Source organism: Apodemus sylvaticus, chromosome 14, assembly GCF_947179515.1.
Source record: "Apodemus sylvaticus chromosome 14, mApoSyl1.1, whole genome shotgun sequence".
NCBI lineage: Eukaryota > Metazoa > Chordata > Mammalia > Rodentia > Muridae > Apodemus > Apodemus sylvaticus.
In genome coordinates this window covers 70,990,189-71,061,110 of record NC_067485.1, presented here as the reverse complement: position 1 = coordinate 71,061,110, position 70,922 = coordinate 70,990,189, and the positions used below count along the sequence as shown (strand labels likewise).

At 46.9% G+C, this 70,922-nt stretch overlaps 2 protein-coding genes across 6 annotated transcripts; both read right to left on the bottom strand.

Moving 5' to 3' along the window:
- Positions 1–4,851: 4,851 nt before the first annotated feature.
- Positions 4,852–23,935, bottom strand: Phyh (phytanoyl-CoA 2-hydroxylase). Of its 3 annotated transcripts, XM_052157048.1 has the most exons (9): positions 23,774–23,932; positions 19,866–19,924; positions 16,742–16,852; positions 14,967–15,135; positions 14,022–14,103; positions 11,854–12,035; positions 6,591–6,740; positions 5,517–5,651; positions 4,852–5,097 (listed from the first exon to the last, which is right to left on the bottom strand). In XM_052157048.1, the coding sequence occupies exons 1-9, from the start codon at positions 23,846–23,848 to the stop codon at positions 5,044–5,046; spliced, it is 1,017 nt and encodes a 338-aa protein (XP_052013008.1). In that variant the 5' UTR covers positions 23,849–23,932; the 3' UTR covers positions 4,852–5,043. The 3 variants fall into 3 exon arrangements, with proteins under 3 accessions (XP_052013008.1, XP_052013009.1, XP_052013010.1); XM_052157049.1 differs by lacking the exon at positions 16,742–16,852 and having other exon boundaries at positions 23,774–23,935; XM_052157050.1 differs by lacking the exons at positions 16,742–16,852; positions 19,866–19,924; positions 23,774–23,932 and adding an exon at positions 15,428–15,584.
- An 11,616-nt stretch (positions 23,936–35,551) lies between these two features.
- Sephs1 (selenophosphate synthetase 1) lies at positions 35,552–67,414 on the bottom strand. Of its 3 annotated transcripts, none has more exons than XM_052156543.1 (9): positions 67,237–67,414; positions 64,194–64,467; positions 59,590–59,693; positions 57,185–57,292; positions 55,937–56,091; positions 52,866–52,956; positions 50,649–50,748; positions 39,439–39,651; positions 35,552–37,449 (listed from the first exon to the last, which is right to left on the bottom strand). In XM_052156543.1, exons 2-9 carry the CDS (start codon positions 64,384–64,386, stop codon positions 37,235–37,237), a joined length of 1,179 nt encoding a protein of 392 aa, XP_052012503.1. In that variant the 5' UTR covers positions 64,387–64,467; positions 67,237–67,414; the 3' UTR covers positions 35,552–37,234. The 3 variants fall into 3 exon arrangements, with proteins under 3 accessions (XP_052012503.1, XP_052012504.1, XP_052012505.1); XM_052156544.1 differs by lacking the exon at positions 67,237–67,414 and adding an exon at positions 64,638–65,024; XM_052156545.1 differs by lacking the exons at positions 59,590–59,693; positions 67,237–67,414 and having other exon boundaries at positions 64,194–64,280.
- Positions 67,415–70,922: the final 3,508 nt, after the last annotated feature.

Below are 70,922 nucleotides of genomic sequence, written 5' to 3'. Positions count from 1 at the left end.
GGCTGAGATGGTTTGAATAGGAATGAACTCCTTAGGATCATAGATTTGAATGCTTGGTTGCTAGAGAGTGGCTGTATGGAGTTGACTGCTTGTTGGAGGAAGTGTGTCACTGGGGGTGGGCTTTGAGGTTTCAAATACTCAAGCCAGACTCAGTGTCCCTCCGTTCCTGTCACCGATGGATCCCGATGTAGAACTTCTTCTCCAGCACCTTGTCTTCCTATGTGCCACCATGCTTGCCGCCATGATGATATTGGACTGAACCTCTGACCCTGTAAGCCAGCCCCAGTGAAATGTTTTTCTTTAGAAGAGTTACTGTGGTCATGGTGTGTCTTCACAATAATAGAAACCCTAACTAAGACAGACAGCAGAACCTCTTAAAGGTTCCACAACCTTCCCAAACAGTATCACTATATGAGGACCAAGGGTTCAAACAAGGTACACCTACAGAGATCATGTTAACATTGAAACCAAGGAGCCGGGTGGTGGTGGTGCACACCTGTAATCCCAGCACTCTGGGAGGCAGAGGCAGGTGGATTTCTGAGTTTGAGGCCAGCCTGGTCTACAGAGCGAGTTCTAGGACAGCCAGGGCTACACAGAGAAACCCTGTCTTGGGGGGCGTTGGGGGGGGGGGAAGCAACCAAATCCAGAAACCTCCCAAGGAAACAGCTAACACCTCCAGCTCAGATTTCCTGCCTCAAGAACTGAGAAAACAGAGGCCAGTGGTCTAAGTCTCTCACGCTCGTGGGAATCTGTCAGGGCAGCCACAGAAAACTGTTCTACATGTAAGTCATGAGCACGGCTCTTGGAGAGTGTAGCTTTTCACCACACCCAACCGTAAGAAGTCCACTCTGAATCAGGATCTAAAATGCGCACACACGTCTAAAGCAAAGCGCCAGGCCCTTACTTATGCAGGCCTCTGTGGCCCTTTCTTTCCCATTTTTAAACTTTTATTCACAAAGCTATGATCCACTCCAGAATGTACTGCCACAAGCTAGATCCCAGAGGCGACACTAGGAAGCTAAGACAGACTGTCTGGGGGGCGGGGCTGAGAGAGTGGCATCTGCTCAGGGAGGGGCCACAGAAGACCCGTATGCTTCTCTTCAGTGCTCTCAGAATGAGGCTCCAGGCAGACCACCTGTGAAACTCAGCTGTGGGGCTGAATGTCCCCCGAGTATTGCGGTGGCCAGTGCCATGTTTGCCAGTCCTCCTCTCCTTTCCAAGGTGTCCTTGCTCTGGGTCAATCTTTGTTCCACTGTGGTGTATGGTCTTGAGAAAGACAATGACATCTTGCATCACCAAAAAACCCTGAAGAACTGGGCTGGAGCTGGAGCCCGGTTGGTAGAGTGCTTATCTAGCATTCAGGAAGCCCTGGGTTCCATTCCCACTCAGCACCTCATAAACCAGGCTTGGTGGTATTCAGCTATAATCCCAGCACTAGAGAGGGGAGACGGGAGGATTATTAATTCCAGGTCTTAACAAGTTTGAGGCTAGCCTAGGCTATGTAAGAACCTGTCTTTTTAAAGGACCTTCCTGTACCCCCTCCCAACTCTGCAGCCTGTGGCTCACATCCGCCCAGTAGAACCTATTCCTAGGATTTTGGCTCTAAAGCCAAGAACCGGGGTATGGGATAGGGAGTGGCCATCATATCTGCTTCTGCAGCTACCAATCCATCTGTCCTTGCTTTGGCCTCTGGTATGACGTCCTGGTGCCCCTGACATCCTGCTCTCAAATATTGTCAGTCTGTTGTTTGGACTAAAGGATCCAGTTGGAATTGAAGAGTGTCATCTTCCAGCCCACCTCAGAGCTGGTCCTTCGTGTGTTACAAGCAAGACATCAGAGACTCCAGGGATTAGCCGTTTTATTGGAATGTATTAACTGTACAAAATAGTAGGCATGGATATGCATTTGGGGCATGTTTATAATATACTTTGATCATATTCATATACCTTCATTATCCTCTCTTGACTGCCCTCTGACTGCTCCTCTCCAGGGTATGAATTGTAAATGCTATGCCAAATTTAAAAGTTGGCCACTTTGGGGGAGATCGGAGAAGGGAGCCTCAGCATGCCACACACGGGTGAGCAGACTCTTCTTCTCAGGGCTAGGGAAGATGACAACAGCCCAGCCTTCGCCCAGCCTTCCAAGAAGCAGCTGTGAGGCCCCAGAAGTATCATCGATTCTGGAGTGCATCTTGCCAGGACACAGAGCACTCATTTGCTTATTAAATTTGTACTTTGATTAGAACTGAACGAGCAAACCGGAGCCTGCAGGCAAATCTTTTTGTAGGCGGTATTTTCGGTTCCCGACCACACTCCTTTAGTTATGTGTTTCCGGCCACCTGCCTGCTCCAATGGCAGAGCTGAGTCAAGGAAGCCCGGACAGGGCAGCACAACTGAGAGCAAGGCTGTGGCTCTTGAGAGCTACATATGCCCCACCTAAGGCAGAAAAACCCACCACGCTGGGAGTTTTGCTTGCATTTCTAAGGGCTGGTCACTGTCCCTTCTGCCTGTTTATTGCTTCTGTTTCCAATACGTTCTAGTTTCCAAATAGGTCGTGTGGTTCAATTGAAATCAGACACATTCGAAGGCACACAGCATGTTCCAGGAAAATGACCAACCTCAAGGAGAATGGATAACAGTCTGACGATTTCAGGGACCAAATATACTCTGGGATCTCTGAGAACAGAGAGACACTTTTAGATCAGGTACTCTGAGACCAGGTGCCTGGCCCTGCCCAGTGTCCAATGCAGGGAATTCCAGGCATTGAGGTACACAACTGTCACTGCAGAGTGTGACCACAGGGTACTAGGAGTACACCTGACACCCAGATCCTACGCCTAGCAACCAGATCCTCACCCAGCACCCAGATTCTTGTCTCTAACATCATTGGCCAGAAAATGAACTGGGAGCAGCAGGAGGAGCTCACACAGCATGTATTATAATGGGACTTTCTAGACCCATTGGCAGTTAACTAATACCACAGAGACGTATTAATATTTAATTAATAAGGGTAGGCCTCCTCTTGGGCTTCCTTCCACCTAACTCGTTAGCTTAATCTCTCTTCCTAACCCAGGATCAGCCACAAGAATAGTTCTTTACCTCCCCCGACCCCACCCCAGCCCCCATCCCAGAGGCAAATCTGATGACCTCCATGGTTCCCTGGTGAATCCAACCATGTCCCATTCTTCTCACAGAGACCCCCCCCCCCACTCCAACTTGGCCTGGAAGTCCTGCCTTCCCTTGCCTGCCTAGCTATTAAACCAACCAGCAACTGATCTTCGCAAAACCAATATGCCATCTGAGAAAGGTACATTTACAAGATCCCAAGGCAGGTGATGAGCTATTAGGAATGACACTGCCGGGGCTGGAGAGATGGCTCAGAGGTTAAGAGTACTGACTGCTCTGCCAGAGGGTCCTGAGTTCAAATCCCAGCAACCACATCGCACCTCACAACCATCCCCGTATGGAGATCTGATACCCTCTTCTAGGGTGTGTCTGAAGACAGCTACAGTGTACACATATAAATAAGAAATAAATAAATCTTTTAAAAAATGACAATGCCAAAATCCAGCCAGTACCAGCTCTTAGCAGGTACAGCAATCAACAATTGAATAATACAAAGACTGCCTTCTTACAGTGCACTCCAACAGAGTGTGTGTGTGTGTGGGGGGGGGTTGTCTTGACAAAGAAACATCGCAAAACAGCAAATTCAGGAAAACTGGTACTTAGCAGAATATCAAGAAAGGAGCTTGTTACCCTAACTAAAAATTTGAAAATCAAGGAGCCTGTCTCCCTGCTGCCCCCACCTGGAAAGATACGGATGCAGTCATTGCCAGAGTCTACGCTCCACTCTGATGCTAACAGAAACAAGGATTCCCAAAGCCCTCTTTGAAAGAGGGAGGTTGGGGCTGGAGAGATGGCTCAGCAGGTAAGAGCACTGACTGCTTTTCCAGAGGTCCTGAGTTCAATTCCCAGCAACCACATGGTGGCTCACAGCCATCCGTAATGAGATCCAATTGCCTCTTCTGGTGTGTACTTACATATATAAATAAATCATTAAAAAAAAGAAAGAAAGAGGGAGGTTTTCGCTCATGAGCACACTCAAGCTCACGGGACAGGGTGCAGGAGTAGAAGGTTTTCAGCTGCCTGGCCCAACAGGAAATACAGACTAGGCACTCTTCATTCCTCAGCACCAAAGGAAAGTACTGGCGATGACTAACCTGTATTCTATGGAAGGTGTTGGGCTGACCTCTTGCAAGGTATCAAGTGTGGGAAAATGAGGTTCAACCCTTATCCACCCCCATGGATAAGCAGAGCGGGCTCTCTCCCGCTCACCAGTAGCTGTGACTGTCCACTACATGCTCTACATTAGAACAAACACCTCCATGATAGGAAACTGGTAGGAGGTGGGTTCGTGAGGGGGGGGGGGGGGATGTACACCTTGAGGTAGACTGAACTTCCAAGAAATCATTTCTGCTTATGTAGAAAGAAATTGACTGGATATGCTCCCATTATACTCAGCCACTTTGGGCTGGAGAGGTGGCTCAGAGGTTCCAGAGGTCCTGAGTTCAATTCCCAACAACCACATGGTGGCTCATAACCATCTGTAATGGGATCTGGTGCCCTCTTCTGGCCTGCAGGCATACATGCAGGGAGAACATTGAATATGTAACTTTATTAGTTATAGCCCAGGTTAGTTTTTCTTAAAACAGTAATATTTCACTCCATTAAAGCAATAGTACCACATTGATTAAGTTCATGTATCCCCAGTACATATGCCTTGATCTTGTTAACAGGTGATAAAAATTTAATTTAATCGAGACATCATCTCAATTTAGAAAAAAACAAAACATTTTCCTTAGATGTTTTATTTTGTTTTAAAGTTCTCTGTAAAAGAATTATAATGAAGAGCTCATTCTTTTCATTTTGTTTATGGGGGAAAGAGGAAGAGAGAGCATCTTGCTATGTAGCCCAGGCTGTACTCCAACTCTCGATGCTCCTGTCTCAGACTCTCATCACCGCCCCTCGCTCTTGAAGGGCTGTTTCAAAGGTTTATTCTTTCTCCTTTCACAAGTCGGCATCGAAACGCCCAAGTATCCTGAAATAATATCAAACAGAGTTTCAGAATACGTCCATGAGACAGAGGGCTCAAGTCTTTATAAATGATTAAATAGGGGGAATATTAATAGTTATATTGATTAATGGATAAACTATGTTCTAGGACTCCAGTCAAGATAGTGTAGATGACTGGTGACACAGGGGGTGTGATATCTGTGTACCCCACTGTACAGATGGCCCTGATGAGTCATCACTGATTCCGTGTTCTTGAGCCCTGCCCGTAGGGATTGACTGACTGATCGGCAACAACGCTGACTACCCATAGCTAAAGCCCTAGTTGCCATTCTTAGTGGGCTGAGTCACAGCTCTGAAGCGAGCACGGAACAGAAGCCTGTATGCTTTCAAATTAACCCCGGAGGAAGGAACCCCTAGTGTTTCCTCCGTGATCGCATGCCGGACCTTAAAGTCCACGATTCCTTGGACTCCATACTGTTTCTCTGCAATCTCGACAACTTCCCGTGCGATGTTTTCTTGGCTGGTGCCCCTCACGTCGATATACTTGCAGTCAGAGCTGCTGAAGTGGCAGGAGATTGCCTGTGAGGAAAAAGGCGGAGAAAAATCTGGAGAAGAGCAGCTTATCAATCCCATTATACCCCAAACCTAGCAGGGGCCTCCGAGAATGGGAATACTTCACTCGGGATTTAATTTCTCAATTGGAACGGTAGTCTATAAATTAAAATATTTAGCTTGATAGCTGGATTGTTGGCAGACCCTTAAGTTTTGTCCCAAGACAGAGCCTCTACCTCCTTTGCCTAATTCCAAGTTCTAGAGAAGCTAATGGGAACGTAAGTGAATGGAAGGTTATGTCTGGCGTCTTTTCTTTACCCTCAAAGAGCAGCAGGGCTGGATGGGAACCACAGGACAAACCATAAAACCCCACTTAGACACAAAGGAGCCCTGATGTTTGGTGTAGACCACTGTGTTCCCATGGGGAAGAGAGGACTCACAGGACTGGCAGATCTACTGAACTGGTGGACGTAAGAAGCAGGGGCATTTGTAGGGAACTTTTAATGTAGACAACACTGTATGAAGTTGTATATACACCCAGGCTAAGGAATCAGAGTGCCTGTTGAGTCTGATTTCTGTGTAAAGTTTAGAACTCAGTATCATTTAGGATCAATGCTATATTTCTCAGTAGTGAAGATATTATAAACTTCTCTCCTGTTGTTCCTTAGAATGAACATTATGAATTCCAAATGATACTCCTTTGGAAATTCAGCCATTGTTTTTGCCTCAGAAACAGCTGTGTGTAGAAAAGGACACTTTTGTTGAGAATTCTAGGAATGGTCTGCTTCAGTGATTAGGAGCCTACGGCATTTTGTTTCCTACCTAACAGAGTGAACATAAATGTCTATCTTGGTCAACAAAATGATTCCTCAGTGAGAAGTCCTGCAGTCTTTGCTATCTTAGCATATCTTGAGAACGCTGTTCTAGACCACTCATCTTTGGAGATGTAGCCATCTGGATCCATACTTTCCGGAATCCTTGAGTTCTGTTCCGACCAGATCCATGGATGAGCAGAGGATGGAAGAAAACAGTATCGCCTTTTTCCATCACCACATGGACCCGGGGGCTGTTCGGGTCATACTCTTGGATGCCATGGTACATTTTGTTAACTCCTCCCTAGAACACATAACAGAAGCCACACTCATAGTCAAAGTGCCACCATGAACAAGACTTCACCAGCAAAGCATCATGGGAAGTGAGAGTCCTTAAACTTCCTCCAAGACAGCAGTGTGTCTAACTTAGACTCTAAATTTCATTATATACATGTGCGTGCGCGCGCGCACACACACACACACTCTCCTCAAATGTCTGTTTTGTCCCATAAATCCCATGTTAGATGGTGAGCTGTCTCACTGGTTAACATGCCACAGAAGCACAACAACCCAGAACCTAAGGTAGACAGAGAGGACTGACTCTGAAAATTGTCCCCTGAGCTCCACACACCACAACAGCAAATTAACTCTGACTGGCTGGGAAGAGCTTGGCTTCCAGTGGTTAACACAGGTGTGGGGCTCAGTTTTAATGTTACCTGGTGTCTTAGTCAGGGTTTCTATTCCTGCACAAATATCATGACCAAGAAGCAAGTTGGGGAGGAAAGGGTTTATTCAGCTTACAGTTCTGCATTGCTGTTCAACACAAAAGGAAGTCAGGACTGGAACTCTAGCAGATCAGGAAGCAGGAGCTGATGCAGAGGCCATGGAGGGATGTTTCTTACTGGCTTGCTTCCCCTGGCTTGCTCAGCCTACTCTCTTATAGAACCCAAGAGCACCAGCCCAAAGGTGGTACCATCCACAAGGGGCCCTCTCCACTTGATCATTAATTGAGAAAATGCCCCACAGCTGGATCTCATGGAGGCACTTCCCCAACTGAAGCTCCTTTCTCTGTGATAACTCCAGCCTGTGTCAAGTTGACACACAAAACCAGCCAGTACACCTGGATATGTTTCAAAATCTCCTGAAGCTCCCTCACCTGAAGAATTAGGGGCTGCCAAAGGACTGTCTACATTTTGGTGCTTTATTGTCTGCTGTTGCTGCTGCCTTTGATGATGCTAGAACTGGTTTTTCCGGGTCTCTATCCTGGACTAAGAAGCATCAGCTCTCCAGAAACCTTCTAGGCTTTAGACGTCAGACAGGGACTGCTGAGACACTCGGCCTGGTCAACTGAGCAGCAACTACTGAGATCTCTCCCATGTGAGACTGCCACCCAGCCTTGAGGGACAGCTGGCGCTGCTATTTTAACATAAGTTGATTTAATAAGTTATATATATATGTGTATACATATATATGTGTATACATATATATAAAAAAAATACCCATCCACCCTATTGGTTCTGTTCCTGGCTAACCAAGCAGGCAGGCAGACCTTTGTCTTATGCGTGTCCAGCCCAAATCAGCAATGTTCTTTCCTGGCAAGACATTCTCCTTGTCCAGATTTTCCTGCATATCAGGACTATCATGGGGAAGCTAGTTTTTCCTCCCTAAATCAGGAGGGAAATACAAAATATTTATGTCACACTCAGAGTAAACCAAGAATAGTTTTTAAAAATGGTCAGGGAGCACATACTTGTAATCCCAGCACTTGGAAGGTAGAGGCACAAAGCCACATACATACAAACATACATACACACACACACACATACATACATACATACATACATCAACCCATAGTGTTGCTCCTCAGCTACTGTCTCCCATATTTCCCATTTGTACGTTTGTTGTTCTTCTTCTTTGACAATGTCATACCCAAGTGCACATGTGCATTCACATACACATGCACAGGAACACACACACACACACGAACACACACACAGCAGGATTCTCCATTTTCCCCGGGAGCTCACTCAGTCCCCTGCTTTTACTGTGGATACTTGCTTTACCCTCTTACCTGAGAGCTAAAGACCTTCTGGCCTGAGATGTGAAATGCTGAGAATCTCTCTCCTAGATCTCTGGCTCTGGCTTCCTACATTTTCGGTGCATCTTGTATCATCCCCCCAAATATCCGTTCTTGAGGACATTGTTTGCTCTCCTCATTCACAGAAACAAAAGCCTTATTAGCTCCCCACAGCAAGTGCTGAGTGGGTTAGCAGCCCAGGGTGCAGTCAAGCAGCCAAAGGAAGCTTGGTCATTAAAGAACTGAGCTATCGAGACATGCACCACATCACTGAATCCCGAAATCAGGGTGCTAAGCAAAAGAAGCCATACAAGAGTGAATGCAAAAAATGCTCAACTTCATTAGTCATTAGGGAAATGCAAATCAAAACAACCCTGAGATTTCATCTTACACCAGTCAGAATGGCTAAGATTAAAAATTCAGAAGACAGCAGGTGTTGGAGAGGGTGTGGAGAAAGAGGAACACTCCTCCACTGCTGGTGGGGTTGCAAATTGGTACAACCACTCTGGAAATCAGTCTGGCGGTTCCTCCGAAAACTGGGCACCTCACTTCCAGAAGATCCTGCTATACCACTCCTGGGCATATACCCAGAGGATTCCCCACCATGTAATAAGGATACATGCTCTACTATGTTCATAGCAGCCCTATTTATAATTGCCAGATGCTGGAAAGAACCCAGGTATCCCTCAACAGAAGAGTGGATGCAAAAAATGTGGTATATCTACACAATGGAGTACTATTCAGCCATTAGAAACAATGAATTCATGAAATTCTTAGGCAAATGGATGGAGCTAGAGAACATCATACTAAGTGAGGTAACCCAGACTCAAAAGGTGAATCATGGTATGCACTCACTAATAAGTGGTTATTAACCTAGAAAACTGGAATACCCAAAACATAATCCACACATCAAATGAGATACAAGAAGAAAGGAGGAGTGGCCCCTGGTTCTGGAAAGACTCAGTGAAACAGTATTCGGCAAAACCAGAACGGGGAAGTGGGAAAGGGTGGGAGGGAGGACAGGGGAAGAGAAGGGGGCTTACGGGACTTTCGGGGAGTGGGGGGCTAGAAAAGGGGAAATCATTTGAAATGTAAATAAATTATATCGAATAAAAAAAAGAGTGAATGCTATAGAACTGTGTTTAGCAACATCTTAGAAAGCGCAGACTAATCCATAAAAACATGGAAAACACCTCAGTGGTTGTTTTTGATAACAAAGAGAGAAAGGGGTTTTCCTTTTTCTTCTCCCTGTCTCTCTGTCTCTCTGTCTCTGTCCCTCTGTCTGTCTCTCTCTCCCTCTCTTGGCTCTTGCTCTGTCGCTCGGGCCATCCTGGAACTTGCCATCTTCCTGCATCAATCTCTCAAATGCTAAGATCACAGGCATGCGCCCCTATACCAGGCTAGGGGGGATTTTTATTCTCTTGAGTATGGTAACCAATATGTGTGCATTCCCAAAATGATCACAGTATGTACTAAAAATATGTATTGTGACTTATCTAACAACTATACCCTAAACAGAGTATAGTAAGCCCTCTCTCATCTGGTCCTAGAGCCACTGGGTAAGAAAGCCCTCTCTCTCTGGTCCTTTCGGGCTGTCCTCCCTCTGCTCATCTTTTGAATGTCCCTGCAGCTTCCAGCCCAACTGTGCTGCGAGCACCAAGCTCTGCTTGCTCCTTAGCATGTGCCTGTGTCTGCCCTTGACCTCCACACCCAAGAGGGATTTCTGCCATGTCCCTCCGTGCTCAGTTCAATCACCAGGTCTCTCTAGCGCAGTGGCTCTGCAACCTTTCAAATGTTGCAACTTTTTAATACAGTTCCTAATGTTCTGGTAACCCCAAAGCATAAAGCTATTTTCAGTGCTACTTTGTGACTATAATTTTGCTACTGTTAGAAACTGCAATGTAGGGCTGGAGAGATGGCTCAGCGGTCAAGAGCTCTGACTGCTCTTCCACAGGTCCTGAGTTCAAATCCCAGCAACCACATGGTGGCTCACAACTATCTGTTATGAAATCTGACGCCCTCTTCTGGTGTGTCTGAAGACAACTACAGCATACTTACATGTAATAAATAAATAAATCTTTAAAAAAAAAAAAAGAAACTGCAATGTAGATACCTGTGTTTTCCGATGTAAAAAGGTCATTTGACACCCCCCAAGGGAGTTGCCACTCACCGGCAACTGAATGTTTTGAGAACCAATGCTCTAGTGTCTCTGTTGGCTTTAGCAACTGCATGTGACAGTCTGACCCTCTTTTCACTCTGAGATCCGTCATCGATTGGTTAGTAAGACTAAGCTGTCATTTATCATGTGTCTAGGGCTGAATTGTTTAAAAATGGCCTCTATGGAAGTATGTAGCACTTACCCAAGTCCCCCACATTGGCTTGGCTTTCAAACTCATGTGGGAAGGACAGATGTCATTGGCTATTTTACCTGACATCCTCGGACTTGCTCTGATTCTAACTGTGTATCTCAAGATGATACTCTGCTAAGAAAGGAAGCACAGTCTCTTCTCTGGGCTCCTCATGTATGCTGATAAAAATTAAAACAGTAGCACTCAGTAGGGACGCTGAGGCGATGCCATTCCAGCGTGAGGACCTGAGCTTGGTCCTCAGAACTCATGTTTAAAAAAAGAAAAAAAGAAAAGAAAAAAAAAACCAGCTGGAAACGTGGTTAAGAGCACTAGCAACTCTTCCAGAGGACCTGGACTTGATTCCCAGCACCCACATGGTGTCTAGCACTATCTATAAATCCAGTTCTGTGGGCTCTGACCTCCACAGACATCAGGCACACACATACATGAAGGCAAACACTCAGATACATAACATAAAATAAAAGTAATTTTAAAAAGAAAATGCCAAGTGTGCAAATGTTTGCTTCAATCCCAGTGCTGGGGAGAAAGAGAGGAGGATCCCTGGGGCTCACTGGCCAGCTGGCCTAGCATACTTGGTGAGAGACTCTGTTTGAGAAACATAGATGGGGGCTGGAGAGATGGCTCAGTGGTTAAGAGCACTGACTGTTCTTCTGAAGGTCCTGAGTTCAAATCCCAGCAACCACATGGTGGCTCACTATCATCTGTAATGAGATGTGACACCCTCTTCTGGAGTGTCTAAAGACAGTTACAGTATTTATTTATTATTAATATAAAAAATCACTTATTTATTATATGTACTTACATATAATAAATAAATGAATCTTTTTTAAAAAGAAAAGAAAAAGATAGATGGGACCTGAGGAATCACATGCATGTATACACACGTGAATGCGTATGAACATACACAGGTCCCTCACACACACACACACACATACCACATACACATAGACTGAGCAGTTATGTAGACCTACCTCCCACTTGGGGTAATCATGTGGTTTCAGAGGGCCTTTGTGGGTTCCTGGGAGCACAACCAGACAACCATTGTTTCTGTCAATGTGCTCCATGGCTGTCCAAGCACAAACAATTCGGTCGCTGGGTCGGAAGGGGAAATAGTGCAGATCCTGATGCAAGGGATGCCGGGAAGTCTTCTTGCCTGCAAGAGAACCTGCTATCAAAATGATTTTGTAGTTTGCCTGAAAACCTGGAACACCAACCTATCTACCAAAACCAAAGAAATGAAACAAAAATGTGTCCAGAAATCAGTGGGAAGAGATAACAAAGTATCAAAGTATCAACTAGCGTTCCACGTTCTCTCCTTTCTTCCGGGTTCCACAGGAAGAGTGGTTAGTCCTTGATGCCTGCAATCACACAATCTCTGTTATATGTCATTCCTTCATTGCTTGGGATTTGTCACAGGGCAGCATTCAATAAGGAGCGTACTACAGCTGGAGTAATGACATTAAGGAGAATGCTATAGAGCCATGCCCTGGTTCTCCCTTTTAAGTGACTGAAGATTCTCTTAGAAGTTGTCTGTTGTCAGGGAGATGACAGACATATATCCAGTGGTTGCCACACTCCCAGGATTTGCCCTTGGATCATCTACTCCTGGGCTCTTGAAGAAAGAAACATGGTGATATTAGGCTTTTCTTTTCTTTTCTTTTCTTTTCTTTTTGCTGGGGGGTGGGGTGGGGTGGGGGGGTCCTGCTATCAGAAGGAAATGTGGAACAGCAAATGGCTCTCAGGGCTGATTTCTGCTGCCGGCAGGATTTCTCAGTATGAGTCAAGAGCCAAGTGCAGTAGAACGTGTAGGACTAGTTATTAATAGCCTGGATGCTATTACTGGTACAGTGAGTTCTTTGAATACACATGTAAGCAAGTCCAAGGCATCATAAGGAATCAAGTGTGATTTAAAATAATAGCTTTAATTTTGTTAGTCAAAATGTTTTCAGGAGAGGGGTGCAGACCTGCTACTGCAGCTAAGAACAGCTTAGAGCCATCCATGGCTTTGTGGGTAAACTATTTGCCTTGCAAGCCTAAGAACCTGACTTCAATCCTATTCAAACCTATGGCTAGACCATGTCAACTTGACACAAGCTAGAGTCATCTGAGAGAAGGGAACCTCAACTGTGAAGATGTCTCCAGAAGATCTGGCTGTATGGCATTTTCTTAACTATTGACTGACCTGGGGTGGCCCAGCCCATCATGACTATCACTGTGTGGTGGTCCTGGGTTCTATAGGAAAGCGGGCAAAGTAGGCCAGTAAGCAAGACCATGAGCTCTGCCTCAACTCCTGCCTCCAGGCTCCTGCCTTTCCTGTCCTGATCCCTCTGATGATGATATGGAAGTGTAAGCCAAACAAACCCTTCCCTCTCCAACTTTCTTTGGTCAGGATGCTTCATCACAGCAATAGTAACCCTGACTAAGACAGAACCCATGAAGCAATGCCAGGCCTGATAGTGCACACTTACAACCCCATCACTGAGGAGACAGAACAGGATTCCCCAGGGCTCCCTGGCCATCCAGCCTGATTGATGAGCTGCAGACTAATGGGAAATCCTGCCCCAAGGGAGACAGAGAATTCTCATGGTCCCCAAGGATGTCAACACACACACCCTCTCGTGAGCATGTAAGCTCATGTGGCAGCACTTGTACACACATGAGCACATATACATATAGTTAAAAAGATAAATTGAAAAGCTCAGACATGCTGGGCAGTGGTGGTGCAGGTCTTTAATCCCAGCACTCAGGAGGCAGAGGCAGGCAGATCTCGAAGTTCGGGGCCAGCCTGGTCTATAAAGTAAGTTCCAAGGCAGTCAGGGCTACACAGAGAAACCCTGTCTCAAAAACAAACAAACAAAACCCATAGTGAACAGGAGTTTATGATATACAAATTATTGTTTGCTACGCTCTGTGGCCCGTCATGTGACTATCACAATACCCCAACAGTAACTATGTGAAATCAGTTACTCTTCGGTATTGTCATAATATAAATTGTTGTAAGAGTTAAGTAAAAGTATATACATTCCCTCATCTAAAGTTTGACAGCTATACATATCACATGGGTTCCAACATCAACCTTCCGTACTTAATCTAACAATTCTTCTCTTTCCTGTTGCCCTAACAAACGAGAGTTCTTTACCAGAATCTGGAGGCTTGTTAATCAGCATCGAATGTACAGCCATAATATTAGGTCCTGTGAAACACTCCACATATTTCAGAATCTAAGAAAAAAAGCATTAAAAAAAATAATTTTATAGGAAATCGGAAGCACAGGCAAATGACAGAACATACGATGATCCACAGAGGAACCAAATGGCAGAGAGGGCTGAGGCAGGAGGATCCGAGCTGCAGAGTCAGCTTTAGATAGAGCAAGAGTCCGTCTAAAACAACAACTTAATAGCAAAAGCGCAGGGCTGGCGGTGTAGTTCAGGAGTTTATCAGCATTGTGTGATGGCCATATTTTGGGTCCAGCAAAACACTCCACATATTTTAGAACCTAAAGTGGGGGCTGTGAGCGACAGCGTAACTAGGGTATACAAGGCCCTGAATGAGATCAGCAACATCAAAACAAGCAAACGAACAATTTTTATACTGCTACCAACACAGCCGTTACAATAAATAAACTGACAAGCAATAGCTTTGTAACTGTCTGTGCCCTGTTCTTGAGTCTTAGATGAGGTCTATTGCTTTTTCACAACAAGCATAATTAACCCAGTCGATAGACAAGGCTTTCTCTCCATCACGATGCCATGGATAGTTGGGATGAGATAATCCTTCATTTGAAATGAAGGCGATTGTAGAGTCCCTGTGCGTTGTAGGATCTCTGGGTCCCACTAACAGCATCCGTGGTTTCTACTCCCCCTGCCCCCAGCCCAAGTGTGACAACTAGCAGTGTCTCCAGATGCCAATGGCCAGTGTGGGGTACAGTCATCTGCGCTTACGAGCATAGCTCCAGTACCCTATACAGAAAGGAGTTGGAAGGAGGCATGATGGGAGAGGCATGGGGCTAGATGGTGTGAACTGAGCAGATGCTGGAGACAGACCCACAGAGTTAATTTAGCAGGAAGGCAGGCTGGGCTCGCACCTGGGGGAGGGAGCAGTATCTGAAGAGTTCCTGGTCTTCTTGGAAGTCCTGGATCTTTGTAACCACCCTCTCACTTGGTGTATAATCCTGTTTCGCAATGGTCACATCTTTCATTATAATGATCCCCGGTGGTTTCACCTCCTTTCTGCAGATTCTTTCAAACTCTGCTCTAGAGATGAGATTTACAAAGAATGTTATTATGTGGGCTTCCAAATTCATGGCTGGCCCTGCTGGGAGGCTTTTTTAAACATATGTACATGCATATGTTTAGTCTAGACTGACTGGCCACCGAGTGTTCCTCTCCCCAGTACTGGGCTACAGGAATATACTGCTCTCCACGGTTTTTTACATGGGTGCCAGAGATTAGAACTCAGGTCCTTATCCTAGCACAGCGAGCACATTACCTGCTGAGCCCCATCCCTGGCTTGACACTGTAATAACAGAGGCTGAGTATCCCTTACCTGAAGTGCTTGGGAACAGAACTGTTTTGGATTTCAGATTTTTTTTTTCCAAGACAGGCTCTCATTCTGTAGCCTCAGTGATCTTGGAACTCGCTTTGTAGACCAGGTTGGCCTCAACTCACAGAGATCTGCTAGCCTCTGCCTCCTGCGTGCAGGGATCAAAGGTGTATGCTACCACACCTGGCTTGGATTTCAGATTAAAAAAAACAAAAACAAACAATACTTGGAATATTTACGTATGCATAATGAGATAACCTCATGATGGGACCCAGGTCTACACACAGAATTTTTGTGTTTCCCCCACAACCTATATACAGGCCTAAAGGTATCATTTTTGCCTATTTTGACTTCAACCCGTCACAAGGGGTCATGTGTGCGGTTTTCTAGCCATTGTCCCATGTCGTCACGCAGTGAGGCTTTAGATTTGGCAGTGAGATTTATTTAATATTAAAGGTTGAACATCCCTAATCCAAAAAAAAAAAAAAATCAGAAAAGCAAACATTTCTGTAGCAACTCTGGAATGCCAAACCGTGGTCCGAGTGACCGTCATTGATTTTCCCTTATTTTGGTCCCACAACAAGAAGACACCAGCGAGGTCAGAATCCCCCATTTAAAAACGGGGAAACCAGCCGGGCGTGGTGGGAGGCAGAGACAAGCGGATTTCTGAGTTTGAGGCCAGCCTGGTCTACAGAGTGAGTTCCAGGACAGCCAGGACTACACAGAGAAACCCTGTCTCAAAAAACCAAAAAAAAAACAAAAAAAAAAACAAAAAAAAAAAAAACGGGGAAACCAAGGCATAGGCAGATTGCCCAGGAACATTAGGCAGGGGGAGTGGGGGGGGGAGGGGGGAAACGACGACTAAGATTCAAGCCAGAGAATCTGGCCCTCAGGCTCACACACTTCTAAGTACTCCCAAATAAATCACATCATTATGTAAAAAATAAAATCTCTGACCATGCCTGGGGAGGTGACTCAGAGAGCCACACACCTGCTGGAATCCAGAAGGTAGCACTGGAGTGTGGAGCTGTATGCCCTTCATTGCTTCTATGAGATCTACACAGAGGCAGGAGAGTTACAGGGAGCCCTTGGGCCAGTGAATAATAATGGTAAACAAAATGGAGGCCCTGTCCCAAACAGGGAGAACAGAGGGACAGACAGACAGAGCGGTTGTCCTCAGACCTCTACATGCATGGGTTGGAACCCACACACATCAGTTCCCAGACTGATGAACACATAGAAGCTAATCTAAACCCGTGTTAACATTACATGCATGTAATGCAGCTTTTTGTAAAATTGTAAATAGACGTATTATACCGAAAACGTTGAATGTCATCATCAGATACCAGATTTTTAATGACGAGAAACCCATTTTCTTCATAAAATTTTCTCTGCTCCAGGCTGAGGACATTATTATCCAAAGTATACCTAAAGAAGAAAAAAAGAACACCCTCCAAGTAAGTCCCTATTTTAAATTACAAGCTAGCAGTATATCAAGAATCTGTCTCACTATATAGCTCTGACTGGCCTGGAACTTGCTAGGTAGACAAGGCTAGCCTTGAACTCAGAGATCTACCTGCCTCTGCCTCTTGAAAAAAGGGACCAAAGGTGTGTGCTGCCACACCCCGACTACATTCATACATTTTTATTTAGCATTTCAATTTGTATGGCATTAATGAAGTAGTATAGGAAACGTTTAGAGTGTTAAGTCCAAAACATAGGGTACGGTCACCAAAAAAAACGTGAATTACTGAAAAATATTAACCAAGGAATTATATCTGTGCCATAGATGTTTAAAATGAAGGGCAGAATACTGTGGGCACACTTATTATAAAAGGATAAAAGTCACATAAAACAAAACAGAGACAAAACACAGAAAGAGAGGAAGGTGAGGGCGTGGCAATGTAGCTGAGTAGTTGCAAAGAAATTTTGTTTTAAAATAATGGCTGCCTTTCAGTAATAATTTAAAATTCTGCATTTTAAATTTTCTACAGTGAATAAGCGTGGAGAGCTGTTCCCTTTCCCCCAGCCTTTGAGTGGGGAATTCAGACCTCGGTGCTAGCCGCAGGCCCCCTACCTAGGACAGAAAGGGGTTTTGGGAAAAAGGTTTTTGGGAAAAGGGTTTTGCCCTCACCTTTAAATTCTAAGTCAGCCATTAAAATCCCAGCCTTGATCAGCAATAACATTGTCTTGGTCTCAATCCTTTCTTTGTCTGGTCTTCCTATCTATTCCCTGTAACCCTCTCCAGGTAAGCCGGGCAGCTACAAAGAGCCACAGTACTTCTCGGAGGGCAGTGTGTGCAGCCAAGGTCATGGGAGCAGTGTGTGCAGCCAAGGTCATTATGAGAGCAGTGTGTGCAGCCAAGGGGAATTCCTATCTGTGTTTAGTCTGTAAAGGTATTTTCTCAGGAAGCTTTGTTTGCGGAAGTGCCTATAAAAAGTAAATGAAATACAGAAATAAACCTCAAGCCTTGATCAGAACATTGTCTTGGCTCTATTCTTCTCTCGCCTGTCTTTTCATTTCCAGCCCCGCCCCCTTCAGGTGACTCCTGCTTGACCGCAAGTCACCGAATGCTACAAATAAGCATTGCCTTTCAAATGGAAGATCGATTCAGTAAAGTATATGTGACATATATTTCTTAAGATAGGGCCTTACTTTGTAGCACAGGCTGGTCTTGAACTTGGAATCCTATTGCTTTGACTTAGCAAAGTCTGGGATTCCAAATTATACATTTTAAATTGTCCAGTCAGTACATTCTCAGAAGCAACCAAAGTAACAAAATACTCAAACTCAGATCAACCCACCCGCTCCTTAAGGTTGATATTGTGGCTTTATCTGTGATATTCATGAAGGTTGGGTGTTCCCCTTAAAAACAAGCAATACACATGGCAGGTGCTGGCTTACAGCTGTCTCAGCTGCTCAGGAGGCTGGAGGGTTCTAAAGCAAAAAGACCTGCCTGGTGAGACCTTGCGTCTCACACACAGTCTCTCTCCATGTGTGTCTCTTTGTGTCTCTGTCTGTCAGACCTGCCTGGTGAGACCTTGTGTCTCACACACAGTCTTTTTCCATGTGTGTCTCTTTGTGTCTCTATCTGTCAGACATGCCTGGTGAGACCTTGTGTCTCACACACAGTCTTTTTCCATGTGTGTCTCTTTGTGTCTCTATCTGTCAGACCTGCCTGGTGAGACCTTGTGTCTCACACACAGTCTTTCTCCATGTTGTCTCTTTGTGTCTCTGTCTGTCAGACCTGCCTGGTAAGACCTTGTGTCTCACACACAGTCTTTCTCCATGTTGTCTCTTTGTGTCTCTGTCTGTCAGACCTGCCTGGTGAGACCTTGTGTCTCACACACAGTCTCTCTCCATGTGTGTCTCTTTGTGTCTCTGTCTGTCAGACCTGCCTGGTGAGACCTTGTGTCTCACACACAGTCTTTCTTCATGTGTGTCTCTTTGTGTCTCTGTCTGTCAGACCTGCCTGGTAAGACCTTGTGTCTCACACACAGTCTTTCTCCATGTTGTCTCTTTGTGTCTCTGTCTGTCAGACCTGCCTGGTGAGACCTTGTGTCTCACACACAGTCTTTCTCCATGTGTGTCTCTTTGTGTCTCTGTCTGTCTCTCTCTGTGTTTCTCTGTGTGTCTCTTTGACTGTCTTTGTATATGTCTCCCTGCTCTGTCTCTCTCTTTCTCTCTCAGATCTGTCTCTCTCTCAAAATGCTAGCCAATATGTCAATAAAACCAAAGTAAACTAAATGTGACCTATGATGCTTGGATTTTTCAAGGGTTAGATTATGTATTTTCTAGCTTTTCTTCTTTTAACTTCCTTTTGGATTTTAGCTATGCTAGGAAAACTTAGCTTCTCCATAGTTCCCCCAAAGCAGTACAGGTTAGAACATTTTTCTGGAAGCAAAGTGTTTCTACAGTGAGTTCCAGTCAGGCAGCCTTACATGTTACCTGGTTGTAAAGAAGACATTCTATCCCAGCTCTTACTAGAAAAACTTTTAACATGCTATCCCAGTTAAGGTTAGTATTGCTGAGCCATGACCACATGACTTGGGGAGGAAAGGGTTTATCTGGCTTACAATTCCACATCATTGTTCATTATTAAAGGGGCTCAGGGCAGACACTCACACAGGGCAGGAACCTGGAGGCAGCAGCCGATGCAGAGACTGCGGAGGGGTGCCCGCTGCACCCCATGGCTTCCTCAGCCTTCTTTCTGAGAGAGAACAGGATCACCAGCCCAGGCATGGCCCCACCCACAATGGGCTGGGCCCTCCCCCATCAATCACTAATTAGAAAATGATCCCCAGGACTGCCCTACAGCCTAGGCTGATAGAGGCATTCCTCAATCATTCTTAGATGATTCTATCTTGTGTCGAGTTGTCATAACATTAGTCAGAACACGTACATTGTGTTGACATGACAGGTTGACATGAGATCTACTTACCGGAATTGTTCAGGACAGAAACTGGCAGGGGAGGCCGACCCTGATACAGGCTGGGCTACCTAGGTAAGAATTAAGGAAAAGAAGGTAGAATACAGGAGCCAACCTTGTTTGCCGAACACTGGCCTCCTGCCTGGCTTCTGTGTGTGGCTAGCACAGCCAGTACTTACGTTTCCTCATCTCTGTCACCACAGCCTGAAGAGGAGCCATGAAAGTCTGCCGTTCAAAGCAAGAGGCCTGATTGGCTCAGTCCCCGTAGTTCTCTCACTCAAAAGAGAAATGACCTAGCCAGGGCCTAAGCCCCGGTTTCTACCTGTAACTCCAGTCAGCCACAGTCCTACAATTTCCTGCCGCTAAACTCCAGAGCAAATAAAACACCAAAGGTGGCATTTTAGAAGGAAGGAGAAAAGCTTGGACCTAGTGGGAGTGCAGTCTAAACCGGGAAGAGCCTGGCAATCATTAGGGTACAAAAAGGCTGAGCCACACAGACAAGGAAACATTTAAACATCCAGAAGACCAGGAATCCATTTGTAAGATCTTTTCCCCCCACTCAGTAACTACAGATTAGGAACGGCCCTTTTCTGTTTTTCAGTTCCCCGCAGCTGAGAACTGAAGGCAGAACCTGCGGCAGGTGGGGTTTGAGTTTGGTCAACTTGATCTCCATAGAGGGTTTTGGGCCAATCAGGGCCACTCTGTGAGAGCCTGTCTCAAAGCAACCAAGCGACTCCACGAGGTCACTTCACACAATGTCACTTCACGAACATGTCATCTATTTTTGTTCATTTGTTTATTGAAACAGGATCTCGCTATGCACCTAAGATGGGCCCTGGAGACTCAATAGCTCAGCTGGCCTGAGCCTCTTCCTGCCTTCATCTCCTGAGTGCTGGGACTACAGATGTGCAATGCAGGCCTGGACTGCGTTTATTTTATTTTGTTTACTTATGACTTTTCCAAACAGAGAACATTCAACATGTGCTAGCTGTGAGTGAGTTTAATTATGTAGCCACGGATGATCTTGAACTGATCCTCCTGCCTCCATTTATTTCCTGAGAGGAGAAATTATAGACATGTGCCACCATATGTGGTTCCTTGTTTTTCTTGCTTTCTTTCCTAGTTTTTTTTGGTTTATTTTTTGTTTTGTTTTGTTTTGTTTTTCTCAGAATCCCACTTTGTAACCCTGGATGACTGGGAACTCAGTATGTAGACCAGGCTGATCTTGGAACTCACAGAGACTGTCTGCATCCGCCTCCGCCTCCGCCTCCACTTCTGCTTCTGCCTCTGCTGAGATTAAAAGTGGTTGCCAACCGATCTATTATTTATTTATTTTCTTACTTATTTGCTGTACACTGGTGTTTTGCCTTGCATATATGTCTGTGTGAGGGCGAGGGTGTCAACTCATCTAGAGCTGGATGACAGACAGTTTAGCTGCCACGTGGTTGCTGGGCGTTGAACCTGCTGGGCCAAGGCTCCAGTCCCACAATTCACACTCTCACTCAACTTTCCCATCGTAATGCTGCCTTGCCGCAAGGACATGTAGACCTCAGTGCTCCAGACCGGTCTCCTCAGCCCCTCGCCACTGTTTCCAGGAGACACAGGAACCTGTGGCACAGTACGATCCCAGTCACATTAATACAAAACATTCCTTATTCCCTTACCCCCATGGCTCAAACACAAATGAAGGCTGGGGAGAAACTGCCACAATTTCTAGAACTCTACATAAGTAATATATTCCCTATAGTTCTTGGCCAGCACTGTTTAATATCCGATTGGATCTCTGTGACTTCAAAGCCAATCCGGTCTATATAGCAAATTCCAGCCAGCTAGAGATGCATGGTGAGATCCTGTCTTAAAATTCAAGCAACCAATAAACCCCAAAGAGTCGTGAGAGACTGCACCAATTTCAGTTCAAATACATTTAGTACCAGTATATCCAAGATTCTCAAAATGTAGCAAACACCCAGTTGCCAAGAAGAAATAGACTGTGATAGTCTACCCTGTTAGTACTCTGCCTAAGCTCCACCCCACACTTACTTGGCAACAGCCAGGTATGCCCCGCCCCACAGACCTGGCCCACTATAAAAGGGGCTGCTTGCCCCTCCTCTCTTTCTCATCACTCTTGCCTCTTAGCACCTCCCTACCCCTCTTGGGCTCTCCTCCCCTCCCCCCCTCTCCACGTGGTCATGGCCGGCCTCCACTTCTCTCTCTCTCTCTCTCTCTCTCTCTCTCTCCCAACCTCTACCCTGAATAAACTCTATTCTATACCATGTCTGTGTGCATGTGGTCCCTCAGGGGGAAGAGGTGCTTGGACATGGGCCTGCCTGGGCACCCCCTTCCCCCACACCGCCATGCCACATTTCTCTGAACCCCCCTTCTCTCTTTTTAAGCCCCCTTCATTTGGTGCCATAACTCGGATGGAGAAACTCTGCAGGTTTGCTGGCCAGCCACAACGTGGGGTGGAGCTTAGACAGAATACCAGCACACCCTACATGGTCTGCAGGTCTAACCACTGCTTCAGTCCAACGCACTTAATCAGGATCTTTACCCATCAGTGTCTCAGTGTAAAATGAAGTTATGCTATTAGCCTGTAGATGGGTGGAACTGGAAAATATCATCCTAAGTGAGGTAACCCAATCACTGATAAGTGGATATTAGCCCAGAAGCTTGGAATACCCAAGACACAACTCACGTATCAAATGATGCCCAAAAAGAAGGAAGAAGAGGCCCCTGGTCCTGGAAAGGCTCAGTGCAGCAGTGTAGGGGAATACCAGAACAAGGAAGCAGGAGGGATGGATTGGGGAACAGGGGGAGGGAAGAGGGCTTATGGGACTTTTGGGGAGGGGGGAGCCAGGAAAGGGGAAATCATCTGAAATGTAAATAAAGAATATATCTAATAAAAATAAATTAAAAAATATTTGATGCCAAAAAAAAGATGTTAAGTTTGAGGTAGGCCTGGCACACCGCTGCTTATAAACCAAAAGCCTCACAGGCAGAATAATAGGAAGGTAAATATTGTAATCAGCTTCAGAGATGGCAGGTACTGAAAACCATAATCTGTTAATTTTATCAATTTCCAGGGCAAGGAGCCTGGATTGAGCAGCCAGCAGTTTGATAGTTCCTCCTTCTGAGTGTGTGTGTGAGTGTGTGTGTGAGTGTGTGTGTGTACATGCGCATACGCATGTGCATAACTGCTTCCAAGCCTTGACCTAGTCTTTTGTTTTGTTTTTGGTTTGTCTAGGCTGGCCGGCCATTAACATCCTCAAGTCTATAACCTCCCCGTAGGATCACAAATATTTATCACCAGGCACTGGCTTCTGAAAGAACTACTCAGGCCAAGGGAACCAAGTCCCTTTCCGGGAACCAGTTCAGACCTCCGGAGACCTGGGTCACCTGGACCTGGAGGAGGAACATTACACAGCTAGTGGGAAAGTGACAGCCAGAGGAGGTGGAGAGGAGCGACTGGCGCCCCCTCCTGACCGCCGAGGATCCCTGCCTCTGCCGGCCTTGGTCACAGGCAAGCCGCAGTGAACCTCAGTTTCCGGGGCAACTGTCCTTGGTGTTTCTGGTTGCAGAAGGCAACTGGAAAATGGTAATCCCCTTTGTGATGACTTCGTCACCTCTTGCTTTACACCTCCCGCTTTACACCCAGCAAACAAATAAACAAAAAACCAGCGGGGGTAAACACGCTCAAAATGCTGCGGAGATTCACACCAGCCACCTAAGCCTAGAGAGTCCCACCCGTCGCCCTTCCAGGGGACAAGGGTTCTCAGGGGATGCAGCCTCCGCCCGGGAACCCCGGGGATGGGGACAGGGACGAGATGGCGGCGCAGAGGCCGTCTTGTGCCCTTGGAGCCACCGCTAGGGATGGAGATGCTCTTTCCAGCTTGTGAGCCCATCCACAGCCCAAAGGATACAATCTCTGGGGCCGAGGGTCGGCCGAGGTGTCCCAGAAGGACCTGCAGTCGGGCGCCGGCGCGCGTAAGGTCCATGGTGGGGGCCGGCGGACTGAACTGCTGCGCCAGTGCTCACTTAACTCAGCGCAAGGCCCCGCCTCCTGGTAGAGGGTAGAGTACAGTCCAAGGGCAGGACCCAGCGCCGCCTCCGGCCTCCCGTGCTGGGGGTGGAGAGCTGGGGGTGGGGGAGCTGGGGGGGTGGGGGAGCTGGGGGAGCTGGGGGTGGGGAACTGGGGGGTGGGGGAGCTGGGGGGTAGGGGAGCTGGGGGTGGGGGAGCTGGGAGTGGGGGGAGCTGGGGGGGTTGGGGGTGGGGAGCTGGGGGGTAGGGGAGCTGGGGGTGGGGGAGCTGGGAGTGGGGGGAGCTGGGGGGGTTGGGGGCGGGGGAACCGGGGATGAGAGAAACAGCCGAGGCCGTCTAGGAGGCCAGGCTCCGGGCCGCAGTGTCTTTGTTCTAATCTGCAAGGATCCTCCCCGCAGCACCAGGCGACTGGGGCGATGTCTCCCGGCAACACGAAGCAGATAGGGATCTGAGCCACACTCTTAACTTGGTAGTTTTAACCTATGAACATCTAATCTATGTGACTGTTTCTCCCACTACGAACCAATAAAAATTAAAATCGTCTGTGCTATTCAGAAGCGACATTTAATTTAGCGTGACCTCATCCTAAACTATCAGAAAGTTTGGCCGTTCATTTCTTTTTATTCGATATATTTTTTTATTTACATTTCAAATGATTTCCCCTTTTCTAGCCCCCCACTCCCCGAAAGTCCCGTAAGCCCCCTTCACTCCCCCTGTCCTCCCACCCACCCCTTCCCACTTCCCTGTTCTGGTTTTGCCGAATACTGCTTTACTGAGTCTTTCCAGAACCAGGGGCCACTCCTCCTTTCTTCTTGTACCTCATTTGATGTGTGGATTATGTTTTGGGTATTCCAGTTTTCCAGGTTAATATCCACTTATTAGTAAGTTCATACCATGATTCACCTTTTGAGTCTGGGTTACCTCACTTAGTATGATGTTCTCTAGCTCCATTCATTTGCCTAAGAATTTCATGAATGCATTGTTTCTGATGGCTGAATTGGCCTTTCATTTTTGAGAAGTGCGATCCACATAGTCTAGTATAACTGACATTACATTTCAGTGTGTGTGCGTGTGTGTGTGTGTGTGTGTGTGTGTCCTTGTTTGTGGAGATCAGAGAAACAATCTTCGGGGAAGTTGAGTCTCCTTCCGCCACCTGGGGTTTGGGGGATTGAACTCAGACGGTCAGGTTTGTTCAGCAAACTCCCTTAACCACTGCGTAGCTCACCAGCCGGGATAATATGTAACATTTCCTACTTAGCTAAAAACTGTTTTCCTAAAGTCTTTAAGTTGCAACCACTACATATAATCTTAATCTCTTTGGCTCTGGTCTCTTTAGTTTAGAGAGTTACTTCTAGATTGCTTCTTCATAAACATGTTATTGTTTCTTAAATGCTTTCATTAGATAATTTGGTGAAGTCGAGGAGAGACAAGCAATTAGCAAGATGGCTACTTCCTGTTTTCCGGTTGCAGGGATTTGCCCTTTTGGCCCTGACCTTTGGGACCGGATTGCTCTTAGCTGAAGCTGCCAAGGCTGGCTCTTTCCTTTGCTAACCTCATCTGTCCAGCCTCAGCAATCTGGTGGGAGCCTGACCCGCGTTCTGAGAGATCGCACTGCATCCCCCCCCCCAACCCCCCCACACACACTTGTAAAATAGGTGTCTTCTTACTGCCCTCACCTGGTGTAAAGTGGGAACTGCAGGGAGAAGGAAGAAAAACTGAAATTACTCTCAATTCGGGTCACCTCTAGCAGAAGTGAAAGATCAAGACCGTTATTCTGAAGATGGCTGGTTTCCCTAACCAACAGAGAAAATTACCAGTTTGGGGCCTGTCTAGGGTTTCTATTGCCGCGATGACACCATGACCAAAAAAGGAAGTTGGAGAGGGAAGGGTTTAGTCGACTTACATTTTCAGGACAAGAACTCAAGCAGGGCAGGATCCTGGAGGCAGGAGCTGGCGCACAGGACCTGACAGCTGCCCTTTACTGACTGGCTTGCTCAGCCTGCTTTCTTCTAGAAGCTAGGACCACCTGCCCAGGGCCACCAGCCCAGAGATAGCACCACCCACTACAGGCTGGGCCTTCCCCATCAAGGGGAAGAAAATGCCTTGCATATGGGTCTTCTGGGGGCATTTTCTCCATTGAGATTCTGTCCCGTCAGCTTGCTTTAATCTGTATTAAACTGGCATAAGACTAACCAGCACAGGATGGAAGGTCGTGGCACATGAGACAGAATTTCCTCCTGATTCTGTGTGTGTGTGTATGTGTGTGTGTGTGTGTGTGTAAAAACGTTTCCTAACCTGTAGTATTTGCTTGTCTTGGGGTAACTGAGATTAGAACCCAGAATCCCCCACGAGAGGTAAGCACACTAACAGTAAGCTATCTCATCTAAAGCAGTCCGTCTGTTTAGTTTTGCTGAGACAGCAGCTGAGATTTCTGAGTTTGTTGCCCAATCTGACCTAGGACTGAAGTGATCCTGTTGTCTCATCCTCCAGAGGAGATGGGACAACAGGCATGCACCCTATGCCAAGCTCACACGTGCCTTAAAAAAATTTTTTTAGATCTATTTATTTTATGTGTATGAGTATTTTGCCCGCCTGCATGTATGTATGTATGTATGTATGTATGTATGTATGTATGTATGTATGTAAGTGTACCACAGCCTGGTGCTGACAGAGGACAGAAGAACATGTTACATCCCTGGAACTGGAGTTGTGGATGGTTGTGAGGAACCGTGTGGGTGCTGGGTACGGCGGTCTGGTCCTCCACACACACAGACCATCATCCCAGCCACCGAGCCTCCCCTAACCCTGCTTTGCTATTTTTGAAATCAACTCTTACACCTGTTTTTTTTAACCAAACGGCCAAGAAGTGATAAAGACAACTTTTAAACTAGCCTCAGAACAGTGTTCCCCAACTGTCGAAGTTAAGGAGAATGACTTTGTCAATAAACTATATTTAAGCAGCTAAACACAGCAGAAACTAAAAAAACAATACACCCCAGATTAAATTCAAGAGTTGTGAACACCTAAGAGAATTGAGTTTGCAATCTCTGGGGACACAGTTCAGGGGGTGAAATGCTCCTAGTGTTGCAAGAAGTCCTACAGGCCGAAACTCGCTGTCCCGGAGCATGCGCGGACGTGTAACCTCAGGGCACGTCAGGGATGGGGTGGGGGAAGGGATAGGAGCCGAAGGCTCAGCAGTTCGTTGTCATCCTTAGCTACAAGTGAATCTGAGGGCATCCTGGACTGCTCTAGATCTTGTCTGAAAAGGCCTCGGGGGTGGGGTGGGGAGGGCGCCCGAGAAAGAGACTCTCATTATACAACTGAGAAATTGTAATCAACTTCCAATTGAAAATATCAGAGAATAGATATGAATATGGGCAGGGAATCTGGCGGCAGGCTCTCTTTTGCTGGTCCTTATTTGTAATAGGGGTTGACTATGTCACTCAAGTTGGCCTCGGTCTTCTTTTGTCTGAGTCCTGAGTGCTGGGTATCCGTGGAGTCTACACTGCCCAGCCTTCGCTACACGCTTTAGAGTACACTTCCTTGGCTCGTGCTCTACCAAAGGGAGCCTGCTCACTTTCTGCCTGCAGCCTACCAAGGCTTCACCTATCTAATGCTTCCAGGAAACGCCAGCCCTGTCCTTTGACGTCTGCTCCTCGAATCGTGCCCAGTCAAGAATGGAACAGCGATCCTTCCATCCTCCACGGTGGATCTTCTTGTCCACCAACATATAAGCACTGCTGTGTGTTCCCCGTATCTTATAAAATCTTTTGATCAACTTCCTGCCCAGTTATTACTCAAAAATTCATAGAGACGATTTGTCCTGGGTCTGAGATGACTCAGCAGGAGACAGGTCCTTGAGCCCATGTTTTGGAAAGCGCGGATTAACTTCTCTGAGTTGTCTTTTGACCTCTGGGAGCACAAACACACATGATAAGCCAAATATATGTGTGTGTGTGTGTGTGTGTGTGTGTGTGTGTGTATGTGTGTGTGTATGCGTGTGTGTGTGTGTGTGTGTGTGTGTGTGTAAATAATAAGTGTGGAAAGCAGCAACAAAAATTATCTCACAGCCAACCTTGAAAGAATTACAGATATCTGCAGTCTTGGATTTCTCCTGATTTTCTCCAAACCCCAGATGGTTTCTGAACTCATCCTCCCGCCTCCTTTCCCGACTAACCTGTCCTCGTTCTCCTGGGATCTATAGGCATTCCTTTCACATCTTCTTCTTTCAGTGAAAGCCGGCTTTCTCTGTCACCTCCTCCAGCCCCAGACTTTAAACTTCATCCCTAAGGTGAAGATCTTGAATTTGTAACCCTTTGCACTGTTTAGCTCCAGACTCTATGTGTCCAAAGGCCTCTCTTTGTCTCTGTCTCTCTGTCTCTCTGTCTCTCTCTCTCTCTCTGTTGCCCTCTCTCTCTCTGTCTCTTTATTTTTTCACTTTGAAATAGGGTTCCCTGGAACTCATTCTATAGACCAGGCTGTCCTCGAACTCAGAGTTTCTCCACTTGCCTCTGCCTTCGAGTGCTGGGATCAAAGGTGCACCCCACCCCCACCCTCCTCTGTTGGCGCTGTGGAGGCCAACCTTGTGAAGGGACAAGTGGAAGAAGAGCAAGGCGCCACAGGCTCCCGCGACTCCTCGAAGACTCCTGATCTGCTGGGCTCAGCATTAGATCTAAGATGGTTCCTGGAAAACCAGTGAGACAGCAGAAGGGAACCCAGGCCAGGGTGGTGGCTGCTCCACCTCTTCACAGAAGTGCAACCGGTGATGACCCTCCCACTCCTCCTGAGTAACCTCATCAGGCAGAGCTTTCATTGGGGCGTGGTGAGGGTGTGGCCAGAGATGATTGGCTGAGGATTTCGGGGCATGGATTGGCTTGAACATTGCATATAAGCTCATGCGCTGTACAATAAACTCAGATCTGCACCCTGGTGCTACTCTCTGGAGTCTGATTCCCAGCATCCATCGTGCGACTCTGTCGCCTCTCAGCTCCCCCAGCCCCATCCTGAGTTCTGTTCCCAGACTAGTCCTTCACCACTAAAATGGGTAATATATATATATTGCTCCCAGCTCCTGCTCCAGGAATGAAACTCTGAGACTAGTTATTTATTAATAAATGCCTAGGCCATAAGCTTTGGCTCATTCCCGTAACTAATTTGACCCATTCAAACTATCCTATGTCTACCACATGGCTAGCTATCTGTCCTCACCTTTGTGGGTCCAAGTCCTGGGCTCTTTATTCTAACTGGAGGTCAGCTACCTGCTGGTTTACGTCCATCTCCCCAGCGTTCCTGGGCAAATCTCTCCTTTTATTCTATCCCGAGTTTGTCTGTGTGGCTGGTTACCTCTGATCAGCTCCCATACTTCTGACCTCCTTTGTGTTCCCCAGCAAATCTCCCTTTACTTTTTTAAAAAAGATTTTATTTATTATTATTATATGTGAGGACATTATAGCTGTTTTCAGACACACCAGAAGAGGGTGCTACATCTCTTTTACAGATGGTTGTGAGCCACCATGTGGCTGCTGGGATTTGAACACAGGACCTTTGGAAGAGTAGTCAGTGCTCTTAACCGCTGAGCCATCTCTCCAGCCCCTTCCTTTGCCTGTTTGAACCTGAATTCATCTACCTGCTGCCTAGCTACCTCCCCTTCTGTCCTGGACTGCTTCTTCCTTATTGCTTTCCTTCAGGATCCCTCCCAGAACTCTCTCAAATCTCTCTTTATTCTCTCACTATTTCCCAGAATCCTCTCTCTTCCTGACAGTATCCACCTCCCATTTTCTGCCTCAGCTCATTGGCCATTGGCTTTTTTTTTTTTTATTGACAGATGATGCTTCTAAGAGATTCTCTCTACAGAGACTTCCTTCTTTCTTTCTTTCTTTCTTTCTGTTTTTGGGGGGGAGGGGTGGGTTTTTTTTGGGATTTGGTTTTTTCGAGACAGGGTTTCTCTGTATAGCCCTGGCTGTCCTGGAACCCATTTGGTAGACCAGGCTGGCCTCGAACTCAGAAATCTGCCTGCCTCTGCCTCCCAAGTGCTGGGATTAAAGGCATGTGCCACCACCGCCCGGCTCTACAGAGTTTTCTAACACATCAGAAGGAGGCCTCTCGCTCTTTCTCTGTAGGTGCTGGGAATGGAACCTGAGTCCTCTATAAGAGTAGCCAATGCTCTTAACCACTGAACCATCATGTCTCTGCCCCTCCCCTTTTGAGACAAGATCTTCATGTAGCTCAGGTTGGTCTTCAACTCATTATAAAGTTGAGGATGACCTTGAACTTCTGATGTTCCTGCTTCCACCCCCTAAGTCCTGAGATTACAGGCATGTGCCATCATATCCAGTTCCAAGTTCATGTTTCCAATGCTTCTCCCCCAGAGGTGGCATTCTATTAGGAGGCTGTGGAAACAGGGGGTGGGGCCTGGAAGTGAGTCCTTGGGGGATCTACTCTCTGTCTTAGTTAGGGTTTTATTGCTGTGAAGAGACATTACCATGTAACTCTTATAAAGGAAAACATTGAATTAGGGGCTGGCTTACATTCTCAGAGGCTTACCCCATTACAGTCGAGATAGGAAGCACAGCAGAGTGCAGGCAGAGGGGCTGCTGGGGGAGCTCAGGGTTCTGTATCTTGAACCACAGGCAACAGAAGGGAAGGAGACTGTGCTCCACACTGGGTGTAGCTTGAGCATATTAGGAAGCTTCAAAGCCCACCTACAGGCCACACCTCCTCCAACAAGGCCACGCCTCCCAATAGTTTCACTCCCTAGGAGCCAAACATTCAAAGAGACTATGGGGGCCATTCCTATTGAAACTGCCACATAATCCCTGGTCCCTACCTGTCCTGCTATCTACCTCTGATCTGCCAAGAAGTGGAGAACACCCTCCACCACTTATCGAACTGGAACGAAGAAGACTCATGATTCTCTGCCTAATTAGAATGAGACCAATTTCTAAACAGGTCCTCTTCCTTCCCACTGCCTCTGGTAGGTGGCGGGCTAGAATGGGACATTAAAGTTTTTCAGAACCATCATCAAAAGTAGGTCTTTGAAAAAAAAATCTTAGCTACAGATGCATTCTTTGTAGATGGCCCCATAGGAATCATCTCTTACAGCACCCAATCCCTAGATCATTTAAGCTGCACTCTATAAACTCAGATGTGTGCCTTTCCAAATATGGGCTGGTCGAGAATGGACTATGGCATGCACAGCTCCACAGTCAGGCTGGCAGATAGATATGTCTGTAAAACTCAAAGGCCCATGTCACCAACCCCTGTGTTAATGTTACTCTCTGGGTCTTGGTTCCAGTTAGATAAGAGATATGGGCATTAGACTGTCAGATATAAGAACTATTTCTGCTGGGGGCTAGAGAGATGGCTCAGTGGTTAAGAGCACTGCCTGCTCTTCCAAAGGTCCTGAGTTCAAATCCCAGCAACCACATGGTGGCTCACAACTAGCCGTAATGAGATCTGATGCCCTCTTCTGGTGTCTGAAAACAGCTACAGTGTGCTTACGTATAATAATAAATAAATCTTTAAAAAAGAAAAAAGAAATACTTCTGCATAAAATCACAGACGAGTTCAGCATCAGCTGTAACTGCTGCAGCTGAAATACCCACATGGCAGTTGGTGGCTGTAGCTTGAATGTGAACTAAGCTCATGTGGACCCCCGTAGACTGCAGAGGGCTCAGCCAGTAACCATGCTCAGACAGCCTAAACATCAGTCAGTTTTGGCATTCTGCCCATGCGGCTAAGAACTACTTGAAAAAGGTCTTCAAAAGAAAAATTAATATCTTTTATTCTTAATTGTGTGAATGTCCAGTCTAAAAGGATTAGGACATAGCAAGAAATGGTCAGATCAAATCAGGATCAAATGTCAGCAGGACAGACATTAAACCCAACTCCGAGCCCAGCATTGGAGCACGTGTAGTTAAAACGGAAGCTCCACCACCCCCAGCTCTGCTGGTGACAATCCACATGGCTCCTTTGCAGGTGGGCTCTACACCCCACTTGCTGCTTTCCCTGGGGTCTCCACTGAAGCTCCAGCTTCCATCCCAGGCTTCAGACAGCACTCCTGGGAACTACCTGGAAGGTTTCTTACCCTGGTGTAGTTTCCCAGACTCCAGGTCTTTCTTTGAAATCTAGTTGACAGCTGTCCTACCCATAACAATCCAAGAAGGTTCTGCACATTGCAAAACCATGACATGAACGATGCTGAGGTTTTCTTGGGTTGCAGCCTGGTACCTTGATATTAGGGCTGCAGTGACATTGGAATTCCTGAATGGCTGAATGTAGGGGGGAACACTTTTCTTAGGGGGGCATGAGTTAAAAATTTTCACCTTTGGTGCTTCAGCCGATCACTGAGATACCCTTACAGCGTCTTCATTCGAAGCACTTGGCTTCTTCTCTTACTGGCCATCAGGTTGTCAGGAGCTACAGTTTCCTTGATCCCAGTTCTGCTGTGACAAACACTGTGGACAAAAAGCAGCTTGGGGGAAGAATGCGTTTATTTCAGCTTCTGCTCTGTCACATTCATTACTGAGGGAAATCAGGGCGGGAACCATGTTAGTGTAAGGTGTGCTCACTCATTTTTAGTTTATACTAGCTAGCTTTCTTTCACATCCCAGGACTACTGCCTTGAAAGCAGCATATGGAGGAACCAGACAATCGGAAAACCTGAATAAAAAATATGGTAACTGGGACTGGAGGGCTGACTCAGCGGTTAAGAGCACTGGCTGTTCTCCCAGAGGTCCTGAGTTCAAATCCCAGCAACCACATAGTGGCTCGTAACCATCTGTAATGGGATCTGATGCCCTTTTCTGGTGTGTCTGAAGACAGCTACAGTGTACTCATAAATAAAACAAATAAATCCTTTTTTTATTTTTTAAAGAGGGATGTTGTAACTGGAAATACTGGTAAATTTTTACCTACTCCTACTGACTAACCACACCAGCAATTCACCTATGCAAGTATCTCTTCCAATGATGTGTGTGCATGCATGCAGTTACTAGTATATAATATATATATATTTATTTATATGTATCTATATATAAGTAAATATAAGGAGAGGTAGTAAAACAGAAAAACATTTCTAGTACCGGTTCTGTTATAATTTCTTTGCAAAAATGTTTTTCTGTTTACATTTTCAAAGTTATCAGGACTCTAAATGCTGTAAAACACTGGAAGCAGACACACTAGGCTGAACTGACTTGCAGAAGATGGATGAAGGTCAATGAATTTTACACTTTTAAAACTGCCCAGGGCTGGGCAGTGATGGTGCATGCTCTTAATCCCAGCACTTGGGAGGCAGAGGCAGGTGAATTTCTATGTTCAAGGCCAGCCGGGTCTATGGAATGAGTTCCAGGGCAGCCAGGGCTATACAGAGAAACCCTGTCTCAAAAAACCAAAACCAAAACCAAACAAACTGCCCAGGTAAGCTGTAATAGTCTTAACATTTGAGAAACATGCATTTCTGATTTTTTCCAGATTACTGATTGCACCTCAAACAAAAATCAGCACTTAGTAAACAGAGACATGAAAGTTCAAACTATTGTAGTTTTATTTCTCAAAGTGGACTCAAACCCAGGAATATATCCTAGACATCGAATTTTATATAATTTTGCTTTAAAACTGTGCAAAATATGCTTGGGTGATAAACATTACATTCTATATATTTCCATGTACATGTTTTTATTCCTGAAATACAATAATGGCGGCTACATCAGCTTTGTCCCGCAATCACACCGTAATTACAGTAAACTAGTGACGTTTAATCTTGTTTTCATCAAGTTTGGCTTTGGCTGGTACTGTGGACTAAACCTAGGGCCCTGTGAATGCTAGGCAAGCACTCTACCACTGAGCTCTCGCTCTCTCCGCACTCTACACTCTCGGACTTCATTTAATCCTTTGTGCTGGAGAGCAAAGCAGGGCCTGATTAGGTAGCCCGGGCAGACTTTGACCATGTGGGATTACTGTGTCATGAGGCCCTTGTTACATGCCTTGGTGGGCCTTGTTACATGCTATTCTCCTGGGCATTAACCTCCCTTTAAAGGCAGCATGACCTAACATGGACCATCAACACCACCAGTGCTGATATGTGAGGTCTACCAAGTATAGGAAACTGTACAGAGAAGCATCAAGACCTATATACCCCATACTCACCACACAAACCACAAGCACTCTCTGCTACAGCAAGGTTGGCTTCTAGTGGTTCTTGACCACGTCTGAATGCCTAGAAATGCTGCCTAAGTTATTGACTCCCGGCTGTCTAATGCACCCACTCCCCTCATTCAAAAGGACTCTGGATTCTCACTGTGGTTCATGACTACAATCCTTATACGGACTCCTGATGAGAATGGGATTGTGAGTGCTGGAAGCAGAGTATGCTGTGTGAGCACCTGGTCAGATGTGATAGGCGCATGCTATCACAATGAGCACCGTATGCAGGGTTTGTGTGCATGCACATCATCAGGTCCCTCAAACACCTGCCTGTGCTGAACATCTGTAAAAACAAACTAGTGTAGCTATTATTTCTGTTTCTTCAGAATAAAATGAAGATCTGGAACTCTGACAATTGAATATTAATGTATTTATTGCTAGGTGCATGAGTACATATAACACGCAATGTATGTGCAGGTCACTTTTCTTTGCACATGGGGTCTGGCCACAGATGGAACTCAGGCTTGTGGAACAAGCCCCTGTACCCACTGGGCCATCTTACCAGCTCAAAACAGGACAATTTTAAAGGCGATGCTGAACTCGGATGCAAGGGGCTCGTTCATGTATCAGAACAATCAAAACACTTCCACTTATTCATTACAACTCATGCAAAATTAGGAAGACTTAGAGATTTCAAAATACCGAGCCACAAAGAACAAGTATGTTATTGCTTCAACCCAGCCTGTGGAAATAACCTGCTCAACTTTACTATTCCTTTGCCAAAACCCTGGCTATATGAGAGGATCACTTCTTTAGGATCCTCTGGGATCCTAAAGGTCCAGGGTGGAATTTCAGACTGGTACCAGAAGTCGGCTGGCTAACTGTGATTGTTGGATACATTAAGAGTTCCATGTAGACTTTGCCAAACTTATAAACAATGACAGTTACTTGAGTCAAGGAACTTCACACACACACACACACACACACACACACACACACACACACAGCCACGGGAAATAAAAAGGAATGGCTAAGACTAAAGTGATCCCTGACAGCTCCCCTTTTTACACCTCCCCCCAACATTCCTTTTGGGATTAGTGGTTCTCAAGGTTTATTATGCAAAGCCCTAAAGAGTACATTTTGAAGATGGATTACCTGGCTCCACAGCCAGAACTACTGACTCTGTGGGTCTGGGGAAAAGGCAGAAATGCCTCCACTAACACCCAGGTGATTCTAACGATAATCAGCTTCTGAGCACCCTGAAAACACTAGTCAAGACAAGGCTTTTTTTCTAGATCACGAATCCATAGATCTCTTAAGTTCCTGGTATTTTCTCCTTATATGAATCTTTAAAGATGATTTGCTCAAGACATTAGCCATCTAATTTCCTCCCAACAGGCTTGCCTCCAAGAAAAGTAGCGGCTTTGGGGGACAGAAGATACAGAGTTAGTGCCAATTTCATCTACTATTTAAAGACAAAACAGAAGCAAGTCCAACAGTATGCTTTCTGCACTCAGAGGGTTCCAACACGTTTTATTTTGCCGACCACTGGTGCATACTTTCAAGGACCAACATCATATAGATTCCTAGAGTGTCCAATTAGTGTCCTTCTGTGCCAGCTGCCTCTGCTGGGGCCAGACTCCGTGGCTTCAGTTCTAGCAACAGGAGCATACAGGAGATCCTGGGGACACAGTGGGCGGCAGCCTCTTCCTGGGGACACAGCGGGAGTTTCAATGGTCCAGTGGTGGGTTCCTGGTGTTCCGTGTTGAGGAGCGAGGTCGGGTGAGCTAACAGAGTTCAGCTTTGGAGCCTGTTAGTGGGAAGCCCTGTGAAACCTGAAGACGTGGTGCTTTTTCTCTTTTGAAGTCAGGCGTTTGAGGACCCAGTGCCCTTGTGCTTAAAGACGGATATCCCCCAGCTGCTTAACAGATAAGGAAGATAAGGAAGCCTGTTTTTAAGAAACACAGATAACACCTTTGTAGATTGCCTATTTGTTCTAGAACTACAAAATTTAATTCAAGAAAATATAGGTCCCATGAAAGACTTAAAAGTTTATAAAACTAAAATCTAGTTTCCCCCAATAAATTGTATTTTAGGCAAAACCCTCCCAAATGCTTCTAAAATAATACTAAAAAGGGCATCTGATTATACAAGAGCAATTAAAAAAATTAAATATTTATTTGAATAACAACTTTTATGTTGGAGCTGCAATGTTGGCAATGCAGGTTTTTAACACAAATCACAAAATGCGTGCACAAAGAAGTATGGGTGCAAAGACAAAATGATGCTAAGGATTGGGCTAAAGAGCTGCTGATTTTAAACAAGAGGCCTGGAATCACTATACAAAATATAAAATGTATTAAACACTACCATCCACAGAACAGTCTTTAGTATTGATTATATTTAAAAATTATTTGCGAAGTAAATTAGATATTGAATTGTAAATGAGTATTATACATGAGCCCCCAGCCCCTCGTCGCACTGTAGAACAGCTATAGAACATTGCAAAAAGTATCCTCTTTCCTATTGGTAAAGACCATTCATGGTATTACTGCAAGTCTCAGGAAAGCACTATTTGTTTTAAAAGAACATTTCTTTTTTGTATTCCAAGTACATTCCATGCCAAGCGAAGCACCTGCCAGACTGAACTGAGCGAGCTACTGGCTGAAGAAGCCCCTCGAGTTATTAGACTCAACTTTACAAATCAAACACTCGAAGGAGCCATGCAACCCTCTGACTACGGGGGACCGCCATGTCACTTACCAATTCTGTCTTTCTAGAATGTCAACTGAGACACTTGACAACAGACCAGACTGATATGACAGGCAGGAATGCGAAGACACAGGCGGCTGGTGGCACTCCTCCCAGCAATGCCCGTGTGGCAGAAAAGCACCTTTAGAGAGCGCCTATGCGGCAAGAGACACGCAGCTAAAGATTCAAAATGAATCAACAGAATTGGATAACAGTATCATTCTCAACTCAGAAGCTGCCTGGAGGTTGGGTGCATCTTCAGTTAATGTAACAGGAAAAGAAGGCCATGGATTTCATTTTATTAATTGCATCCACTCATAAACCGACCTAGGGTCACCAGATGTGTAGACACAATGAGATTTTGTTGTTCTTAGAGTCTTTAATTGAAGTGATGATAAAGGAAATAGATCTATTTAAAAACAAAATCAAATAGCTCTTTCTGTCTAGATTAGGAGGTGGCACCAGGTGTGGGGTTCACGTTTTGCGTGGCTACTTGAGGTGCGACTTCAATAATCCGAGGTTTGTCGATGATCCTGGCCGTGCGGTTGCCCTTCTCCACAATCCCAATAATCCATGCTTGGTGGCCTTCGCCATATTTGGGGGACTTTATTTCTGCACAGAACCGAGCTGCTTGCTCACGTGGTAGACAGATTAATAGGCCTCCTGGCAAAGAAAGAGAAGAGGTTACTCCACTCTGTGTGGCACAGGGAGAGCGGGCGGCTTTCTGTGCCTCCAGCAACATTCACACTGCGAGGCTGCTCTACTTTGGAAGTAAGTTAAACCACTTTACTGTTGGTAAACTCTTACTATAAGGAACCTGCTAACAGCAAACTGAGAACGGCCAATCTGGATCACACAGGACGGACGGCACCTTCTACTCCACACCGGGGAACATGAACAGAAGAGCAAGGCATGTGGGTCAAATCACACTCCCTCCACCTAAGAGACGCAAACCAGGAAGGCTCCTCGCACACTGCTCCTGCCATGGGTTCCACCAGGACTGATGCTTTTGAGCTTTATTTTAAGCCTAACACTCATGAGAGAGTCTAGTCTTGGCTCTTAACTTTCTGCAAAACACAAAAGCATACCAACTTTTCTTCCTGTTGCTAGCAGCCAGCCCACAGAGTTTGAGTTTCTAACTAACTAGCGTATTGAGTACACGCTACTTGTAGAAAACAAAGGCACCCACTCAGTGACTGTGGCTGCTAACACATGGCAGACTCACTTGGCACCCACTAGGGGGCAGAACCTGTGCCTACCACCAGCAGCTAAGAATTCTAACTCCTAGAAACAGCTCTGAGCAGCAAGCTGGGGACACGAGGACCACAGGGGCTCCACCCTGGCTTGACAACAGTCTCTTAGCGACCCAGACCCATGCAGACATGAAGACCAGTTTCCTGGGAGCTGGATGGAGGAATATATATAAAAGGTAGTTACAGGGGCTAGAGAGATGGATGGCTCAGTGGTTAAGAGCACTGACTGTTCTCCCAGAGGCTCTGAGTTCGATTCCCAGTAACCACATGATGACTCACAACCATCTATAATGGGATTTGATGCCTTCTTCTGGTGTGTCTGAAGAAAGCAACAGTGTACTCACATATATAAAATAAATAAATTAAAAAAAAAAGTAGTTACAGAGAAAAGAAAATGGAAATGAGAAAAACTGAGGAAAACCAGCAAGTAAACATAAACTGAGGAGGTAAACAAAGCCAGCAAGGTAGTGGAGGAAGAGAAGCACAAGGCGGGGAGGGGCACTCGGAATGCCCACCGTGCCACACACTTTAAAAGACCACTAGTATCTTTAATTATGTGTATGCCTATGGCTAAAGGTGTCCATGGAGGCCAAGATGGTAGCTCCCCAGAGCTGGAATTAGATGCAGTTATGAGCTGCCAGATGTGGGTGACAGAGACTTCCCTCGGCAAGAGCAAGCAAGCACTGCTGCTAACGGTGGGGCAATCTCTCTAACCCCACACTAGTCCACTTTAAAAAACAAAAACAAAAAACTCTTTTATGTTTGAGACCAGATCTCAGCACACAGCCTGGGCTGACCTCACACTTGAAGTCATCCTCCTGCCTCTGCTTCCTGAGTAGTGGTGAATGCTGTGCTAAACAACAAATTTAAATGCTAAAACAAAACCAAACCCCACAAAGGAAACAAAAGCAGCCTGTTTAATCTTATCTGTGTTGTAGGAATTCAAGGATTAAGTTTCCAGAGAATCAAACAGGACCAGTCTTTCCCAACTTCCACGCTACTATTAAAAAGAAGAACACAGGCACATTCAATTCAAGACAGCATCTCCACATCAAATGAGATACAAGAAGAAAGGAGGAGTGGTCCCTGGTTCTGGAAAGACTCAGTGAAACAGTATTCGGCAAAACCAGAACGGGGAACTGGGAAGGGGTGGGAGGGAGGACAGGGGAAGAGAAGGGGGCTTATGGGACTTTCGGAGAGTGGGGGGGGGGGCTAGAAAAGGGGAAATCACTTGAAATGTAAATAAATTATATCGAATAAAAAAAAAAAAGAAAAAAAAAAAAAGACAGCATCTCAAAGACACTGGAGGAGACTGCAAACTCCCAGCAGGGGAAGGCATGGCTGCCAGGCTCACTGGGTTGAACCCTCAGGCCAGGGAACAGGGTCCTTTATTTTTTACCTGACGTCTCCGGGCAGGTTCCGTGCATTAGGCCGAACATGTTTCCGCAGGCTTTGCTCACAGCAGCCATCTTGGCTAGCACAGGAAGGTTGTGAATCACAAACGACACCTCGTTCCTCTGTTGCTTGGCTAGGTTCTGAGCATGGCCCAGAATCCCGAAGCCTGTGATGTCAGTGGCTGCGTGGGCGTTGAACGTGTGCATGAGGCCTGCAGCTGAGAGAGGAGGGGATCGACGTGAAAAACACCACCATTTCTCCACTCAAAATCTCTATAAGGGGACATGGGGGACACGGTACAAGAAAACAGCGGAAGGAAGTCAGAGACCAGGGGCGAGTGCTGGACGCTGAGCTCCTACTGCAGCATAGGCCACGCAGCCACGAGTGGCACTTCTATCAAGGCTGGCTTCCCAGGAAATGAAAAGGCCGTGGAGAGGAATTAGCTTTCATGGAAGGAAACCTGTCAAAGCCAGCCTATGATCTACTAATGAGTTTAAAGGGTGCCTGACTTAAAAGCCTCACTTCCCAAGTCATGAGATTGCACGCGCATACCAGGCCTCCGAGTTTTCTCCTTCAGAACAGTATTGGAAAACCAATAAAAGGCCACACTGGGTTCCCACATGGTCTCCGGGAACATTCTGCATTAGTGTGCTTGATGAGTCAGGCTTGTATCTTACCATCAACTAGGACCCACAGCCTATCTGAGGACTCCCTGTGTGTTTATGAACGTGTAAGGCACACACTGGGAGAGTCAGCCTCCTTGCTCCAGCCTCATGGGCCTCGGTCACTGTGCTCCCCTCCTTCCATCCTCTCACTGTTCAGAAAGGCCATGGGTGTTCGGACTGGCTTCTGTCACTTCAGCTTGGCCTGCAGGCTGGTGTGCTGACAGATGGCTAGTGAACCTCATGCTCCAATGTGACAGTCTCTCAGGACACACAATCCTGAGCATCTCTTATGGCCAGCACATCTTCTCTGATGAGGTGTCGGTTCAGACCTTTTGATTTTGCCGCTTTCTTATTTAAGAATCTGTCAGGAATTTCAGCCATCAGGTCATTGTCATCGCCTTGATTTTTCCTGTGTGTACATGTATGTGACTTATGTGTTCATGTAGAGACCAGAATCAACTGTAGGTATTGTTCCTCAGGTGCTATCCATCAGTTTTTTGGTTCTTAAAAAATATTTTATTATTTTAATGTGTATGAGTGTTTGGGCTACATTTGTGTGCCTGTTCACATGGGAGCCTGAGGGGGCATCTGATATTCTGTAATGGAGTCACAGATGGTGTGAGCTGCCACGCCGAGTGCTGGGAACTGAGCCGAGGTCCTCTGTAAGAGCAGTCAATACTTTTATTGCCAGGCCATCTCTCTCGCCCTTCATTTTGTTTTCTGAGGTGCTGAGACAGAGGCTCACTGGTTAGAACCGCTGCCTCCCAGCGATGGCGTTTCAAGGGCACACCACCATGCTGGTTTCTTATTTAAGTGCATCCAGGACTGGAGCCCACACCCTCACAGCTGTGGGTAAGCACTTCCTCCACTGAGCTATTTCCCAAGTTCATCACCTTAGCTGGGGTGTACATAAAAATCTACGCACAGTCAACATCCATTTGCTTTCCTTCTGCTGTATGTATGAGTCACCTGCAAACCCACCATCACCTGAACTATCGCGCTCTTGGAGGCTTCTAGTTCTTTGGTTTCCTTAACTCTATAGCTTTGTGAGTTACTTTCTAGTAAAGACAAAAGGCCTTTACGTTTATCTGCATGTGGCTTTCTGCTGGCTCATATGCAGATATCCACCTGCTGAAAGGGTACCCCGCCCGGCTGCTCAGCTCAGCGCCCGTGTGCCGCAGCGCCCGTGTGTCGCAGCTTACTTTCTTAGAAAGAACAGTGAGAGCTGAATTTTAAAATGAACTGTTCAAAAACAGACTGTCTTTCTGGTAGAACATTATTCAGTTCTTGAGAACCGTGTTTGCTAGTCCATGGACAGAGCAGCAGCCGCGCTGCAGGACAAGGTGCAGTCCCTGAGTGTGCAGCACTGCACTGACTGCAACAACAGGAAGCTGCAGGGAACCAGGTAAAGCCACCCATGGAGGAATGCCCAAGAATGCAAACTGACTTTGGGTGGACAACCATCTATAATTTTCTTCTGTACTTCTTTTTCGCTGTTGCTTTTAAAGAAGTATAAAATGATTTTAAAATAAGCACAAATTTTTGTGTAATCAGGAGCAATATAATTTGCAATAGCTGTTTTTTTAGTGTTTTAAAAAAAGAGAAACATAGCCGGGCAGTGGTGGCACACGCCTGTAATCCCAGCACTCTGGGAGGCAGAGGTGGCGGATTTCTGAGTTCAAGGCTAGCCTGGTCTACAGAGTGAGTTCCAGGACAGCCAGGGCTATACAGAGAAACCCTGTCTAGAAAAAAACAAACCAAATCCAAAACACCAAACCCAAAACACCAAAAAAAAAAAAAAAGAGAAACATGACAAAGATTTAGAAAATATTTTCAGTTACAGTATTCATTTAACTTTTTAGAACAATTTTTTAGAAAAATATTTTATGCTCTAAACAAATGAGACACAAATGAAAAATAATAGGCACATGTCACAGCTATCTTTACATTTCTATTTCTATACGAGTAATTTCATTTTATCCATAAATATGAAATCATGTACCACTGCGGTGCACTGAAATTCAGTTTAGTTAGACCTTTCAAGTACCATGCAGTCCCGCCTCCCGAAAGCCAGCCCAGCAGTGCTGGGGAGCGCCGCGTGCAGGGCTCCGAGGCAGCTATGTGTCAGAGCTGTCGCACTCTAAGGTTGTCTGCCTTTACACAGTGAAGTGTTTCCCTTCACTGCTTCCCACCTATGTGAAGAAATAAATCAAACATTTTGTGGAATTGTAATAGCATTTTTAAAAACAATTTCAATCAATGAGAGATTTACTGTAGTAGGACAGCAATATGTAAAAATATCCCAACGCAAAAACTCAAACATTAAAATAAAAAAAAGTACTCATTCCAACAGTCGTCAGGTGGAGCCAAGAGGCTTTACCTCAGGTTGGCACTGCTCTTCAGCCTGTATTGGTTTAACCTTTTCTAGGGAGGGGAACAATGCGACACAAATACATTGAACTGAAAATGAAAACAACACACCCTCTCAGAAGCATAAAATTCCATCCTCTTTTTTTCCTTCCAGGTTTCTGGGACAGAAACCACTCTGCCCAGGCTGGCAATAAACTTTATACCCAAGCAGGCAGGCTTTGACCTCTGACCCTCTTTCCTCAGCCTCCCAGCAGTTGGCTTAGTAACTTGTATTTGTGAAAGCCTTGGGCCTTCTTGTTATAACTGAGTTAACTTCTATGAACGACAAAGTCTGCCCTGCCTGGTCAGCACCAGCTGAGCCGTGCTCTACTGCCAATGTCGCAGTTTTCTCCCGAGCCAATCAAGACATTAGCAGCTGAGGAACGGTCTGGTGGGAAGCCCTCGCAGTGTAAACAAGGCCCCGGGTTGGACCCCAGGGCGGACACTGGCCTATGGGGCATCTGTGTTTCTAGCATTCCTGAGGTGTGACAGGGACACAGCAGTGAACAAGAGACCTGTGCCACACAAAGGGGAGGGTGAAGCATTCACACGGGTGAATTCACAACGGTGGACTGAGGGGCAGGGAAGAGAGCAGTGCAGAGCCCACTAAAGACTAGAAACAGTAAAGACCCCAGAGGGGCCCCTGCTTAATTATAAAATAATAAATAGTGTGAACATCAATTAAGAGTATAAAATGCTTAAAGCGGGGGCTGGAGAGATGGCTCAGAATAAGAGCTTACTGCTCTTCAGAGAAGCCACATTTAGTTCCCGGCATCCATGCCAAACAGCCAGTCCTCCTGAGACTGGACAATCACCCCCATGCCCCTTTCTCTAGGTTCCTCAGAGACACGTCGCCCCAACGTCAGCATGAAGCAGCCAGATCTCAACGACGACCCTATTCCTGCTTCGCCGTATTCCTGCTTTGCTGCCACCTCTTTTTCTCTTTTAATTAAACAAATACTGGAGTATATTAGTAGTCTGTCTAAGCTCCACCCCACACTTACCTGGCAATAGCCAGGTATGCCCCGCCCCATAGACCTGGATCACTATAAAAGGGGCTACTTGCTCCTCCTCTCCCCCCTCCCTCATCCAACTCTCACCTCTCTGACCCTTGGGCTCTCCTCTGCACGTGGTCATGGCTGGCCTCCACTCTACTCTCTTCCCCTCTCTTCTCTCTCTCTCTCTGCCTTTCTCTACCACTAACTCCCATCCTCTACCCTGAATAAAGTCTATTCTATACCATGTCTGTGTGCGTGTGGAACCTCAAGGGGAAGAGGTGCTGGGGCAAGGGCCCGCCTGGGCACCCCCTTCCACCACACCGCCCTGCATACAACCTTAACCCCCATTCTCTCTTCTAAAGCCCCCTTTCATTGATGCATTGGCCTTTCATTGGTGCGGAAACCCAGGACGAGAAACACCATGGGTACACTTGAAACACCATGGGTACACTTGCTTAAGCCTCTTTCATTGGTGCATTGGGCCGGGAAACACTCCAGGAATGGAGAAACTTCGGGTATACCAGCTTTGCCATTTAAGCCGCAACCTCACTCGCTAGCCCTGGATGGTAATAATAACTCCACCCCAAGGGGTCAGAGCAACAGTTTACATAGTTCTAGGGTACCGTTGCATTGTCTTGAGGATGGGAGTCTACAACTTTTCGCCTTCTCCCTCATCTGTGAACTGCTAATTAGCTGTGTTTGCCTGATGTGTCCTAGTTCTATCCTCCTGGACAAACAGTCTATGTTTGCGCTCTCACAGCTTGCACGCCGCTGCACTGCGGCAGGTTTCCTTTTCCCTAGACTCTGCTTTCCTTATGCCCTTGCGGCAGCTGCGCTGAACCACGGCCTCGCGGAGGCCTTGCACAGGCCTCGCACGCCCCTGCAGGACCACGGCAGTTCTGGTGGCGGCAGTTTCGTCCCTGCTGCTCAGGTGTGTAGGAGACCAAACAGCGGGAAACCAGACCCTCAACAGCACCCACCTTGAGAACCCCCTTTTGCTGACCCCTTGTTAGAAGCCTCTTTTACAAGGACAATTGTGAGAACAAGAACCAACTGGTCCTTATCTTCGATAAACACCTGAGGTTGTTAGAGAAGAACTAGCATTCCATAAGATGCCTCCAGCCTCCGCCAGCCTGTCGCCAGCATCCGCACCAGATGTCCTCCCTTTCTTCTGTGCCCTAAATCATTCTCTTGCAGCCCCTCCTTATCTCTCCTTACAGTGGGCTTAAAACTAGGCCTTCTTCCTGTTAACAAACAGACCTCGGCATAAACTGATGCCTGGTCTCTCTGTCTTTCTCGCTCATTTCTTTACAGGCTTGGGTCCTCCTCGGGTCTACGAATAACTAGGTCCCGCGGGCCGGGAAACCAGTGGCAGCAGCGGCTGCGGTGGTGCCCCGCAGTGGTGTCCACCATGAGTGCCAGGTTACAAACAAGCTACTTGGGTACTCGCAGCTACCTAATTCACCCCTGTGTTGTTGCTAGGATACGAAACAAGCTACCTTGGTACTTCCCAGCCAGTGCGGGCTATGAAATTTCTGCTGCTGGCAGGAAATCCCACCCTGCGCCTGCACAATCACAAACCTTTCCCCTGCTACAACTTTTCTTGCTGACAAACTGTTTTGCCCGCTCGACCATTGTGAGTCCAACCTCCACAGAGGGTCTCAGGCTAATGGTGCTTCGGTCTCAGAACCAAGCAACGCTGCACTCCATCCCCACTGCGGTGCCACGCGGTCCGCCTGCCTCCACTCTTTGCTGTCACCTCTTTTTCTCTTTTAATTAAACAAATACTGGAGTAGCAGCAACCCTGCATCCCATCTCCATCGCTGCACGGCCACCCTCCCCCCACCCCAGCCACCACGTGATCCCGCTCTGCTGGCCACAGTGCAGATTTCCCCTACCTTGCCTGCCACAGCCTGGCTGTAGCCCATTCCCATCTCAACTCCGCTGCTGCTGCAGGAAGGGAAGAGGAGGAAGAAGGGAGGGAGCCACAGGCAGCAGAAGGGGGAGAAAGGATCCAGTTCGGTCAACACACACCGGCCAGGTGCTAGAAGTAGAACACAGTGGCACCTGGGCAGGTCGGCTTCACACTGGCTGCCGGCTTCACACTGGCTGCCGAGATGCTCCACTACTTCTAGCACCCGCCTCTCTCACAGCCCTGCCACCTCTCTCACAGCCGAGCTACGCTACCGCCTGGGCCTGTCCCTTGCGGACGTGGGTGCCAATTCCCACAGGCGCATATACCTCCCATGTGTGCGTGGCCGTGCCACTGCTTGCTTTTCTCAAACTTCCAGTTCTTCGCGTCTGGGAAAACAGTTATACTGGCTCCCACAATGTGCGCGCCACTTGTCAGGTTCTTATTCCTTTTACCAGACTACAAATTCAAATAAACATTAACTATAGTAATATATAATCCTTAGCCTTCCAATGAAGCCTAGCCAACCTCTTTGGAACTAAGGGTTGGTTGCTTTTCATGCCTAGCCCACGCACGACTGGCATTCCAGATAATGCTCCTGACAGGACATTTAAGCCCTTGGGTGTCTCCTGACTCAGAAGCTACCCAGAGCCCCTCCCTCTTAGCTTTTACAGCTGCTGAAGCCCTGGTCCAGGCATGGGAGCTTCTCCAGGCATTCTGGGAATGTCCACAGCCCCTAAAGACTCCTGCAACAGTCCATGTCTTTAGCTTGGCTATTCCTACTTTTCCACCCACCCAATGGGCTGTAACTTGTTTTCGACCATATATTTTTCAAATTATCAGTCTGGTAAATGATAAAGGACCTAAGAAGCCTCACCTATTCTGTGTTTCCACACCCTTACCTTGTTTGTTCCTATAGCCTGCATGCTCAAGTTGATGTTAACAGGCCTAAATCTGCGTAGACAAACTCATTTTCTGTCACCACGATTTAATCCATTGCTGCCAGCTTTCTTACTCTGATCTTTACTAACCAAAGTAATATACTTTCCTCTACCAATGCAACCTATCAAAGCTACTTAAGATTCCCATTCCTATCCTCTTTTGACTATTGCTCTCCTATCTTGCGCTCAATCTTGTCAGAGTTTGTTATTAAATTTAAGACAGACAGAATTCCCAAAGGCCTGACACCTTCTCCCAGGAGGTCTCAGAAGAAAGATATGGACACCGCTACAGTATGCTGCTAACAGAGTGCAGTGGACAAGACCAGATACCTTGAGTCAAATGACTTAGCTAAACAAAGGTAAGCCATTTCTCATGTCATGGGTATCCATTCCACAGAGAAAACGCCCTGCATCTTCTGTGCTTGAAAGTCAAACTGACAGCCAAAGCCGCCATGAAGCTCAGAGACCACAGAGAACTGCTGGCTACTAGAATCTGTTACTTTTTAATAATATAACTGCTAAATTATTGTTTATTCCTCAGACTTCTGACTACACTGACAGTTAGACAGTTTCCATTAAAGGCTTCATACTTCCCCTTCTTGCTCTGTCACTGTCCTAACATCTGAGTTCCTATAGATTCGCCTAACTCTAATAATAAAGATTCCACTATACGATCCGACCTTCAATCCTATTCCTTCTGATCCACAGAGGCTCATCTTAAAGACTGTTCATGTGGTTAACTCATGTTGTTATCTCTTTACTACCTTTCCAAAGGGTGGGATTCCTCTGGATTTCAATTGTACATTTTAAAAAAAAGTTTTCCTTTCTCCCAAATGTACTTAGTCTTATTCCCTACCTATACTAATGTGTTCCAACATCTTGTTAAGTCCAGGCCCTTGCCATATCCAGGACAGCTCCAGAGAAGCAGCCTTCAGATGCTCCAATCTCCTCTCAGCTCCTCTAGACACAGACAGCTTCTACTGGACTTGTTCTCCTAACCTATCTTCAAATGGCTCCACAGACAGACCCTGGACAGCAAGGAAGCAGCCAATTCTCCTGAGACTGGACAATCACCCCCATACCCCTTTCTCTAGGTTCCTCAGAGACACATCGACCCAATGTCAGCATGAAGCAGCCAGATCTCAACGTCAACCCTATTCCTGCTTTGCCGTATTCCTGCTTTGCTGCCACCTCTTTTTCTCTTTTAATTAAACAAATACTGGAGTATATTAGTATTCTGTCTAAGCTCCACACTAACTCGGCAATAGCCAGGTATGCCCCGCCCCATAGACCTGGCTCACTATAAAAGGGGCTACTTGCCCCTCCTCTCTCTCTCAGCTCTCCCTCATCCTACTCTCACCTCTCTGCCCCTTGTGCTCTCCTCCCCTCCCCCCTCTCTGCATGTGGTCATGGACGGCCTCCACTCCTCCACTTCTCTACTCTCTCTCCCCCTCCCTCCCTGCCTTTCTCTACCATTAACTCCCATCCATGTTTGTGTGCATGTGGTCCCTCAGGGGGAAGAGGTGCTGGGGGCAGGGGGTGCCCCAGCGGGCACCTGGGCCGCCTGGGCACCCCTTTCCCCCACACCGCTGTGCCACACTCCCTTAACCCCCAATCTTTCTTCTTAAGCCCCGTTTCATTGATGCATTGGCCTTTCATTTATAACCTCCTGGAACTCCAGCTCCATCCACAATCTGATGCCAGATTCTGGCCTTCAATGGCACCTGCACACTTGTGTTCGCACAGACAGACACATAAAGAGATTAATTTTTTTGAAAAAAGATGCTTGTGCTGGAGAGATGTCTCAGTGGTTAAGAGCACTACCTGCTCTTCCAAAGGTCCTGAGTTCAAATTCCAGCACCCACATGGTGGCTCACATCCACCTGTAATAAGATCTGACGTCCTGTTCTGGAGTGTCTGAAGACAGCTACAGTGTACTTACATATAATAAATAAATCTTTAAAAAAAATGCTTAAGCTATTTCAAATGACTGCCTTGGAGTGGGGCTTGTCTATTCAACTTGGTACAAGCTGGTGGCATCGTCAATTAAGAAAATGTCTCTGTAACATGGGGCTGCATAAGATAGGGAGGGCTTGATCCCTGGCATACACTGACGCGGTCAGCGCAGGCCAGCCCAGGCTACATGATTTGCGGTACCAAAAAATAAATAAATAAATAAATAAATAAAAGGTCACACTCCTCCATGCCTCTAACCCAGAGCCCAGCTGGTGGGCCGAGCTAACGCCTGGAGGCCATTAGTTAGGTAAAGCCACAGGCAGACACTTTGTCTTAAACAAAGAAATCAAAACCAAAACCAAAACCCTTTGAGCATCTGACACATGCTGTCTTTAGCATGCTGGTTCCCTAGGAACGGCTTACTTCTCTTATCACAGAAAACCAGCTAAGTCTGTACGGCTATTCTCACAACTGCAGAGCAGCAAGTGACAGGCTTAGTAACAGGCCAGATTCTCAGAGAAGAACCTCGGTTACAACTTGATCAAAGTGTGTGAGGGGTAGGGAGGTCTGAGAGCGGAGGCACTCATTCAGAGCACGGAAATGTGAGCACAAGAGAGCCATTGCCAACATGCTATGTACCGAATGTCCTAGCTAACTTAATACTCTAAATTACAAACGTAGATAAGGGGCTCACCATGAGTAGCTGGGACATATTTGCATTATACACCTGAAGTGGGAAAATTCTCATGACCAGTTATCTACACAAATGATGATACTTCCTGGTACATCTAAATTCAGTTTTCAAATGCTTTGCTGTCTTGTAATGGACAGCTGGCTTTAGGATCTGCTTTCCTTGACACACTGTGACACCTGTGGGCAAAACCTGCTCAGGCCAGAGAAGCTATTGTACTACAGGTGAGACAATCCTTAGGGCTGGGGAAAAGAATGAACTGAGTCAGTCAGAGAGATACAGACTCAATCCCAGAGTAAAACATGGACATGGGCCGTACGCTGAGAGGACACAGGTGACATGGCGCCACACGCTGAGAGGACACAGGTGACATGGCGCCGCACGCTGAGGGGACACAGGGGACACGGCGCCACACGCTGAGGGGGACACAGGGGACAATGTGCAGCCAGCAGCTCGACTTGACAGTGAGCCCCAGGCCAGGGACCCCTACCTCAAAAAAACAAGGCGAAGGAACTCAATCTTGACTCTTGCCCTCTCTATATACACATGCATGCAACCACCTGTACACATACATACATACACACACATATATGAGAGATCTGACTACTATAAAGAACCTGATTTGTGACTTTTTTTTTACATAACCTAAAAGGAAAAAAAAAATCCTACACAATAAGACATCTCTCCATTCAAGTAAAGCAAGCCACTATCTCTTAACTCCTTTAAAGTCATGCTTTAAAGCCCGTGTAGTGGTTGGAATGGTCACCACAGGCTCATACATTCAATACTGGTCACCAGTACAGTAGGTGGAACTGTTTGGGAAGGATAAGGAGGTGTGGCCTTATTGGAGGAAATGTGTCACTGGTATAAACAGACTCACCCTCTGAAACTGTATGGATATGGTGTTTTGTCATAGCAACAGAAAAGTAAGAGTCCATTTCACAATTGAAAAGGCAAACTGTTTCTACTACATTGCTTTTAAAATTAAAAGTAATTCATGATTTCTAAACTATGTATCCGTATGTGTGAATGTGTGCCTGATGCCAAGTGCTCCTGGAGGCCAGTCACGCAGCTCAGGGCTAAGAACCGAACGCTGAGCCTCTGCAAGAGCAGGGGGCCTCTTAACTGCCGAACCAGCTCTCCGGCCCACCTACTGGGATTCATAAAGCTTACTCTGACAACTGGCATGAAGGAGGAGGAAGACACATGCAGACATTATAGTGAGAAATTATCTAATACAAGCCACATTTAACACTTTTTTACTGAAACATGTCACATGTAGGTTCTCCTTAAGTTACGACAGGGTTCAATCAACTGGTGTCACTTTGACATTAAAAAGTTGAAAAGCATCAGGAAGCTGTCATAAATGGAACTGTAAATTAAATACTACCTGCCTATAGATTCCCAGCAATAATTCCCTACTATGGAACCAAAGTAGACACCAAGAGGAGGAGTGTAGTCAGTCACCAGCCAGGTTCTTCCCCTGGCCTCGATTTCCTTATTTTGTATGACTAAAGACTTGAGAAAAAACAAACCACTATGCACTAAGACTGGACGCAGACAACTATACCAAGTTCCCATGTTACTTGGTCTTTCCCAGAACATTTGCTAAGCCCCAAGCAGAATGGCTTCTGCCCTGTACCTGTCCTGTTGAGCCGGGCCATGTTCATCATTGCCTCTTGGTATGCCAACTCGACGTCTTCTTGGGTGACCACTAGCTTAATTTTATTCCATTTTTCGGGCTAGCCATAGGAACACAGGTGAGAGAGAGAAAAAGAAAACATGATTCATTTTTACTTCTAACCAAGTGCAATTGAATACTTTTTTTAGTCGTCTTCTGGGACTGGGCGTGTCAATGTGTGTATACATTGCTGGTGATCAAGCCCAGGGTCCCACACGTCTCCTACACCACTGAGCCACACCCCAGTCACTGGGAACTTATTTACCTAACTGTCAAGACATAGAAGTGTTTTAAGTCAATCCTCTTCTGTGTTAGTGTTTTTCAGGGGAATTATCAGTCTATCTCCGGCTTCTCCCACATTTCTGTAGTAAACTATCACAGCTTGCTGGATCTGTACCCTCAGAGGCAGGCAGCTGCACCTGGCTCTTATTCGAATGGCCAGGTGTAATGCCTTTACTAACATTGTTTTCAAGGGTTGAGACATCAGGCAAGTGCTTGCCCAGTTTTCACAAAGTCTTGAGCAGTACAAAAGGAAGAGAATTTCCCACATCCTTGGTTATCTTCCCATCTCCTCTACTAGACTGATGGCGTCTGTTTTTACGTTATACCCTCTCTACTCTACTGACTCCTGCAGTAAAGCTATTTTGATACAAACAGATGTGAAATTTTCAACTGTCCATGCTGAAGACAGCTCTGGGTGAGCAAAAAAAGTTCTCATTAAAGGGATAAAAGGCCTCTGTTTGACTTTATAGGTGCTTACATCATGATGTAGGTTCTCGGCACAGGAACCACCGACCACTGACTGCTCTGACTCATGCATCTTTGCTTACGTGTCTTGGACACTAAATAAACCCGAGGTGCTGAAGGCCGGACGGAGGGACAGAGCTGGCCTAGCTGAGCTGGGCTTGGTCCCAGCATCGCACACCCAGTACTCCCTAATCCTGTGAGACATTGGGAACACCTTCATCTCCCTAACCCATTACCCCCATCTCTCCCAGAAGGAACACCCCTCTGATGTCTGTATCTATCATTCTTTGCCTGTCAAAACCCAGGATCCTCAGACAATAGATTCTAAAACTATATGACAACCACCTCTAACCTTTAGTAGTAAACAAAACATTATGCTATTACATTGCATTTGGAACTTGCTTTTGCCAAAATGAATACTACAGTAACGATGTGTGAAACAGAAGTGGAGAAGCTGTGCGGGCTACCAGCCGTCCTAGACCGCATTTCTGTGGAGTGTCCCCACAGCAACTTCCCAGAATGCTTTGCATTACTGAGAAAGGAGCGAAAATAAGGAAACAATATGGTCAATTTTTGAGATTTTATTCTTACTTTTTTCAAGATAGTGTCTTTGTGTAGCTCTGGTTGTCCTGAAACTTGTTTTATAGACCAGGATGGCCTTGAATTCACAGAGATCCACCTGTCTTTGCCTCCTGAATGCCAGGATTAAAGGCCTGCGTCACTTCCACCCAGTGAGAATTTTTTATATTTATTTATCTGGGTGTTGTGCTTATAGGTATGCATGTCTATGCACCATATGCATGAAGTGTCCAGAAAGGTCCAAAGCAGGCACTGGATCCCCTGGACCTGGAGTTACAGACTTCTGTTAGCCACCACGGGGGAGGGAGAGAGAAGCCAGGCCTCTGCAAGAGCAGCCTGTGCTCCACTGCTGAGCCATCCCCCTCTCCCGCCCTGAGGGTCCTTACTGGCTACATCAGCCAAGATAAAAGGCCAACAAATGATGTAAGTCTTTATTATTTTTTCCAACTATATCTTAAGACTGGTAAGTTTCAGACGATAGCTGTAGAAATTAAACAGGCCATGCTGTGTGAGGACACAGCAAACCTTAGTCAGTGTGAACTGTTGTGGAAAGACGTCCCAGTGTGACAGCGCTTAGGGAGAATATCCTTCTGCCATCCTCCCTACATTCACACAGCTGTATGTTCTTCATTATTCACCAGCTTAAAGACAGCATGAACATCTCATAAAAACCTCAAACTCCATGACAACTATGTCAACACCTGACCTGATTCCAAGCTGGGACTTACGTCCTTCAAACATTTTATGGCTTAAATTTTCACTTATAGACTATGGATAATTTGTCTAAGGACTTCACTGATTCTGCCCACCTCCATTCTGTCCAGCCCCACTCCTGAACAGCTTTTTACTTACAATATCCAGCCACTGGTGCACAGCGACCGCAACCTGTGTCCCCAGGGGTTTGGTCAATACCAGCACATCCCCTGGTACTGCATTATCTGGCCTGCAGAAAAGAAAAAGAGGGTGTTTTGATCAAACTAAGGAGGCAACATTAAAGCAAAAAAGGGAATCTTGTTTAAAACAAATGTTTCTGCACTAATTCTTTCCTTTTCTTTGTGTGTATGTATGTATGTGAATACACACGCATGTAGGTTAGGTAGAAGCCAGAAGTCAATATTGGGCAGCTTAGTTTTTTGAAATAAGGTCTCTCACTGGGTCCAGGTCTTACCATTTTGGCCAGACTAGTGGCTAGTGAGCCCCAGGGACTTGTCTGTGTCTGTGTCCCCTGCTGGGAATACAGGGAGCACTGCCACTATCTAGCTTTTAAGTCCTGCTGGAGCTAGGACTCAGGTCCTCATGCTGGCCCGCACATGCCGACTGAGGGAGAAAGGGAGCCTCTGAGATGCAGGCTGCTCAGTGGGGCATGCCTTCAGCTACCGGGGCAAAGGTATGTCTGCTAGCTGAAAGATGGCTAAACGGGAACAGTGTGCCCAACGTCCCTCTTCTGAGCAAGGTTCAAGCACCAAGCAGAGGCCAGCATGGTGCTACTCGGCCTCTCAGTTGCCTCTGTGTGTGTGTGTGTGTGTGTGTGTAGAGCTGAGGATGGAGCCAACGGCAGAGCCAATGCCTCTCAGTTGCCTGTGTGTGTGTTTGTGTGTAAATAGCTGAGGATGGAGCCAATGCAGAGCCACTGCCTCTCAGTTGTGTGTGTGTGTGTGTTTGTGTGTCACACAGGTCTGGGCCTCAACTCCCTAGTACTGGAAAAACAAGCACGCAAGCAAAAACCCCAAAGCAGAGCAGCGTCGATCAAGTCTGTAAGCCCACGGTCAGCCTGCATGTGGGGGTTCACTGCTGTGGAGTGGAGCCTGGCAAAGCCTTTATGACAGGCAGGCTCTCAGCATTACCGACACACCACACCTGACCTAGGGATTCTTAGAACGATCCTAATGATCTGCCCCGCGTTTACTCTTAGAACATTAGTTACAGCATCAGAATAACCAAACACAATTGAAACGTCAATAGCAAATATACAAAATTAACAGAAGGGGAGCAGTGATGGTGATCACAACCACTGCACTGTAGGTCTTTTTGCATCTTTTACATTCTGAGTCAGGTTAACACAGTACCTACTAGTTAGTTACTAATTAAACACTGAACTGAGGGTCAGCTGACGGCTCAGTGGGTCAAAGTGCTTGCCAACTCTCTGGACCTAGTTACCATCAATTCTCAGAACCTGGGTTCAATTCCTAGGACTCCCTAGGACAGAACAATCAGCTGCTGCAAGTGATTCCCCACCATACAAACCAATCAATCAATCAATCAATCAATCAATCAATCAATCAATCAATCAATGTAAAGCAAATAAATGAAGGACAGGGTGCCTCTCTTAACATCAAACATGGAAAGTGACAATCTATGTTGAAATCCATCTCCAAAGAATACAGAGAAATGCTCCCTCACCCCAAAGAAAGCTGTAAAACAAGATGCTAGCCATCACCAGTCAGTAAAGAGACACAAGTCAAAGCCACAGGGGATGTCACCTATGCTCACTGTACTGGTTCTGAGCGGAATGAGAACGACGTCATAAAACAACTTCCAAAGCAGATGTGAAGAACTTGGTCTGTACATACACAAAAAACCAAAACAAACCTGCACTTGAAGGGGGTTCATAGTAACAGGAGAAAACAACTCAAAACTCTACCATCAACAGACTTGTGGTATATACAAACAGCATGTTAGGGCATAAAGAAGCACTGTGCAGCCAGGTGGTGGTGTGTACACCTCTGACCCCAGGATATGGGAGGTGGAGGCAGATGGATCTCTGTGAGTTCAAGGCCAGTCCTGTCTACAGAATAAAGTTCCAGGACAGCCAGGGCTACACAGAGAAACCTATTCTTAAAAAACAAAACAAAGGGGGTTGGAGAGATGGCTCAGAAGATTAGAGCACTGACTGCTCTTCCAGAGGTTCTGAGTTCGAATCCCAGCAACCACATAGTGGCTCACAACTATCTGTAATGGGATCAGATGCCTTCTTCTGGTGTGTCTGAAGACATATACAGTGTACTCATATACATACAGTAAATCTTTTAAAAAAGTTAAAAAACTCCATGTAACACCATGGACTGTGTTACAACTTAATGACGTGACGTAAGAGCAAGAAAAGCCAGGTAGGAAGTGCCCTACAGAGCCTGGGTCTATCCATCCAGTGCGTAGAGCAGGCCACCTTTACAGACAAAGAGCAGCTTACTGGTCCCAGAGCATTGTGGGAAGGGGAAACTGGAAGTATCTGCGAATGAGGACAGGCTTGGCGAGGGAGCACGCCATCTGGGTCCTGGATGGGATGGTGACCACTCAAGCCTGCATTCTCAAACCAACCCACTGTACACTTAACCCTGACAGACAAGGAAGCTCTGCTTAGCAGACACAACAAGCTATGTTCAATCCCAGGTTCAAGAAACCAAACAAAACCAGAAAAGCTGTGGAGGTGGCCCTTACCCACAATTCTTGGACTGAGCAGGCTGAGGCAGTAGGATGAGTTGGACATCAGCAAAAGATACAAAGAGATACCTCGTTTAAAAAAACAAACCAGAAAATAGACACATAAAAAGCTGAATAACATGTTACACGTTTTTGTCACATGAAATTTACAAAGTCTAAATTTGCTGCTCAGGAATAGGATCAAAAAACTGACAAATGCTACAACATGCATGAATAGAAAAACAGTATGCTAATACATGAAGTGAAACCAACCAAGATGTATCTGAAGGAACAACAAGTGATAACCCCAGTGGAGGAGTTTCGACTCAGGTGATCAAAGTGTTGAAGCGATCCTGGTGAGTCTATGCTCTGGAAAGGCCCAAACCCACTGAACTGCACGCTCTAAATGGGCTAACTGTACAGCAACTGAATGACACCTTAATATGCCTTATTTTTAGAGAGAATGAGAGAAAAACAGGTTCTGGAATGAACAAAAGTCAACTTACATGATAAATTCATTGGGCTGGCAGACCGTTGTGGCGACTCCTCCCAGAACAATCCAGGGGTTTAATACCGTTTGGCCGCCTGTAACAGAGGTTCCTGCTTCCTCTGCCGCGTCTTTAAAACCCTGTATAATCAGCGGTATCACTTTATCCCTCTCCTAGGGTTTAAAAGGACACAGATGAAAAGTCAGGAATTTTGTTCAAACCTCAGAAAGGATGGGTCTACACTTGCAGTTACAAAGACCCAGAAGCTGACAGACAGTAGAGGGCACTAAAGCAGGGGCGTTTCCTGATGAAGCAGGCTGGCAAACGTCTTCTGAGTTACACAGTGAACAAAGCCCCGTTTCTTAACTGGTAGGGGTATAATATGCCATTTGCCCACAGGCCTGGCCCAGACACGGGCAACTATCGGAGGCCAGTTCTTGGTCCTGAACACCACCAGACAAGCTAACCATACAAACACAGCCCTGTTTTCAAAAAAGACTTTGTTTGCCAAGAAGTGGGAAGACTTGCTGAGAGATCCACTGTAGCGCACCCCCAGAGAAGCCCCTCCTGTGAGAACTGGGTACTACCGCTCAAGGGCAAACTGCTAGGGAAAAGGACCACAGACCACTGGGTTATCTGTCAGTAACTCATGACAAACACATCAGGGAGGCATATGGGAAAAGAGAAAATAAAAACATCTTGTTAAAGTAAACTACGTGGGCCAGAGAGATGGCTCCGCGGCAGCGGAGACCATGCCTAAGTTTGTCTCTCAGCACCACATGGCAGCTCCCAACTCCTAGCTCAAGGCCCAGCACACACTCCGCCTACTTATACAAATATTCATGCACATAAAATAAAAATATCCTAAGTAGGAATTCGACCCTGGTTCAAAGAACAGGTAAAGGAACAGACTGCCAGGCAGTAACAGAAACGTAAGCACATGAAAGCGTGAGGGAGGGCCTTACTCCAGAGACTGCTCGAAACCCGAGGGTCATGGATTCTGAACCTACGGTACTGTTAGTGTAGCTAAGATTTATTAAGTTCCCCCCCCCCCCCCAAACAACACACACACACACACATACACACACAGAGTCTTCTATGTACTCCAAAGAGAGTTAAGGAGCAGGTGGGAGAAAAAGAAGATAGGCCCTCTCATTTTAATTTACCAATTAATGCCTCAAAGTGGAGAGTTGCAGTACCGGAGGCCATGTTTGTAAATGCAACACAAAGTGAGACCAAAGTCCAGTGAGTGTGCCAGAGACTTACCCGGTCAGTCATTTTATTACTGACTCCAAGGAGCATCAGCATATTGTCACATTCGGTGACACCCATTGCATAGAGGTCACTGAGGACATTGGCACATGCTATCCTGCCCTAGGAAAGAGAGCAGAGATGTGAAAAGGCCAGGGATTTTCCATCTGTAGAACCAAAAATGGAGGGCGGCTCCCAGACTGTCAGCTGGTCCCTTCACTCTACTGTCAGGCCACCCAGGCACCCACGGGAGCAGAACAGAGTTCACACTCTTTCCCATCCAAGATTCAGAGCCCCGGCTCAAGATGGGGCAGGAAGAGCAGCAGCTGGCATGGTCTGGGAGAGCCCCCGGAGCTGGAGGCCTGACACAGTCATGTAAAGGCAACCTTGGGAACCAGCACTCACAGACCACAGGCCCTGTTGCATCTGCTGGTTACAGAAAGAGAGATGATTTTTATGTTGTTGGATTCAGAAACTTTTGCAGCTTCAAGTTGAAAGAAGTAAACAGAAAACAAAAGTACGCCAAGCGGTGGTGCTGCTGCACACCTGTAATCCCAGTACTCTGGGAGGCAGAGGCAGGTAGATTTCTGAGTTCGAGGCCAGCCTGGTCTACAGAGTGAGTTCCAGGACAGCCAGGGCTACACAGAGAAACCCTGTCTCGAAAAAAACAAATCCAAAAACCAAAAACAAAAAAAACAAAACAAAGAAAACAAAGGTAGGAGAAATAAACACACAGGCCTGCAGTGAAACTGAAATAGCATTTCCCACTAAATCCTTCATGAGAAGTTTAAATAACATCCAACAGGATGTGCTCATAAAGACGACTGCTATGGAAGAGTTTTAGATGTTGTCATTGTCTAAATTATCTTTTTATAGATAATAGAGAAAAATATCAAGGTTTTCTTCTGACACAGGATAATCAACATGGGCCCAGCACATCATTTTCAGTCGCTGCTGCTGTCCCTGGGCTTGCCAGTGGCCCCAGGGCCCTCTGCCAGCAGCCCCGCCCCGCGGCCCTCTGGAGGCCTTGCCAATGAGGAGCCCAGAGGCTGAATTGTGGGCCATGGAGCAGACATGTAATAGCTGCTCTCGCACGCTTCTAAGAGATGCTAGAAAGGACAGATTCCGGGCAACTTCTCAGCCACTCCTGCTACCTGACAGAGAATGTACTTTCTGATAACCTCTACTCATACTGCACTAAGATGAGAGTCCTCTTTTCCTCTGGCCCGAGTCCTTACACGTGAAGCTTGGTCCCAGTGTCCTTGCAAACCAGGAAGGATAGCAGACATTTTTAAACAAGTAGGATATTCCCATTTCTTCAGTGTTCTCTTGGTTGGTAAAGAAGTTAGTTAGTTAAAGACTAGGCAGAATAGAGGGCTCTGGCCGTAGCATGTGACGACTGCCCAGATGTCTGTACAGTGCATGTCAGTAGCTCTGTGCATGCTGTGGAGGACAGAGTGTCTCCCTCAGTCACTCCACCTTAGTTTTCAAGACAAAAATCTCTTATTGAACCTAGAGCTCAACAATTGGACAGACTGGCTAGCCAAGCAAGTCCCAAGAATCCTCCTGTCTCTGTTTCTCAGCATGAGTACTAGAGGTGTGTGCAGCCACACCTGGCTTTTTACTTGGGTGCTGGGGTCCTCCTGCTTACCTGGGAAGTACTTTGTCCTCAATGCACCTTCTCCCCTGCCTCGGTAGCTACAACCTGAATGCCATGGTCAGGTAGATCTCGGGGTGGCACATGGTACAGTGGTGAGTGGGCATGTAGGTGGCTGTGTAGCTGGTAACCAACATACCCAACATTTACAATAATAAAAAAGGCTCAGGAAGTCCAGTTGTAAAGTAAGTCAGGCAGGGTGGCGCACACCTTTATTCTCAGTGCTGGGAGGCAGAAACAGGCAGATCTCTGAGTGTGAGGCTCTACATACACAGTTCTAGGACAGCCAGGGCTACACAGAGAAACCCTGCCTTGGGGGAAATCCAATTGTGATGAGATTCTCAAATTCCTCTACTGTGGGAGGAAACATTTAGAACCAGTGTTATTAACAAAGTATAGCCAGAAACAGCCAGGAGCAGTAAATTTTACAAACATCAGAGAGACAGGTCCAAGGAAAGAAAGCAGAGAACACCACCAACCCTTAGTATTCTCTCAAAACAACATTCCGTTCTGCACACGCTATAAAGGCAGCGGACAGAGCCCTCCATGCCACTTGGATCGTGCAGTATCAAGTGAGAGGAGACAGGTCGGCCCACCATGATGAGGGAAGGACTCAGGAAACAGCAATATAATTTGGATACAGCAACAGTAGAAAAACACAACAGCCAAACATAAAACCTAAACCCAAAGGCATACATAAACCCAGCCAAAACCACAACTGAATGCATAAAGCAGTTCCAATTACAAAAATACACAAACTTACCATCATGTATGGGTCGTCGACGATAGGATAAATGTAATCTGTGGTTTGAACCAAGGAAAGACCACCATGCCTCAAAGGAATGACGCAAGTGTCCATCCCAATGCCTGGCACAAAGGACATGGCCAGCACCCAAAAAATAAAAGGAGAAAAGAAAATCGTTTAATTGTGTCCGAGTAGCACTTCGAGCAGGAAGCAATTCTAGGAGACAGCAAAGCCCTCACTGCCAGCCCGACTACGCGTGCGCTATCAAGCAGCATTACTGAAGGGACGGAAGCAGAAGCAGCGCAGGATGGAAGACATGAAGTACCTGTTAAACAACAAGGCTGCAAGACAGCACAAAACCTGAACCTTACTGAAGCCGTTAACACTTTATATTCCTGAATCCTGTGACTGATGCTCTGGATATTCCAGATTCGCTGTGTAGATCAGGCTGGCCTCTAACTCACAGAGCTCCACATGCCTCTGTCTACCAAGTACTGGGATAAAGGTGTGTGTGCTATCATGGCACGGTGCTAGCACCATGCTGGCTCATATAGAATTTCTCTGCATGAAAAAGTTCTACAAATAGAGCTGTTAGCTATTTCATTGAGAGTTACTTTGATATTAATTACCTGGATATGATTATAATCTCCTAGATAGTATTTGTACCATATTCTCAGACAGAAAATGGCAGTTAGCATTACATTTAGCCTGAAGGAAACAGTAAAGTGCAAAGCAGGAATTCAAACCAAGTATCTCCAAAATACTGGTAATACTGGGTAATTCAATTATTTGTTTCCCCAAAGCACTTTCTTCACCTTTATGTATCCATACATACTTTTGTATGTACATGTGTGCACCCAGACAGAGGTCAACATCTGGTTTCTTCCCAATCTTACTTTCACCTTATTTTTTAAGACAAGGCCTCTCACCAAATCTAGAAATAATCAATTCAGCTTCAGCTAGGACAGCTCTCTGTGAGCCATCCTATTTCTTTTACCCAGCATTGTATGACAGAGTACTTGGTTTCAAACTCACTTCCTAATACCCCAGGACTGGGCAAGTTGGGATTAGAGATGGTCAATCTGATGCTGGAACAATCTTTTGGAAGTCCAGGATCCCACTGAAAAGCAGCCAGCCCTGTCATATGGCCGACAATATGCTCGTTGGTTTTTGTCATCATGACACAAATCCAGACAGAGCCAGGAAGAGAGAAATGCAATCAAGGAATTAACTCCACGGAACTGGCCTAGTGGGCCACTGTGGGTAGTGCCATCCCTGAGCAGCCCCCTGTGCTGCTTTAAAAAGCTGGGGAACGCCGGGGGGCGGGGGTGGGGGGGGTGGGGGGGTGGGAGGGAGGGGGTGGCACAGCCTGTATTCCCAGCACTTTGGGAGGCAGAGGCAAGAGGATTTCTGAGTTCGAGGCCAGCCTGGTCTACAGAGTAAGTTCCAGGACAGCCAGGGCTATACAGAGAAACCCTGTCTCGAAAAAAAAAACCCAAATCCCCAAAACAGACAAAGAAAGAAAGAAAGAAAGAAAGAAAAGAAAAGAAAAGAAAAGAAAAGAAAAGAAGAGAAGAGAAGAGAAAAGAACAGAAAAGAAAAGAAAAGAAAAGAAAAACGCTGGGGACCGAGCCAGCACACAGCACCCCCTCCTTGGCTTTCCTTGATGAGGGGCACCTGTGAGCCAAATCGACCCTTCCTCCCCAAGTTGCTTTTGGTTATCACAGCAACAGAAATGCAAACCAGAACAAACTAGGATTTTTTCCATAAGGGGCAAGCAGTAAATAGTTCAGCCTTCTGCTCCACTGTCTCCAAAGCAGCCACAGACATGTTCACACACGAGTCAGGCTACATTCCAGTGTGATTTTCTTCTCAAACACATGGCAGGTCAGAGTTGTACCTAAGGCCACAACTGTGACGCACTAAGATAAAGGAGAGACCTTGGTAAATGGGATCAGGGCCAGAACTACTGCATAAAAGTTCAGACTGGACAAGCTTAGGGAGGCACATGGAAGAGGACACTCTTCTTGAAACCTGAGTATGAGGCTGACAGGAAGAGCTCAAGGCGCCATGCTGGCCTATGGCCTCAGTTGATGATATTGTATGTCATACAGGGTTACGTGACTGACTAGGAGATGAACCTCTCTACACAGAGGGTGCAAGCTTCCAGGAATACTACCACTAGGCCTTCATCAGAGAGGAAGTCAGGACATATGGGAAGCTGGCTGGGACTATAGCTCAGGAGTACACTACCTGTCTAGCATCATTCATATAGCTTTGGGTTTGATCTCTCTCTCTCTCTCTCTCTCTCTCTCTCTCTCTCTCTCTCTCTCTCTCTCTCTCTCACACACACACACACACACACACACACACAGACACACACCCTGAAATTGTAAAAAGGAAGAAAGAAGGGGTAAGCCTGAAATGGCTCTCTAAAAACTAGAGCTTCAATTAGAAAGCTAAGGCTGCGCTGGTGGCACACACCTGTAATCCCAGCACTCTGGGAGGCAGAGGCAGGCGGATTTCTGAGTTCCAGGCCAGCCTGGTCTACAGAGTGAGTTCCAGGGCAGCCAGGACTACACAGAGAAACCCTATCTCAAAAAAAGAAAAAAAAAAAAAAAAGAAAGAAAGAAAAAAAGAAAGCTAAGGCTGGTTGGGGTAGAGGAACAGAGCCACGTGGTTTAGGAGAGGTTAAATGCAAGACTGAGACACTGACGCTAAGCTACAGGGAGGTCTAGGTCTCTTATCAAGAATAGAGCACATTTGCGGGAGGTGGCAGTGTACACCTTTGATCCTAGCACTCAGGAGGCAGAGGTAGGAAGATCTCTCAGTTTGAAGCCCAAGCGAATCTACAGAGCGAGTTCCAAAAAACCAAACTATATGAATGAATGAATGAATAAATAAATAAAAGAGTACCATAGTACTAATAACTCATGCTCGACAGATTCCAAGTATAGAAAACAAATGGAGTGGTTTAAAGAAACACCTATTTTCTGGGGCTGGAGAGATGGCTCAGCAGTTAAGAACACTGACTGTTCTTCCAGAGGTCCTGAGTTCAATTCCCACCAACCACATGGTCTCTCACAACCATGGGATCCGATGCCCCTTTCTGGTGATAGCTACAGTGTATTCATACACATAAAATAAATGAAGAATTCTTTTTTTTTCTTTTTTGTTTTTTTTTGGGGGGGGATTAGTTTTTTTTCCGAGACAGGGTTTCTCTGTATGGTTCTGGCTGTCCTGGAGCTCACTCTGTAGACCAGGCTGGCCTGGAACTAAGAAATTCTCCTGCCTCTGCCTCCCAGAGTGCTGGGATCACAGGCATGCGCCTCCACCACCAAGCAGAAGAATTCTTAAAAAAAAAAAAAAAAAAAATCCAGCCATAGGCAAACAGTGGTGGCACATGACACCTTTAATCCCAGCACTTGGGAGGCAGAGGCCTGTGGATCTGTGAGTTGGAGGCTAGTTCCGGGACAGCCAGGGCTATACTCTATGAAAACAAGCTGGTAAGCAGCACCCTCCGTGGCCTCTGTGTGGCTCCTGCCTCCAGGTTCCCGTCCCGACTTCCTCCAGTGATGGACAGCAATGTGGAGTAAGCCAAGCCAAGCCTCTCCTCCCCAGCTTGCTTCTTAGTCAGGGTGTTTCATGGCAGCAGTAGAAACCCTCACCTAGGCACATAGGCCACACTGGTAATTATGCAGATCTTTAAGCAACAGATTTACAGAGCCATGCGTGGCGGGGCTCTCCTGTAACCCCAGCATTTAGGAGGAGCACTGTGTTTGAGAAAGAGAAACCACTAGCAATACAAAGGAGCTCAGAAAAGAAAACAGTGCCCCCGGGCACTCTGGGGTCAACCTGAAATTTATGCATGCGTGTGCAGATGACGTGTAAGGCACGTGTGTACATATGGGACAGATGTATATGTGTACACACGCATGGCCAGAGTATAACCTCAGATGTCAGTTCTTTTTTTAGACATCTGTCAAAGGCTTGAGAATTAGCACACAGGCTGGCCGGCCAGCAAGCCCCAGGAACACATCGTCTCTCCCTCTGCAGCACTGGGATTGTGTACACACACTTTGGGATTGCAAGCACACCACACCACCCACACTTTGGGATGCAAGCACACCACACCACCCACACTCTGGGATTGCAAGCACACCACGCCACACACACTCTGGGATTGCAAGCACACCACACCACACACACTCTGGTTTTTAAAGTGGGGTCAAGCTCACTGAGTCCCTTGAACTTTCCCAGCTGAGCCTTTCCCCGTCTGCTCTCCCAATTCTGCAGCAGCCTGTGCAGCCACTCAGAGCTTCAGCCCATACGTCCTGCAAAGGCCGAAAAGCTGTTCCTAAGATACCTAAGGTAACGCCTTCACTAGGGCTCACCAAAAAATTAAAATGTCCTACTGTAGTATAACGTCACAATATATTCTGATTTCAAACCTGCCAACCACATGCCCTGATGCTTTTCAAATTCTTTCTTTAAATAAGTGACATTAACAGTTGCACTGGATACTGACTCCTCAGACAGAACTTGAAGAGTCGAGGCGACCCAGGGACGTCTGGTTGTTGACTGTGGCCCACACTCCGGGTGTTAACAGATGGTGTACATACCAAGCCGTGGCATGACAGCTCCCAGAAACTGCTCATCTTCTTGGAAGTGGTTCTCTTGTAAAGATTCCAGCAACTTCTGCAAGACATCTTGGGGCACTTTGCAGCCTGTGCCCTTCAGTTCAGTAAACCTGGTCAGCCGGAAGCTCTTGTCCAGTTCATAAGTTTCTGGGTTAAAGGACTCCCGAGTAGACATGGTTCTGGGGCCGCACTCTTCACAGTTCAGCCCCTCCCCTCCCTCTCTCTTGATCCACTGGGCTTTCTAATTGTGATCCACCTAGGTACCACCAAAACATAAAAGAAGTCATTGTTAAAAAACTCTCAACTGGTATTTGTCAAGAATCACATGAATGAATACACACCAGAGAAACATACACAGGGAAATACTTTGTTAGTTAGGGTGCTGGGTAAACTGGAATAACAGATAATGCCATCAAGGGTACCTACAGAAGACCGGAGAGTGTGACTGTGGTTAGAATGGTGACTCCAAAGGTAAGCTCATGCGACACCTGCCACTTGGGCAGTAAACTCTCCGAAGTTCTTCTAGGCTGCAGGGCTAAGAGAACCAGTATTCGCTGAAAGCAGAGATCCTTTTGCTCTCTCATAGAGAAAAATAAAACAGTCACCAAAAGCTGTAGAAAGGGGACTCAAGAGCCGGGCGTGGTGGGGCACGCCTGTAATCCTAGCACTTGGGAGGCAGAGGCAGGCAGATTTCTGAGTTCGAGGCCAGCCTGGTCTACAGAGTGAGTTCCAGGACAGCCAGGACTACACAGAGAAACCCTGTCTCAAAAGAAAGGGGACTCAAATGCATCTCATGCAATTTTTTTGAGACAGAGATATGCAACTATCAATCTGCATAGTTGATTGTCCTGGAATGCATTCTGTAAACTAGACTGCCTCATAGAGATGCACTTCCCTTTGCCTCCTGAGTGCTGGGATTATTTTTTGTGCGTTTGTTTTTCGAGACAGGGTTTCTCTGTGTAGCCCTGGCTGTCCTCAAACTCAGAAATCCGCCTCCCTCTACCTCCCAAGTGCTGGGATTAAAGGTGTTTCCCGCCATTCCCTGTGACATTCTTCCAGATACTAAACCCTAATTTAAAAAACAAGTGTCTCTCTGAGCCAAACAGCACAGTACCAATCTAATGGGAGAAGTCATTGAAGGACAGACACTACTTAAAAACAACAAAAACTCTAAGGTTTCCCATGGCTATAAAACAATAACCTTCAAGAGAGTGCTTGCGAAGTTTTCTGATTTTTTTTTAAACATTCCTAGAAAGCAAACATTCTGCCTAACAAGCCAGTACACACACCACTGACAAAACACACTACTGTTCATTACTAGCTCATTACAAAAAGAAACAGTATCATAGGAAACCACTAATATTAAGGTACTGGGTACCTCGCACTTCATTTCTGCAAAAGCTCATCTGGTTGCATCTAATTCAAAACCCAGTGCTCCCGGGGTTTACAAACTTTCTGACTGATGCTTTTATTGGGCATAGGATTACAGACACCCCAAGTTTTAGGGTCGGCTTCCCCTATAAAATTTATGATTGAGAACATAATTCCCATTTATAGAGTTTTCCATCCCCCAGGAAACACATCACTCATTTAAACTAAATTTCACAAAGCCCGAATTTGGGCAGTAATCCAAACCGTCGTCACCAACATGACACGAGCAATGATTTCAGCGGGAAACTACAGACACGGATTTCAAGCGCCATTCATTGAATCCGAACTTCTCTAAAGAGCAGTGTGAACTAAGCAAGTTTCCGAGATGGGAATTCTGAAGCCATTTAGCAGTTTGGAAAAAGTGCGGAATTTCAACTCAGCTTCGAAGAAAGGATTTGGAACAGCACATTCCCTCGAAGAAAGTGTCTGCCTCACCTCTACCGGGTACAAAACGGAAAACGACCCTTTAGAAGAGTCTATTTTCCTACCTCCAATCCTTATGGCCTCAACCCAAAGGCAGGAAAGGGGCTCGCTCTGAAGAGCCTCCTTTCTTTTACGTTATTTCCCCTACACTTTCTGGCTGGGAAAGTTTAAAAACGCCTTACGTCAAGAGAACTCGGCAGTTCAAAAACTCCCAAGTGCAAGGAGACCTAAGTCACGCGGCCTGACCTCAAAGAAAACCCAAGCTATTTGAAAAGGATGAAATTTGGGGTGTGCTTTGGGCAGAGGAGAGCAGCACAGCCGACCTGGAAGCCACATGTTTACACCTTTAAAACAATGACATGAATATTCAAAGCCGCGTTTAACCCCTTCGCTGCCGCGCGAGGCGGGCTCGGGCAGCCGGGTGCGGTGGGGTAGCACACCCACCTCCCCGCCAGCCCCCAAACCCCGCGCGTGCCCACAGGCCCGGGCGCCGCGGCGTGCGCGCCGGGACCCCGCGCCCTCCATGGGGCCGGGCGCGGAAGATGCCACTCAGGGGACACCTTAAGTCTCAGGCTGCCGCCTTTAAAGGCACGGCGGGCGGGCGGGCGGGCGGGCGCGGGCCGCGTTCTTTGTATCGCGCCGCCCGCAGGGCCGTGCGGCATCACAGGCCCCGCGCCGCCGCTGCCGCGGGGACCGTGGCCGGCGGGGACCGGAGGGACGCGAGGGCCGAGTGGGGGGGCGGGGAGGCCCACGGCGCCGCGCTAGGACACCGGGCGGCTAAGGCGAAGGGCGGGCGGGCGCGCGCGCGCGGGCGGGCGGGTTCCTCGTCCGCGCCGCCACACAAAAATGTCGGCGGGCGAAAAGATTAACCCCTGCGTGGCCGCCGCCGCCCTCCCCCCTCCGCTCCTCCCTCCCAACCCCGGCCCCGCGTGCCGCGGCGGCGACGGCGGAGGAGGCAGCGGCGCGGGCGGCGCTTCTTTTTTAAAGCGGCCCCACCAAACCCTGGGCTCGGCCCCTCTCCAGGCAGGGCGCGCGAAGGGCCTCGGTGCACGGCTCCCAGGCCGTCCCGGGCGGCCCGGAGGGGGATTTGCAACGGCCGCGCCGGGCCTGCGGCCCGATATTCCCCTTTAAGCCTGCTGTCTCGCCCCCCCTCGCCAGGCCCGCCGCTTACCGGCTCGCTTTGCGCCCTCCGCCTCCTCCCGAAAACGGGCCGCGGCGCTCCCACAATGCACCGGGCGCGCCGGGCTCCCTTAAGCGTCGCCTGAATAAAAATGCTGCTCCCGGTGGCGGCGGCACGGCCCCGCGCTTGGACGCCGCGTGGAGCTCGGCCTAGGCTGGGCGCGGCCCTCCGGGAACCGGGCCGCCGCGCTCCCGCCGGCCGGGCGCGCGAGGGTCCCTTTAAGAGCGGCCACCTCCCTTTAAGGCGGCGGGCCGGTGGCCGGAGCGGCTCCGTGTTGCTGGTGGCGGTGGCGGCGGCGGTGGTGGTGGCTGCGTGCGGCCCGGGAAGGGGGCGGGGGCGCTGTGCAGAGGCCCGAGCGCGGCAATGATTGGTCTCGGGGGAGGGGTGGGGGGTTGCAAACCCAAGGAACGGTGGCATCCGTTGCATGATGCAAAAGAAAAAAAAAAAGAGGGGGGTAGATTGATTTCAAAAGTTGCGAGGAGCACTGGCAGCAACCTTGAGTGATGGAGGCCACCGACTTTCGCATCCCTCAGTCCCGCGAGAAGGGACCAGATGGGGTTTTGTTTTGTTTTGCACAACCTGGCCGGGTGCGATCCCCGCATCACCCTCGGGACTCAATACCTGCTCCCGGATCTCTGCTGCAGCGAGACAGTGACCGTGGGAACAGTTTGCAGAGTGCAGGAGCTAAGGACGCCTCAGCCCCCAGTGAGACGTTTGAAAACCCAACTTAACCCTGCGCTCCATTCTCAGTGACTCCCATCTTTTCATTCTATTGTTTAAGCGTAGCTCCGCATTTCCTTGGAGTCCCATGAAATGTGCAAATGTCCTGTGGAGTTTCTTGAATCTTTGATACGCATTTGGGGGTGGGGGTGGGGGTTGTTCTTCCCATGTCCGAGTAAACGTGGCAGACTAATCCTGTGTGCTTGAATTGACATTGGTGATACAGTTTTGCTTTATGAAGTAACTTAAGATTTCTGACTTTGTAATGCATTGCTGCTGCAGAGTGCGTCCATTGGAAGGACTTCCCTGGAAAGCTGAGCCGAGCAAACTTGGTGTGGAATAGGTTCACATTTCCCCTATTATTTGGGAGCAGAATTGTTGGTGATAACCGAACTGGGCTTTCGTGTCTGTTTTTAGGTTTGCACACCTCGCAGATGTCACTTTCATTCCTGAAGCTGCCGTTTGCCAGTTTCTTAGGACTGGGATCTCGGATGTAAAGTGTGCCCAGATGGACACAGACGGCTCCTGTCTTTGTGTCCTTTCTCCCAATACATTTGGGAGATTACAGTAGTAGCACCTGGGCTCCTTAGCATCGGACTTCGGACATCGATTTATCGTTGATGAACGTGGACTTGCTTGTGAATGTCAGGAGAGGACACAAACACAGCCTCACCAGATATCACAGCAGGACTCCAAAACCAGAGGGAAAGGGTTACAAAGATACCTTTGTCCTTCCCAGCCTTTTAAATTTGATTTTTCATTTTAAACAATGTGACTTTTTTTTCTCCTTCACTTAGTTTTTTTTTTTAAGTGATTTTTTTTTCCCAAAAGATTTCACAGTGGGGGGGGGGGGAGCTTTTTGCTGTGGATGACACAGCAGGACCCCCATGTCCAGATTTGTGTGTTCCTCCAAGGAGTCTTAGCTCTTTGTTATTGTTGAAGGATGCTCTTTCTCTGTGGTGATGAAGAAATAATGCCCTGGGTTAGGGGGTTATTGTTTTAATGAAACTGTACCAAGCCTGTGTGTGCACCTGAACGAGCAGCATCGGGGAGCAGCGGAAGGGAAGGGAGGATTTGGTGTGATTTAATGTGTATTAAGAGAGGAGTAAGTATCAGATCCCCCAACTGTAATTGTGGGACTGAATGACTAATGGTTGATGCTCCTGACACTGGAACTGCTGGGAAGCTAACAAGTTTTGCAATAAACTTCTACCTTCAAGAGGCTGTTGTGTACCTGCTGAATACTCCTGGTAACTGGGAAAGCAGTTTGGAGTTTTGAGATGCAAATCTCTGTAGCATCCACATGTAAATGGACCCTAAGCCCCAGAGAGAGGGGTAGGATTAACCCAGAGGGAGATCTTGGACAGAGCACTGTGTCCGAGGAAATGCAAGGGTTGAGTAAGCACAGCTCTCCCCTGCCTGTAAGGTAACTAGCACCTCCAGGCATACCCTTCCCTCTTCCTCCCCCTCCCCCAGCCACCTGCCGGAGGTCTCCTACAGCTCTGAAACAATCCTCTGCCTCTCCCAAGTTCTGGGCTTGGAACCTAGGGCCTCGGACTTGCTAGCCAAGAGTTCTACCACTGAGCTCCACACTCTGACTCCAAAACAGTCCTCTGCAGTGTGGGCTGCAGAGTCTCGGAGCCGCAGATGCCTTGATTTACTGGGCAGCACTAGAGTTTTGAGACCAGCTAATCCAGTGGACCATCGTCCCGTCTTACTGTGCCCAAGATGCCTTTTTTTTTTAAATGTGTATTATTTTGCTGCAGAACTCCCTCTGGTCAGCTCTTCTGTCCGTTTGTCCTTCCGGAGGGCTCACCTGAAAGGGCCTCAGAACCCCATTCCAGGGAGTCACCTCCCTAACATCCCCAGGTTTCACTTACTCCATCTGAGACGGAGCTCTTCTGGCCTGTACTACCATGTTGAGGCTTATTAAAAATAACTTAGCAGCTACGCTTGAGACGTTACATCTGGCAGGCGCAGTGAGTTGTAGCCTCCCATCCTCCTGAAAGATACATCCAAGCTACACCACATCACCCCAGTACATACAACCGTGACTTTATTTAGAGGCCGGTCTAGCTGGAGTTTAGCTTATTGGTAGAGTGACTGGTCATCTAGCATGTGAGAAGCTCTGGGTTGCATCTCTTTGCATTGTCAAAACAGCAGTGCAACAGCAGACTCTTACAGAAACAGGGTCTTTGCAAATGAAATCATTAAAATGAATCAAGACCGAGTATAGATGGGTCTTAATCCAATGGCTGGTGTGTCCTAAGAGGAAGGAGTCAGGACTGGGGAGATGGTTCAGTGGGTTCAAGTGTTTGCTGGACAAGTCTGATAACCTGGGTGTGAATCCTCTAATCCAGACAAAAGTCCACTTAACGCACAGAAAAGCCCGCAGGGCAGCTAACTACAATCCTCTGTGCTGGGGAGGTAGGAGGAAGCCAGCCTGGCTTTCCTAGCAGTGAAGAGATCTTGTCTCAAGTAAGGTAGCAAGGCAAGAACGGACTAAGGTTATCCTCGTAAGCATCACATGTGTGACACGGCACACACATGCACACAGGCACCTACCCAAACACACACCAAAAGGAAAAAAGAAAAGCAAGTCAGACATGTTGGTGCAAACCTGGAATCCCAGCACGTGTGAAGCAGAGGCAGGAAGACCATGAGTTTGAGAGGCCAGCCTGGGGTACACTGTGAGCGCTGTCAATAGCAAGGATGGGGCTAGCAGGCTATTGAGAGAGCTCAGCTGTTATGAGCACCAGATGCTCTTGCAAAGACCTGAGCCTCACCACGTGGTGCATCATCGCCAGCTCTAAGTCTGGTTTCAGGGGACCCAAGGCCCACTTTTGACCTCCTTAGACACTCCGCATGAATGTGGTGAATACACCTACATGCAGATAAAAACATTTATAAATAATGTATTTTCTTAAATACATTAAATAGTTGACTTGGAGACATGA

Excerpts from the sequence above, each read along its gene's own strand:
- Phyh (XM_052157048.1), bottom strand. The coding sequence starts at position 23,848 with ATGGACCTTACGCGCGCCGGCGCCCGACTGCAGGTCCTTCTGGGACAC. Across the intron at positions 19,925-23,773 it reads GACCCTCGGCCCCAGAGATT|GTAGCCCAGCCTGTATCAGG; the intron begins GTATCCTTTGGG and ends ATTCTTACCTAG. Across the intron at positions 12,036-14,021 it reads TAACAAGCCTCCAGATTCTG|GCAAGAAGACTTCCCGGCAT; the intron begins GTAAAGAACTCT and ends GTTCTCTTGCAG.
- Sephs1 (XM_052156543.1), bottom strand. The coding sequence starts at position 64,386 with ATGTCTACTCGGGAGTCCTTTAACCCAGAAACTTATGAACTGGACAAG. Across the intron at positions 52,957-55,936 it reads CAGCCCAATGAATTTATCAT|GCCAGATAATGCAGTACCAG; the intron begins GTAAGTTGACTT and ends TCTTTTCTGCAG. Across the intron at positions 50,749-52,865 it reads TGCACCAGTGGCTGGATATT|CCCGAAAAATGGAATAAAAT; the intron begins GTAAGTAAAAAG and ends TCCTATGGCTAG.